Here is a 72,089-nt window from a genome sequence, read left to right on the forward strand (position 1 = left end):
TAAGGATTAGCATGTCAATTGTTATAAAGAGTATACTCTGTAGTGACTTCTGAATCGACCCCCCATCCATCCCTTTTGTCTAACAAGCCGCCATGCCGGTTCAGCCCACTAGGGCATATTGCTCCCATCATTTCATGTAACTATTTTAAGTTTGTTTGTTTGTTTATGCATTTCTGTAAATTAATTAGTTAGTAATAAATAAATGATTTAAGACAATTGATGTATGGATGACTCATAGTGAAGACTGGGTTCGTGCAGATAATCAACGATTTACGACGTTTGGAATGAGACTGACGTGATGTAGAGTAAATAAATCATTAATTAGAAGACTATTGATCAGATATGAAAATATCTGAAAGGTTATATTGGGAAATTATAACTTTGTAATCTAAACTTTCCCTGGTGCCCTCGAATTCATAGTTAATTAGTTACGTTATTACTCAACTGATAGCGTAAGCCCTAATTACAGGAATCTATGATAAAAACTATAAGTCTTCAATTTAACGATAGCAAAGACACGACATATATGACGCCCCCTGGGAGGAATCTAAGATAGAATTAGACTCTGCTGTGTAATTCCAGATATCAATTGTGCAAACAGAAATTGTACAAACAGACTGCTTTCTATAAAAATTGGTTGCGTGTGTGTATTCCTATTTGAAGAGGCTACATTGCGCCTCCGGTAGCGGTCTTTTAGCGTCAGAGCAGTGAGTGGTAAATTCCAGACTTAGTCCGTTAGGCCAAACGGTACTATGTCTGTCGGTCAATATTAACTTCTAGAGCCAATAAGGTTAGAAATTAGAAAATATTCGTTCGGTGACCGAGCCGAAGTAAATTGTCTGCCTACCACACTAAACCAGTGTGGACTGACTACAGGCAAACCCTATTATGTACCGTGTCGCTCCGGTCAACATAACGCTAGCAAGATAGGCCGAAGGGTTTAAGGCACAGGTGTCAAACTCATTCCACGGAGGGCCGAGTGTAGGGCTTTATTGAAAGGAAAAACCAAAAACCTGCAGACACTAGGCCCTCCGTGGAATGAGTTTGACACCCCTGGTTTAAGGTGAGACATCACTAGTAAACCTACCCTCGCCATGGCGAGAGGGACCCTATTTTTGCTTAGAACGTGATATTTCGGAACAATGTAAGTTAGCACGAGATGCATGCTTACATAGAGGGACTTTTTTTCACGTTCTGTGTGCTGTTTAAATTCCTCAGCCTCTCGCGACGGAAGTCCCGCCTTTTGTACTTCCGTTTGATTTCAGCATTTCGCATCCCGGTGGTAAAGAACCACTAGTACATCCCTTAAAAGGGGTGGCGAAACCCAAACGTGGATCACGTTTAAATAATCCAGCAATCAATTGTTTGGGTCTCATTCAATTTATTTATTTAAATTGTCGGACATACCTTTCTAGGTTCTTCCAATTAAATGAGACATCTTAAACTTCTCATATTAACCTAGATTAAGCACTTCTCAGGTTAATTAAAGTTTAATTCACAAATTGCCTATACAGGTTTGATTAATCATTAAATTGATCAATCAGTAAAATTTGGGTTTTTCAAAACCCATTCAGTAATCCAGTATTGACAGAAGCCCCGCCCCAGCGGGAATCCCATGTGGCTTCGACCTTAGGGGGAAGTGTACCACAGTGTTGAATGTTCCAAACATTTGGTCTACTGGTTACACGTATGATATCCAATCAACAGAGATTGTATGGATTATCGTCTCATTCAATTGAATAAGTTAAATTGTTGAACATAATTTAATGTTCTTCCAATCAAATGAGACACTTTTAAACTTCTCATATTAACCTAGATGAAGCCACATCTCATGTTAATTAAAGTTTAATACCCAGATAGCCTACACAGGTAGGATTAATCATTGGCATTGATTAATTAATTCAATTTGCTTTTGCAAATTCATTCACGTCCAACTTCCACAGTACTGTCCAGTACTGATAGCTTATTAACGTCTATAAATAGATTAAAACTTGTCTTTGCAGCTTCCAATATATTCCAAAATCAAATTTAGGAAAATTAGGAAAAACATTTTTCCTTTCAAAATGTTCTAATAATGTGCAAGCAATCAGAGGGGGTAGTCCCCACCCACACGCTAATTAGTGAACCTCCACCCGCAAATGTATTGATCTCTGACCTCAGCAGCGATACCAACACTAATTATGCCCTTAGTGGAAAAGCAGACAACAGCGCTTTCCAAAATCAACCATCAGGCGCAGGCCTCGTAAATGTTCTCTCCAGTCTAGCCCTGATGTCTTGCCACCCGAGATTGGCATCTGTCCAATACCGCAGTGCACAGCTGAAGCACGAGCAGGTGATGGTAGACATGGAGGGACAGGTGGAGAGAACCGGGAAACTAATGACAAATGCAGAAAATGGAAAAATTCTGCTAGCTATGGAACTGCGCTTGAAAACTGAACAATTAAATAAAATTGCAAAAGCGTATGAAGGTGAACAAGCACAAGCTCTTCAACAAAATCGTTTTCTACAGGAACAAAATCAAATGTTACTGGAACAACTCGATTTATACAAAACTAAATACGATGATGTCCACGCCAAACTAGATAAATCTGAAGAGTTATCTACAAACAGGAGCGCTCAACTTGATAACATGCATGCAGTTATGTTGAACGTTACTCAAAATAACACGGTTCTACTCAAAACGCTGCAGACCAAAGACGATCAGTTAATGAACATAATGACAAAGTTGGATGACAAGTCAGCAGAACTCATTGAAGTCGCTGACCAAATGAATGATGAGAGAACTCAGGTGATGAAGATGGAAATATTGATTTCTAAGTAAGCAGCGGAAATCTCATCACTGAATATCTCGCTCCGTACTCGAGACCTCTATCTGGAAACCATGACAGATAAGTTTGAGACCGAAAGGAGCAAGTGTGACACTCACGTGTCCAAAATCAGTACTCTAAGCGCTCAAGTGGACTCTGCAATGCAGCAGTGCTAGCTGCGCCACCAGAGTCTCTGGGTTCGCGCCCAGGCTCTGTCGCAGCCGGCCGCGATCGGGAGGTCCGTGGGGCGACAATTGGGCTAGCGTCGTCTGGGTTAGGGAGGGTTTGGCCGGTAGGGATATCCTTGTTTCATCGCGCTCCAGCAACTCCTGTGGCGGGCCGAGCGCAGTGCGCGCTAACCAAGGGGGCCAGGTGCACGGTGTTTCCTCCGTCACATTGGTGCGGCTGACTTCCGGGTTGGAGGCGCGCTGTGTTAAGAAGCAGTGCGGCTTGGTTGGGTTGTGCTTCGGAGGACACGTGGCTTTCGACCTTCGTCTCTCCCGAGCCCGTACGGGAGTTGTAGCGATGAGACAAGATAGTAATTACTAGCGATTGGATACCACGAAAATTGGGGAGAAAAGGGGGTAAAAAATAAATAAAATAAATAAATAAAAAATAAATCATGTAGATGTATATAATGAACAGACTATGTCTATACTGCTCCTACATGGTGTAACAATACATCATGTAGATGTATACTACCGTTCAAAAGTTTGGGGTCACTTAGAAATGTCCTTGTTTTTGAAAGAAAAGCAATTTTTTTGTAAACAGTGTGTGGGTCTTCTTGTTCTTTAATAAAGTTTTTGTAAACAGTGTTTTTGCATGCAGCAATTCAACCATGAAGGCCTGATTCATGTAGTCTCTGAACAGTTGATGTTGAGATGTGTCTGTTACTTGAACTCTGTGAAGCATTTATTTGGGCTGCATTCTGAGTTGCAGTTAACTCTAATAAACGTATCTTCTGCAGCAGAGGTAACTCTGGGTCTTCCTTTCCTGTGGCAATCCTCATGAGAGCCACCCATACCTTGTCACAACACAACTGATTGGCTCAAACGCATTAAGAAGGAAAGAAATTCCACAAATTAACATTTCACTAGGCACACCTGTTAATTGAAAATAATTCCAGGTGACTACCTCATGAAGCCGGTTGAGAAAATGTCAAGAGTGTGCAAAGCTGTCATCAAGGCAAAGGGTGGCTGCTTTGAAATATCTCAAAGTTACTACATGATTCCATGTGTTATTTCATAGTTTTGATGTCTTCACTATTATTTTACAATGAAGAAAATAGTCAAAATAAAACCCTTGAATGAGTAAGTGTGTCCAAACTTTTGACTGATACTGTATGTAAATGTGATATTTCAGTTGTTATTTTTGTTACATTTGCAAACATTTCTAAAAACCTGTTTTTGCTTTGTCATTTTTGGGTACTGTGTGTAGATTGATGAGGGAAAAAATAAATTTAATCAATTTTAGAATAACGTAACAAAATGTGTAAAAAGTGAAGGGGTCTGAATACTTTCCCAATGCACTGTATATATTGGGGCAGTACTTAGTGACATCACTTCCTGAAACAGGAGGTACAAATATATTACATAGGTTCACAATATCAACATTCAATGTATCAAAATATATGACCAAGCTGGAAGTGGAAACGCCAGCCCAGCCACAATCCCAGAGGTTCACTGATGATCAACCTCCTCCTTCACATCTGACTCCTGATGATCAACCTCCTCCTTCACATCTGACTCCTGATGATCAACCTCCTCCTTCACATCTGACTCCTGATGATCAACCTCCTCCTTCACATCTGACTCCAGTGATCAATCCAGAGCGTCTTCTTTTTTGGGGGATCCCGATGGACGACGTCATCCAATAGGCCGTCATCACCACCACCGCCCACAAGTTAATTGTCATTCAGGTTAATAATGGGAAGAGCATTAGCAATATGTCCTGTCTGGTAACTTGTCTCGTTCAATGGATTTACATTGACAGGTGCACAGGGAGAAACCCCATTAATTAAAACTCAGTTGATCTTAAACTGTGAAACACTTTTGGAAGTCTTTATCAAAGTCCGTTGCCTGTGATGTTTTTTTCTTCTTTTTTTTTTCTTTCTTTTTTTAGGGCCTGTGATGTTGGGACAAATGATAGTCCCTTATTATACAAGAGACAAAATTCACAAATTCTACAGCTCAACGGCAGAGTCATGTCTTAAGTGTAAAACAAAAATGACTCAATAATCCTTCTGGGAATGTTATGATGTCATAAAGTTATGGGCGGAGTTAGAAAGTTGGCTGTCAGAAGTACAGTTATACAATGTAAAATTACTTTTAATCTGTCAGTCTGTATATTTCAAGGCATGGCATATGAGGATGCAATGAGATACCCGATGGTTGGACGATACTTTTCTCATCAATCGTCTCCAATACTATTCTTAAAACCTGGAAATCAACCAATCCTCCGCTGTTAACTCAGTGGAAAGGTCAAATTCTTTATTATCTAAAAATGTAAAGTGCTTGGGCGACGGAGAGAAATAAAATGGCGGAGATTGATGCTGGGGATGGGGGTGTGTCAGTGGCGACCGGTCATTCAGGGCAGAGCCCCAGAATTTGTGCATGTTATTTTGGCATTAATAAGTGTCGCAAATCAGTTTACAAACAATGTAAAAAATAATATATATCATTGAGTTAATAAATTTGCATACACACGTGGAAACTTTCTTGTTTTCTTGAGTATTGCAGCTCCAAATTGCAGGTGTTTCAGCATAGCTCAGTGCTTTCTCTGGTGGTGGGGCGAGCCTGCAAAAAATAGGAGTATTGCGCTGTAATTGGCTCAGTGTTCTGTCACTCATGGGGACAATACGTTGTGGTGAAGTTTATGTCCTTAGTAAAGGTAGACATCCAAAATGTCAGCCCTTTGGGTCCTGCCATAGAGTAATATTACAAGTGGCCTTCCAAGAAGGCTCAAGGTCATTGGCCACAGATAAAATGATGTCAAATCACATTATATGTGTAGTAGCTTTGATTAGATTGATCATGTTAACATCTTACTGCAAGTGTTGTGTTGCGTAGTGTCTTGCTGGCATGCATCTAAAAAAATGTTGAGTAGGCCCCACCAAGATTTACATGCTAAAATCGCCACTGGGGTGTGTTCTAGTGGGTCTGGGCAGGTGTGATGTAGTTAATGGAGATGGAGGTGTGTTCTAGTGGGTCTGGGCAGGTGTGATGTAGTTAATGGAGATGGAGGTGTGTTCTAGAGGGTGTGGGCAGGTGTGATGTAGTTAATGGAGATGGAGGTGTGTTCTAGTAGGTCTGGGCAGGTGTGATGTAGTTAATGGAGATGGAGGTGTGTTCTAGAGGGTCTGGGCAGGTGTGATGTAGTTAATGGAGATGGAGGTGTGTTCTAGTAGGTCTGGGCAGGTGTGATGTAGTTAATGGAGATGGAGGTGTGTTCTAGTGGAGATGGGCAGGTGTGATGTGGTTAATGGAGATGGAGGTGTGTTCTAGTCGGACTGGGCAGGTGTGATGTAGTCAATGGAGATGGAGGTGTGTTCTAGTGGGTCTGGGCAGGTGTGATGTAGTTAATGGAGATGGAGGTGTGTTCTAGTGGGTCTGGGCAGGTGTGATGTAGTTAATGGAGATGGAGGTGTGTTCTAGTGTGTCTGGGCAGGTGTGATGTAGTTGATGTTTGTATGGTGTTGTAATTTGTATGTGTATGTTTATAAAATATCAAATGAAATGTATGTTTTAAGTCCCAATGCAAAGTTACACCTTATTACATAAAACCAATCAGAATTCCAAAGAATGCCAAAGTCAGGTGTGAAGTAATATGGAGGACCAGCCTATTACGTATGATGTAAACTACAACAGAAATAACTTAAAATGTAGAACTTCAAATTAAACTAATCGTTTGCAGTTGTGACTTGAGTGATTGAAGTAAACCAACGTTTTGGAAATACATAACGCCATCTAACCAAATATCAAAGAATGTTAGCTATATGCAGTTATCTTAGCAAGCCAGCTAACGTGAGCTATTTAGTCAACTAGCTATGGTCAGCGAGCTGGAGCCCAACTACCGGAGACCAGTTAGAACCAAACTAACAAAACCCAACTAAAACATAACTGCAGATCAAAAGAGACATACAGAATGATGGCAGGGAAAATCCCCCAAATCCAAAATATAAAGATTACAGGTGTCAGTCAGCTAGCGTGCTAGCAGTAAGCCAAGGTTGTAAAAGTTACAAAACTCCCATAGTCTACTTCACAGAGAACATGCTGAAAAGTAGTGATGGGGAAACAAAGCTTCCTGATGCATTGAAACTTTCCAGACAATTGTGTCAAAAATAGGTTCATTACTCAAGGCTTTGAGCGAAACAGAATTTAGAACAGCCAAATTATTATAGATGACGTCCCACACCGTAGCAGCGTAGCCTTCGTGTCTTCTACTAAACCACTGGCCTTGATCGAGAGCATCAAATCCATGCTGCATTGTGGGTAAATTGACTGGCTGACTGATTTATAAATAATAATGAGTAGTTATTTATGATGTATAGTGATTTGTAGATCAGTCAGTTGGCAGTCGCCTGCAGTGTCGAACAAGCCCAATACCAAACCAATCAAGTGGTTGTTCGACGAAATGAATCTCCAGACGCCATTGATGACGTGCTGCTGATAAAGTGATACAGGCATCAGCACACTGCTTTGAATGATTGTTTAGTGATTTGGACGCATGGCTCGTAGCTCCGGTATCAAACATAACATATCGACAAATTGAAAAGTTGACACAACATAAAGGATCAAGTAGGTTGATTTCCTCTTTTGATTTGAGCCCACGGCAAGAAGTCACCAGGGCCTACCGTGCTTACGGGTTCCCACTAGATAACACACCACACAGTTAATGGAAAGCATGAGGTGAAGCTTGAGCTAGATATCACCCTAGTGTGACCTTCCTAGATATCGAGCTAGTTCCTAGTCCCTTCCCTCAAGTCAGTGAGTCAACACAGGAAGGAGCTATGGATGGATAGTTCATTTATTTCCAAAGCTGCAATGATGGGACACACACAGTATGGATGAATGATCAGTAGTGACGGGATATAAATAGCACTCCCACAGCAATTCTACATTAATCTGCCCTATAATATACTAACAAAAAAACAATTGAAATGTCTATCAAAGTCATTGTGATCGTATAGTGGATTTAACAATTCCTACTAATTCCTAATTTACTATAATAAATTAATCAATTGTTTCCATATGTCTCATATTCACTACATCAGAATAAACTGTCATCCATTTTAGTATCAAAATATATCAAATTAGCCTGGGAAATTACTCAATGTCCCCCTCTGGTGGCGAAGAAGTATAATACACCTAAACTAACATAACAGGGCTAATAAACTGTCTGGTGTTCATGAGGTTATAAAACATATACTTTATACATTTGTCATAAATGACCTGCATTGATGAGACACACATTCTGGATGAACGATCAGTAGTCGACAGGGTAAAAATAGCACTCCTAAAGAAGCTGCATTTTCCAGTTAGATACCAACTTGAAAGAGGGAACTTTAGTATAAAACCCACATGGAAAACTGAGATTCGGCAAGTAACATATAAAGAGGCTTATTTGACACCAAACCAACAACAGTAGTTACTAAAACATAAATTGCTAATGTAAGATTTAAAAGGTGGATTTTATGATGTAATGTCAACTTTATATATTTCTATCCCGGGACTATTCAATTTTCAACACAACCACAGCAATTCTCCATAAATCTGCCGTGGATTACCCAGAATCCCGAAATAAATTAATACATATGTGATAATTCAAAAACACAACTGGCTGTGCTTATATGAAACCAGATCGTGAACACAACTCAGTTACTAAGTATTTAACCACACTGTGTTGTTACACTGGTGAGTAAAAACTCATGCTTCCTACACTAACTTTTTGTCTGAACATTATAATATATATTTTACGTCACACTAGCGTCATTGTCTTAAAGTCGCACATCTCCATCGCAGTCAGAGGTTCAGACTGAGCGTTACCCACTCCAGTCAGCAGATGGCGGAGTGCGATTTTACAGCAATGCTGTTAGTATGACGTATAATCTAGTGGACGGAACCCTTCTTTCAGCAGCAGTAACAGTTAGTCCACCACCTCGGTAGCTTGCTAGCCAAAATAGCTGAACCAATAAAGCTCTTTAGACGCTTTCGTTTTTATTAGCCACTGTGTTTTAAACCCTCTTCTGGCGTCTAGTTAGTTATCCTATTTCATTTCATATTTACGGTGTTGTTGTTATTATTCAGCTGGCGGGCTGGTGAATAAGTTAGCATTAGCCTAGCTAGCTAGCATCTCCGACCATGAGTTCATTAAACTACTCTCCTCCTGCTATAGAAGAGGGGGTCTGCTGGACGGAGAAAGAAGCTCTCGTCAAAGAGGAGGAGGAAGAGAAGGATGTCACAATACAAAAACAAGTAGAGGGTGAGGCTGTTACAGGGAAAGAAGAAGAGAAAGACGTTACTGTGAAAGAAGAGGCGTTCAGAGTGAAAGAGGAGGAGGTTACAGTAAAAGATGAGGATTCAGTTTTTGAAGTGAAGGAGGAGGAGGGGGAGATTACTGTCACATCGGAAGAGGAAGAAGAGGAGGAAACTGGATATCTGGGCCCGATTTCCCAAACGCAATTTAAGGCATCCAGTGGTTCTAACGATGAACTTAGCCATAAGATGGTTTTGAGAAACCGGGCCGTGATTACCACTGGTAAGTACAGTCTTAAATACAGAGGTACAAATTCTGCAGTTGTTGAACTGATGTTTGGTGTTAAAGGGGAAATCTGCAATTGCTACATCCATATTTTGACTTTTAAATTATTTATTTATAGCCAATGATTCTTGAAGAATATAACACATGCCTCATAAGCTTAGATCAACTGTTGTACCCCATCAGAACCCAAAATATTTTTTTTTTACTCCAATATTTAGAAACAATGGAAATCAACAGCCTTAACATGGTTAAAACTATAATGTTGATATCATGGATGGTCAGTCCTTGCATCCATTGATCTGTCTATGAATTTGAGAGTAGTTAAATGTCTCCAGGCCCATCATCATCTTATTACCAAACTAGTTGTAGAATTACAGCTTTGTTATTGTTTCAACTGCAGATTGGTTGATTAATGTGTTGCTTTTTTAAAGGGACAACCTAGTATTTAAACAGCAACAAAATGGCTGCCCAGAAACGTGGTTTGGTCAACAGCTGAGGGATGGGGGCTGGAGAAATGTAACCACTTTCAAATTCATAGAGAAAGTTATTGTAGCAACCGTAACCCAACACCTAGCGACCTCGTCAAGAAGTTCAGACATCTTGGCATAACAGTTATAAGGTGTTGGCTTGACAGTCGCTGGACCCAGGTTTGAGTCCAACTCAGGGCTACCCCCCGAATTCACTACACTATGAATACAAGGACTGGCAATGCATGATGTCATAATAATAGTTTAACCAGGTTTCTAGGCTATATAGTATATTCTAGAATTCATCCATGATGTCATAATGATAGTTTAACCAGGTTTCTAGGCTATATAGTATATTCTAGAATTCATCCATGATGTCATAATGATAGTTTAACAAGGTTTCTAGGATATATAGTATATTCTAGAATTGCCAGTGAAGATATCCTGTGGAGGCAAATTATTTGAGCTGTTGGTAAGTCATTGTATAATATTCAGCCAATTTTTTTTCATGCCCTTACATTAAATGCAATACATACCTAGATTCAATTACATTCATGAATTGGTTTGAAACCTTTGTTTTAAACCCTCCTCAAAGTTGGTGCCTTGACGGATTTGTAAAAAATGGTTTGTCATGAAACACTTATTTATTTATTTAAATGTAACCTTTATTTAACTAGGCAAGTCAGTTAAGAACAAATTCTTATTTACAATGACAGCCTACCCCGGACGACGCTAGGCCAATTGTGCACCGCCCTATGGGTGTCACGCCCTGGCCTTAGTATTATTTGTTTTATTTATTATTTTAGTTAGGTCAGGGTGTGACATGGGGTATGTGTGTGTTTGGGGTATTATATGGTATTGGTTGTAGTGTATGGTTTTGTGTATGGTTTTGTGTTGAATGTATGTATCTAGCTGTATCTATGGGTGTATAGTTTTCTAGGAAAGTCTATGGTGGCCTGAATGGGTTCTCAATTAGAGACAGCTGGTTTCTGTTGTCTCTAATTGGGAGCCATATTTAAGGCTGCCATAGGCTTTAGCTGTTTGTGGGTCATTGTATATGTATATGTCGACGTAAGTAGTTTGTGTGTGCACTTGCGTTTGAAGTTTCACGATCGTTTGTTGTTTTTGTTAGTGTGGTTTAATTTTTTCGTGTTCATCTTCGTCGTTATAAATTAAAGAAGATGTATTCATATCATGTTGCGCCTTGGTCCTCTCATTCATGTCAACACGATCGTGACAATGGGACTGGGTTTGATCCAGGGTGTCTGTAGTGGCGCCTCAAGCACTGAGATGCAGTGTCCTCTGCGCCACCTGGGAGTCCCAAAATTATGTTCTAGTGCTGTCCCCAACTAAAATACATCTTGGTCAACCAAGAGTCATCTGTTCTTTCTACCAATCGCCCCATGTGTTTTTATAAAATCAAATATATACGTACTGAACTTGTCTGATGCTTTAAGCAGTCTGTTTGATTAATTAATTAAGACACACATATGACTCGAAGTCATAACTAGAGGGAGCCGGTCGTCAACATAACCTGACCAGAGGGAGCCGGTCGTCAACATAACCCGACCGGGGGGAGCCCCCCCCCCCCCCCCCCTCTGCTGCTGGACTTCGTAAATTCTGCCCCCCTGCCGTTCTCCTCCTGAGGTTTTCAGTAATAGACTAATAGAATACAGATAGATAGATAGTGTAGTAACCTGGTATGTTTATGTTTACCAATAGATGGCAGTATTGACTCAAGACGGGGGTTAGCTTCCCGCTATCCTTAGCTATTTCCTAAGTCTGCCTATATAACTATGATTAAGAAAGCTTCAGGTAGTTTAAGCCAGGTGCATAAGATAATGTAAATCTAAGTTACAATTAAATACTAAACCGTACGTAAGTCTCATGAGTCGTAATTCTAAGAAGCCTTTAAGGATACTACATATTTGGCGACGAGGATAACTATGGAGAAATGCGTTGGATATTTTTTGCCACGAAGTTAACGGAGTGTTTGGTGTGCGACGCGGGAGGTGAGACTCAAGTGAACGGTGGAAGATTCTGAAGGATTGATTCCCTGGATACGGGTAGGACAAATTATTGACTGTGTGGGGGGAGAAAGAATCGGAAAAGATGGCTTTGGCAACAATAGGCTCGCTACCACCATTTGATCCTAAAAATCAGGAATGGGAGGAGTACTGTGAAATAATGGAACATTTCTTTGCTGCTAATGAAATAACTGATGCCGCTAAACAGAAATCCATACTCATAAGCGTTGTCGGTGCACAGACGTACAGCTTAGTGAGAAACCTGTTGAGCCCAGATAAACCAGGAGAAAAGTCATTCATAGATTTAGTCGAGCTATTAAAAAATCACTTCAACCCCAAACCCAGTGAAATAGTACAAAGATTCAAGTTTGATTCACGCATGAGAAAACCTATCGAATCAGTGGGGGAATATGTGGCTGAGTTGAGAAAACAAGCATTGGTCTGTAACTATGGGAATACATTATCGCAAATGCTACGCGATCGGCTGGGGTGTGGGATTAATGATGACAGGATACAAATACGATTGTTATCAGAGCCTAATCTCACATTTGAGAATGCACTCAAAACTGGCCCAGGCCATGGAGTCCGCAAATAGAAATGCACTGGATTTGCAGACAAGGGGCGCAACTGCGTGCCATACAATAAAAGAGAGCAACGCTGAGCGCGTAGAATTTCAAAGAACAGAAAGCCGCGGTGCAGCAGCCAATAGAGACTGTTATCGTTGCAAAGGCAAACACGCAGAGTTTGACTGTAAATTCAAACACGGAAAGTGTTATGCATGTGGGATAATAGGCCACATTGCGAGGGCGTGCCGCAATATAAAAAAGCCACGGGCTGCAGAAAAGAGGACGGACAGAAAACCGAATACCTCCAGACGCTCTAGCTACCGCTCTAATCAAGTGATAGACAGTGAAAGTGAGTGCGCAGACGCAGAGCAAGCATTCTCAATGTACAGTGTACAGGGGGCGAATATGAAGAAGGCGGAGCCTTTCATTGTGGAAATGGGAATAAATGGATTGACGGTACCGTTTGAACTAGACACGGGATGTAGTGTCACACTGATCAACAGGTGCCAATTCTATAGGAAGTGGAAAACCGTTGAAGTGCCTAAACTGAGAGACACCCCCATTAACTTTTACTTGGTACTCATCCCGGATCCGGGAGCACCCTGATCAGTAAAAAAGCTGACTAGCCTAGCATAGCGCCACAAATAAATACTAGCATCTAAATATCATGAAATCACAAGTCCAAGACACCAGATGAAAGATACACATCTTGTGAATCCAGCCATCATTTCTGATTTTTAAAATGTTTTACAGGGAAGACACAATATGTATTTCTATTAGCTAACCACGATAGCAAAAGACTCAACTTTTTTTTCTCCACCATTTTTTTACTGCATAGGTAGCTATCTCAAATTCGACCAAATAAAGATATAAATAGTCACTAACCAAGAAACAACTTAATCAGATGACAGTCTGATAACATATTTATTGTATAGCATATGTTTTGTTCGAAAAATGTGCATATTTCAGGTATAAATCATAGTTTTACATTGCAGCCACCATCACAAATCTCACCAAAGCAGCTAGAATAACTACAGAGACCAACATGAATTACCTAAATACTCATCATAAAACATTTATGAAAAATACACAGTACAGCAAATTAAAGACAAAGATCTTGTGAATCCAGCCAATATTTCAGATTTTTTAAGTGTTTTACAGCGAAAACACAATACAGCATTATATTAGCTTACTACAATAGCCAACCACACAACAGCATTGATTCAAGCCAACAGTAATGATAACAAATAAACCAGCAAAAGATATAAAATTATTCACTAACCTTCTCAAACGTCATCAGATGACAGTCCTATAACATCAAATTACACAATACATATATGGTTTGTTCGAAAATGTGCATATTTAGCGGCACAAATCGTGATTATACAATATGAATAGTAGCCAAAATGCAAACAAAATGTCGGGAGAAATCTTGGGAGAGGCACCTAATCTAATCAATAACTAATCATAAACTTGACTAAAAAATACAGGTTGGACAGCAAATGAAAGATACATTAGTTCTTAATGCAACCGCTGTGTTAGATTTTTTAAATTAACGTTACTACGACATACAGCGTGCGTTAAAGCGAGACCGCACCGAAGTTAATGGCGGAATAATAGTTTAACCTGTCTAGGATGAGTGTGCCGCTAGCGGCACTCCCCCCCCACCCCCACTGAAAAACCAGTGCCGCGAAATTCAAAAAAAATATATTTTTAAAATATTTAACTTTCACACATTAAAGTCCAATACAGCTAATGAAAGACACAGATCTTGTGAATCCAGTCAACATTTCCGATTTTTAAAATGTTTTACAGGGAAGACACAATATGTAAAGATGTACATCTATTACCTAAAAACACATTAGCATAATCCACCATCTTTTATTTGTCCACCAACACCAGTAGCTATCACCAATTCGGCTAAACTAAGATATTTATAGCCCCTAACCAAGAAAAAAACTCATTAGATGACAGTCTGATAACATATTTATGGTATGGGATAGGTTTTGTTAGAAAAAAGTGCATATTTCAGGTAGATGGCATAGGTTACAATTGCACCCACCGTCACAAATGGAATAGAAAAACTACTTAGAGCAACGTGTTTACCTACTTACTAATCATCAAACATTTCGTAAAAATACACAGCATACACGAATCGAAAGACACAGATCCTGTGAATACAGACAATATTTCAGATTTTCTAAGTGTCTTACAGCGAAAACACAATAAATCGTTATATTAGCATAGCACATAGCACATAGCAGCCCAGCATTGATTCTAGCCAAAGTGAGCGATAAAAGTCAACATCGCCAAAATATATAAATTTTTTCACTAACCTTCTCAGAATTCTTCAGATGACACTCCTGTAACATCATATTACACAATCCATATAGAGTTTGATCGAAAATGTTTATATTTAGCCACCAAAATCATGGTTAGACAATGTGAAATGTAGCTCAGCTGGTCAGAAAATGTCCTTGCGCCACTTAGACAGTGATCTACTCTTATACATAAATACTCATAAACGTGACTAAAAAATATAGGGTGGACAGGGATTGATAGACAATTTAATTCTTAATACAATTGCGGAATTACATTTTTTAATTTATCCTTACTTTTCAATACAGTTTGCGCCAAGCGAAGCTACGTCAAAAAACATGGCGTCCTAAGCCACTAAAATTTTTCGACAGAAACACGATTTATCATAATAAAAATGTCCTACTTTGAGCTGTTCTTCCATCAGTATCTTGGGCAAAGGATCCTTTCTTGGGAGTAATCGTCTTTTGGTGGAAAGCTGTCCTCTTGCCATGTGGAAATGCCAACTGCGTTCGGGATGAACTGAAAGCGTGCCCAGCTATTCACAGCGTTAAAGAAATAAATGTCCCAAAATCGCACTAAACGGATATAAATTGCTATAAAACGCTTTAAATTAACTACCTTATGATGTTTTTAACTCCTATAACGAGTAAAAACATGACCGGAAAAATATAACAGGCTAAACTAACGCTTGGAAAAATAGCAGGTCGATGTCCTCCACGCGCATTACGCAGCTGCAAAGGAGCTCCTACCTACAGGGTTTTTTTATTTATAGGGCCTGTGAACGCGCAATCGACCCCATTGAAATCGTCATCACGTAAAGGCATCCAGGGGAAGACGTAAGCAGTGTCCGTATAGTCATAGCAATAACAGTGCCCTTTTAACTGACTCCAGAACAGTGGCCAAAATTTCTGAAATCTGACTCCATGTCAGGGAAATTGCTGTAGAATGGGCTCTGTTCCACTTAGAGACAAAATTTCAACTCCTATAGAAACTATAGACTGTTTTCTATCCAATAATAATAATAATATGCATATTGTACGATCAAGGATTTTGTGGGAAGCCGTTTCAAAAATTACACGATTAGCATAAATAGTCTCAACAGCGCCCCCATCCTCAACAGGTTAACATTTTTCAACAGAACAACGAATTAACATCATAAATAGTTCTTACTATTTGATGAGCTTCCATCAGAGTCTTGTGCAAATTGTCCTTTGTCCAGAATAATCATTGCTCGGTTGTAGATTGTCGTCTTCAACTTTGGAATTAGCAGCAAACATTAGCCATGTGGCGAAGACGTGTCCAACTCACCATAACGCAGCACAAATAAAATACCGAAAATCGCAATATGCTGATGTAAACTGATATAACTTGGTTTAAAATAACTACATTATGATGTTTTTAACACCTATATCGAATAAAATCAGAGCCGATATATCTAACGCCTATAACGAGAGCTTCTCAGAATGCAATCCTGAGGTCTGTCTTGCGTCATGACGAACGTTGAAAGACTGCACACCGGTTCCAAGAGCTTTTGTACGGCCTCAGATCTACCTAGACACCCCATTCCAATTCTCACTGCTTACTGACATCTAGGGGAAGGCGTATGCAGTGCATGTCGACCCATAGATTACATGCAAATTAATAAACTGACCCTGGAACAGAGTGCCCGATTTCAGATTTCTCACTTCCTGACAGGAAGTTTGCTGCAAAATAAGTTCTGTTTTACTCACAGATATAATTCAAACGGTTTTAGAAACTAGAGAGTGTTTTCTATCCAATAGTAATAATAATGTGCATATTGTACGAGCAAGAATTGAGTACGAGGCAGTTTAATTTGGGAACGTTTTTTTACAAAGTCGAAATGGCGCCCCTCGATTGAGAAAAGGTTAAACTCAAAACGTACAAAGGGGAGAAGATCACTGTGATTGGAGTTGCTGATGTTCAAGTGGAATATCATGGACAAAAGAAAAATCTGCCTCTCTTAGTAGTGGAAGGTACTGGCCCCAGCTTACTAGGAAGAGGGTGGTTGGAGGAAATAAAATTGAACTGGGATGAAATCAAACATGTCACCACAGAGACATTGACACTACAGCAGGTGCTTTCAAAGCATGAGTGTGTTTTCAAAGAAGAGCTCGGGACATTAAAAGGGGTCCAAGCTACCATTCATGTTGCTGCTGATGCTATTCCTAGATTCTATAGGCCAAGATCAGTTCCATATGCCACGAAGCCTAAAGTGTCAATTTCCACATCCAGACTCTTAGTAGAGGATATAATTGTACTTGTCAAGTTTTCTGAGTGGGCAGCACCAGTTGTTCCCATACTAAAACCAGATGGTTCAATCAGATTATGCGGTGACTATAAGCTGACTGTAAATAGAGTTTCTTCTCTGGAGCAGTAACCCATACCCAAAGTGGAGGATTTGCTTTCAACGTTAACCGGAGGGCAACAGTTTACAAAACTGGACATGAGTCACGCATATCAGCAAGTGCTAATGGATAAAGCTTCACAGAAGTACCTGACCATAAACACCCACAGAGGGATGTTTACCTATAAACGCTTACCTTTCGGGGTGTCTTCTGCACCAGCTATCTTCAAAAGAACTATGGAGGGAATTCTGCAGGGGATACCCAAGGTAGCAGTTTACCTCGACGACATTCTTGTCACGGGAGTCACGAAGGAGGAACATCTCAGAAACTTAGGTGAAGTTTTGAGGAGGATGGAGGATGCCGGTCTCCGGCTGAAGAGGAGCAAGTGTACACTGTTAGCTGATGAAGTGCAGTACCTGGGTCACAAGGTGGATGCCAAGGGGTTACACACTGTCAAAGCTAAAGTGAGGGCTGTTGTGGAAGCTCCAGCTCCGACAAACGTTACAGAGCTGAAAGCCTATCTAGGCTTACTGAACTATTATAATCGCTTCCTCCCGAACCTCTCTACCCTCTTAGCTCCTCTACATCAACTGCTAAGGAAGGATGTGGCCTGGAAATGGTCAGAAAGACAGGAAGAAGCTTTTGCAAAGTCAAAGGTGTTACTGCAATCAGCTGAAGTGCTAGTGCACTACTCAGCAGACAGAGATCTCATCTTATCTTGTGATGCCTCATCGTGTGGGGTGGGGGGGGGGGGCTATCCCACCAGATGGAGAATGGTGCAGAGAATCGGGTTCATGTCAAGAACGTTGTTGCCAGCGGAGAAAAAGTACTCTCAGCTGGACAAGGAAGGACTGGCTGTCATATTCGGAATACAGAGATTCCACAAGTACTTGTATGGGAGAACATTCACTATTGTGACCGATCATAAGCCTCTGATCTCTCTGTTCCATGAACAAAAGCCAGTACCACACATGGTCTCTCCAAGAGTTCAACGTTGGAATGTGTGGCTCAGGGCCTACGAGTACAGAATAATTTACAAACCAGGTAGATACCATGGGAATGCTGATGCTCTGAGTAGGCTGCCCGTTCCAGAAATCATCATTCAGGAAAATGAGCAGGTTTTGATGATCGATGTGTTGGATGATGCACCGGTGAACACAGCACAAATTAGGCAATGGACTTCAAAGGATGTGACGTTATCACAAGTGCATGAATTTATCCTGAAAGGATGGCCTACAGTGACAGAGCCTCAGATCATGCCTTACTACACTCGCCGCTTGGCATTGAGTGTTCGAGATGGATGTGTTCTGTGGGGTTCAAGAGTAGTTATCCCACCACAAGGGCGGGGGTTGCTAATGAAGTTGTTGCATCAGTCGCATCCAGGTATGTCGAGAATGAAAGGCCTAGCGAGGTCATATGTCTGGTGGCCAAAGATGGACCATGATGTGGAAAATGAGGTTAGCCTGTGTGAAGATTGTCAGAGTAACAGAAAGTCACCCCCCACCGCGCCATTACATCCATGGGAATGGCCAGAAAAACCATGGACACAACTACATGTGGACTACGCTGGACCTTTCCTAGGGAAAATGTTCCTTGTGCTGATTGATTCTCATTCAAAGTGGATGGATGTTTACCCCCTGAGCACGTCAACATCGTACGCTACGATTGAGAAGTTGAGACAAAGCTTCAGTATTATGGGACTGCCTCAAATGTTGGTTAGTGATAATGCTACTTGTTTTACAAGCACTGAATTCACAAGTTTCACGAAACAAAATGGTATTCAGCATGTAACGTCGGCCCCTTTTCACCCATCTTCAAACAGATTAGCAGAGTGTGCGGTTCAGACCTTGAAGGAGGGGATGAGGAAGATGCAAGGGCCCAGCATTGAAACAAAGGTGTCAAGATTCTTGTTTAGCTACAGGATTACTCCTCAAGCTACGACTGGGTTGTCACCTGCAGAAATGTTGATGTCAAGGAGGTTAAGGTCAACCTTGGATCTCATCAGACCAGACCTGAAAATGAAAATACAACAAGCAATGGAATCAAAAATGGAATCATGACACCCGAGCCAAACTCAGAAGTTTCTCACCTGGAGATGATGTCTATGCAAGAAACTATGGGTTTGGTCCTAAATGAATTCCAGCTACCATTTAAGGATTGCTCAGGACCAGTATCTTATACTGTGATCATCGAAAGTGGACAAAGACTAAGGAGACACGTGGATCAGATCCGAGCTCGAATTCCAGTTCCATCCGGAGATCTGGATCAATTCTTAAACGAGCAGGACAGGACATTGGAACGTTCCCCAGAGTTGCAGTTGGACAAACCACCTGAGACCAACAATGCTCAACTTCCTGAGACCACCAGTCCGGGACGTCTTCCTCCTGTGAAGTCTCCACAAAAATACTTTGTTTCACCATCAAGGGGTGAAGATCTGGTGGCACCAGCTACACCACCTCTGAGACGCTCTATTAGAGAGAGACGTCCGCCAGAATTTTTCAGATCCTAAAGGAGATCATTTTTGAAAAAATGTAAATAAGAATATAGCATAGCTCAGAAAGGAATTAAATTGGGTTATTAGCTTTAAAGGGGGGAATGTAGTAACCTGGTATGTTTATGTTTACCAATAGATGGCAGTATTGACTTTCCTAAGTCTGCCTATATAACTATGATTAAGAAAGCTTCAGGTAGTTTAAGCCAGGTGCATAAGATAATGTAAATCTAAGTTACAATTAAATACTAAACCGTACGTAAGTCTCATGAGTCGTAATTCTAAGAAGCCTTTAAGGATACTACAGATAGTAATTGTCTACACCAGCAGTCGGCAACCTTTTCCATTTGGAGTGCCAATTTATCTGACCATTTCTACCAATCTCTACCAATCAGTTTCATTTAATTTAAAATAGTATCTTAACTTTTATTGCCATTGCCAACTATGTAAAGATAGCCTCCATAAAGCCAACAAATAAAAACATTGCATTCTGCAGGTAGAAAATAGAAGAAATCACATTGGCTGCACATGGCCTGTCTACAACAAACTTGAAACATTGTATCAACTATCAACTGGGTCAGGAAACTCGGATAGCAAGCTTGCAACATTGTATAAAATATTCTGGGCCCTCAGTTTCCTGCTCCAGTGAGTTCTGGACAAACACAGCTGTAGGCTATTTGTGCAAAGGATAAGAAGTAATCAAATATTTTATGACATTTCCACTGGATCAGAGCATTACATTTTTCCCTTTTATGCTGAGTAGTTATCGAAAGGGCGAGAGCTGGAAATATTTTATGAAAATACTTTTTGTCAGCATTCGCAGCACTGTTTGTCATTCGCAATTGATTTTGATTAGACTTTGTTTACTTGCTGTTTGAGGTGAAGAAAAAATTACTTTGAGAAGCTCCACAACTCATTAGTGGAGCATTAAGACAATCAGAAATACTTTCAGACATCCCCCAAATGGGCACATTTATAGGCCTACATTTGTGTGCAGGCCAGGTAGACTAGTCCTACTTCTATATGCGTAATCAGGTGTGCGTCCTTACTCAACATTGACAGGAAGTGTTTCAAACACAAGACAGTGAATAAATTGACAAAACTGACACATCTTGTAGGGTCAGGTCTGGGTGGTCTGCCAGGGGCCGTTTCATTTAGTATTAGTTTGGGTTGGTTGGGGGATGATTGTATTTCCCCTTGTACCGAAGTTGACTGACTGAAAGGGAGTGTAACTTTGATTATAATTACACTTCCCTGAAGGAGGGAAACGAGGTTCAACACCTGTTTGTCCCCGCCCTTTCCTGGGTCGGCGAAGAGCGGTAATACATTTAAGGAATAAATCCAAGCCTCACGCTCATCACCTGTGGAAGGCGGGGCTTCCAGCGAGGCGTGGATTTGATACTATGTTGCACCTAGTTTCCCTCCTTCGGGGAACAGTAGTTATAGTCATAACATGTGGATTTAATAGTATGTTGTACCTAGTTTCCCTACAGGAAACAATAGTTATAGTCATAACGTGTGGATTTAACAGTATGTTGTAAAATGTTTGAAAATCGATTTCTCAATTCCTGTTTGGGTTTCTTCTCAGGTTTTTGTCTGCCATATGAGTTCTGTTATACTCAAAGACATTATTGAACCAGTTTTAGAAACTTCAGAGTGTTTTCTATCCAATACTGCTAATAATATGAATATATTAGCATCTGGGTCAGAGTAGGAGGCAGTTCAGTTTGGGCACGCTATTAATCCAAAAGTGAAAATGCTGCCCCCTATCCCTAAAACGTGAAAGTGGTTCTTCAATAATTACACATAATTCTTAATACTGTAGCAATTTAGTTACAGTCACATGTTCAACTATCTTTAGCTGATCCAGGAAATCATTTTCTGAATGACAGTCACATGACAAACATCATGACATGCAACAACTACCAAAGTGCTTCTTCATTCATTACTCTGGTAAAGACAGTTATGCCGTGCTCCACGTTGGATCCAACATCCCTAACAAATTGATGTTTATAATGTGTTATTGTCTGCTTGATTTACTGTAGGGTCTCGTTAGTCTGTTTGGACACAGAGAAACTGAGCTATTTTCCTATATTCAGGACATTTAGAATGACAACCCATTACAGAGTAGCCTAGTGGGATTATTCACAAAATTATCTGGTTATGAAGTGTCATGAGAAAGACATTTTAGTTTCCATGTTTCACCTGAAATGTTAAATGATTTATAATCCTAGGTCAATGTTGTTGTTAGGTGAAGTTATGGGTCCTACAGTAGGTCTATGTTGTTGTTAGGTGAAGCTATTGGGAAATTTGGCAAACAGTGTAGAAAACCCTCATTGTCCGGGTGATGGAAAAGTTAGCCAAAGAAAATGTTACTGGTTGAAGTACAAAGCGGTTGATTTGCGATGATGACACAAACATTATATTAAGCAGGAAATTCAAACGAGCCTTACAATTATAATCCAAAGTAGTTTGAAATGCACTCATAAGCAACCTTATGAATTGGAGGTTGCTCCCCTGACTTTTCCAACATTCACATTCTGAAAACATTGCAAAAAACTAAAATCTTTGCTCACCATTTTTTCTCCAGGCAGATATACTACATCAATAACTAGTGGTTTTCTCATTACCAGATATACTACATCCATAACTAGTGGTTTCCACATTACCAGATATACTACATCCATAACTAGTGGTTTCCTCATTACCAGATATACTACATCCATAACTAGTGGTTTCCTCATTAGCGGGGAGGACTTTCTACAACCAGATATACTACATCCATAACTAGCGATTTCCTCATTAGCAGGGAGGAGTTTCTGCAACCAAATTGTGTGTGCATCGCCCTCGTGCTGCAATTTTAGCAAACACAGAAAAGTGGCCTATATTGGAGACCAAAAGTAATCTGGCACACTGCTTAGGATTTCAACAACTTTAATAACTTATTTCTGGTTACCACTAATGTGGAAACAAGACAAAATATGACTAGTCGCTAACTTGACTGTCTTAATTGTCAAATAATTTAACAGGCATCAATTGTTGTACAACTTATGCTCTGGGCATCACCTTTTACCTCAAATAAACAGTGGATTTCTGCTGTTGTGGGCTTTTAACCATCTGTCTGACTTTGTCATGTACACAGGTGAAAGACGGGACTATCGTGGATCCTCTGTGGAGCCTCAACAACATCATGATGCTGACGAGGCAGAGAAGAGTCTCTCCAGATCAGAACTCCTCAAGAAACACCAGCGAGTACACACAGGAGAGAAATCTTACTGCTGCTCTGACTGTGGGAAAAGATTAAATTCTTCAGTAGGCCTTAAAATACATCAAATAATTCACACTGGAGAGAAACCTTATGGCTGTGATCAATGTGGGAAGAGTTTTATTTGGCTACAAACCCTGAAATCACACCAGAGAATACACACTGGAGAGAAACCTTTTAGCTGTGATCAATGTGGGAAAAGTTTTACTACATCTAGCTATCTAACTATACACAAGAGAACACACTCAGGAGAGAAACCATACAGCTGTAATCAATGTGGGAAGAGTTTTACTCAGCTAAACAGCCTGACAGTACACCAGCGGACACACACAGGAGAGAAACCTTATAGCTGTGATCAATGTGAGAAGAGTTTTACTACATCTTGCCAGCTGACTTTACACCAGAGAACACACACAGGAGAGAAACCTTATAGCTGTGATCAATGTGAGAAGAATTTTACTACATCTTGCCAGCTGACTGTACACCAGAGAACACACACAGGAGAGAAATCTTATGGCTGTGATCAATGTGGGAAGAGTTTTATTCAGCTACAAACCCTGAAATCACACCAGAGAATACACACTGGAGAGAAACCTTATAGCTGTGATCAATGTAGGAAGAGTTTTCCTCAGCTTAACAGCCTGAGAGTACACCAGAGGACACACACAGGAGAGAAATCTTTTAGCTGTGATCAATGTGGGAAGAGTTTTACAACATCTAGCTATCTAACTATACACAAGAGAACACACTCAGGAGAGAAACCATATGGCTGTAATCAATGTGGGAAGAGTTTTACTCAGCAAAACAACCTGATAGTACACCAGAGGACACACACAGGAGAGAAACCTTATGGCTGTGATCAATGTGGGAAAAGTTGTACTACATCTAGCAATCTAACTATACACCAGAGAACACACACAGGAGAAAAACCTTATGGCTGTAATCAATGTGGGAAGAGTTTTACTACATCTAGCTATCTAACTATACACCAGAGAACACACTCAGGAGAGAAACCTTATAGCTGTGATTAATGTGAGAAGAGTTTTACTACATCTAGCTCTCTGACTATACACCAGAGAGAAACCCTATAGCTGTGGTCAATGTGGGACGAGTTTGGCTGCATCTAGCAATCTGACTCTACACCAGAGAACACACACGGGAGAGAAAACTTATAGCTGTGATGAATGTGGAAAGAGTTTTACCTCATCTAACCATCTTATTGTACACCAGAGAACACACACAGGAGAGAAACGTCATAGCTGTGATCAATGTGACAAGAGATACTCAATACATGAAGGAGTTGTTTCATGATATCAATGAAATATCCCACTTAGCAAAATGTAATTGAAAAGATGTTGAAAATAAGACTAAGTCCGAAGTCCAATATACATTGTTTGAAAGTGAAAGTTAAGAAGATGTTTTTCTGGTCGTTTAACTTAATTTCAAAGTACTTGCAGCCTAAACACGTGGACGCAGTATAATAAATTAGTCTATAATCAGTTTTATTTACAATCTTACATCACTCCAGTATTTCTTGACAACATTCAAATGCTAATTGTCTTTATTTCACTACTGAAGAAGCATGACTCAAATCGCCTCATATTTCATACATCCAGCCTGACAAAAGATACACGTTTTATTATACCTTATTTCACCACTAAGTTAATTATTGCCAATATATATTAACAAAGGGGTGTACATTTAGTTTTGATATTTCATATTTACAATTATGTAACATTTAATTATTGCCAATACATATTAACAAAGGGGTGAACATTTGGTTTTGATCATTCATATTTACAATTCATGTAACATTTAGTAATCATAATTATTTATGCAACCAACTGACAATTTTTGGTTATTGACATTGTCAGTAACATATTGACATTGTTGCCCTTCTTTTAAAATAGTTGATTCTCAGATGTGCCAACCCAAATATACTAGAGCATGACATTGGGGACTGGGCCCTGATCCAACAACATGCCTATTGAGTGAACCCTGAAAAGAGAGAAGCTCCGCAGTGAGGTGGAAAGTTACTACGGATATTAAGGAGCTAGTTCTAGAAGCTAGTGAGTTTTAGGAGGACGAGAGTTCTAGAAGCTAGTGAGTTTTAGGATTCTATAGAAAGAAAAAGGAGAAAAGATACAATTGTAAATTATTATTTAGAAATGTGTTTATTCTTGTTTTTAATTGTTGATAACCAGTAGACAACATGTTTATATTGTGGAAGGTGAAGCATTGTAGTTGATTATAATGTGAAATTGAAGTTTTCTGTTGGTGATGAGCAAACTTGTCCATCAGAAATATATGATATATTTGTTTTCTTAAGGGGGAAGGTGTTACAGGCTTTGGTTTTTCCATTTATGTTTTGAGGTTGGACTTTAGCACGTCTAGCTCGTTAGCACGTCTAGCTCGTTAGCACGTCTAGCTCGTTAGCACGTCTAGCTCGTTAGCACGTCTAGCTCGTTAGCACGTCTAGCTCGTTAGCACGTCTAGCTCGTTAGCATGTAGGGCGCACTGATTGGTGTCACCTCGTTAGTCAGTATGTGTTACACCTGTGCTGGCTTGTCCATCTCGTTAGTGGGAATGTGTTTCACCTGAGCTGGTCCAGGTTCTATTTAAGAGTGTCTGGTCCAGTGCTCCAGTTGTCTTGATAGATGTGGAGAGTCAACACCTTTAGTTGCTCCACCTTTTTGGTTTGCTTCCTGTCTGTAAGTTTGGTGTGGGTTTTTCTTTTGTTTGCTACTTGGGCAGATTTAGTGGGTCTTATGGTGGGTTTCTTTTAGGTCCCAGTTGTTGTTACTAGTCAACTTCTAGTGGACACCCCCATAGTGTCTTTCAGAGCACCTCCTAAAAAACAAGCTTATATTTCGGGTTGGATATTGCATCCAATTACTATTTTAATCAATGGAATTTCCTTAATGTTCATTAGTCTTTCAGTTGTTAGTCTTCTGTTTGTTGTGTACCAAATATTTCTGTTTATTTTCATTTTTTCCCCCTGTGAAGCCATTGTGTTGCATCCATGTCTGAAATGTGCTGTATAAATAAAGCTTGATTTGATTTCAACAAATTAACCCAATGACCAATCAACAGACTCTTGGTCCCTCTTAGTATGAAAAACAGTATCACTTTTCCAGCCTGCTGAAGGCCTGGTAAAATGGTGAACACCACCCCCGGCTCTACCAGGGGCTTGAGGTGGTCTCCCACAGCTCTGCTGGTGGAGTGGTAAACACCACCCCCAGCCCTACCAGGGGCTTGAGGTGGTCTCCCACAGCTCTGCTGGTGGAGTGGTAAACACCACCCCCGACTCTACCAGGGGCTTGAGGTGGTCTCCCACAGCTCTGCTTATGTCATGTTCTGTGGCCTTGCCGTTCCATTTATTGACTGCCCCTGCAACACAGAAATAAACACATTTAGTCATATTATATAAAACACTCAAAGTAATGGATATGGAGCATCTATGGCCTCAGTTACACCTGGCACCTAATTGTGACTTCTGTCATCTGATCACTCCAAGCTGCATTTGGTTCAGATCTACCAGGATGGGCATTGTGTTTGGAATTTGAGTCTGGCCACTGAATATAAATGAGCAATGTAAAGAGATGGGGTGAATGAGTGGGGAAAAGTACATTTGACACAAATTACCTATATAATATCAAATAAATGTGTGTGCCTGAGGGGAAATTAGCTTTCATACAGCCAAAAGGGGTGTGAAATTACACCAATATCAGTGGACAATTTGCACGAATGTAAATAAACATAGATGATGGAACATTTTCCCTTTTGCTGACGTGTTGAACCGCTAAGGGGACATAAATATTTACCATCTAAACCATGTGTGACCTCTCACCTCTCTGGCTGTAAAAGTGTTCTTCCTAACCAGTCCCTCAACAGCTCTCTGACTGAGCTAACATTAGCCAGCTAGCTGACTAGCTAACATTAGTCAGCTAGCAGGCTAGCTAACATTAGCCAGCTAGCTGACTAGCTAACATTAGCCAGATAGCTGACTAGCTTTATGGGTGTTGTGACATGAGTATGAAATTGTCATTTTGGTTATTTTAGGGACTCCTGAAACAACCAGCAAACCAGGCTGTCGTTTTGTGAAACAGTGGATGTATAGAATCTATCTAGCTGAAGAATTTACTGCAAATTGAATGTACAATTTTGTAAGCTTGCCTTGCTGATATTTGCCATGCAGATAGATGAAATCACGTAGATTGCTTTGTTCTTGCTTATTGTGCAGTGGATGATTCAAATCCCTGTATGCCCATGGATGTGTAGCTAGCTATCTAGCCAATCTGTGTATGGACCCAACCGTTTGGTATACATATTAGTTCAGAATCTAGCTATGAACCTCAGCTATCATAGCCAGTTGTATCAACTTCAAAACAGCCTGAATGACATTAATGAAGCCTATGGATTGAGTAGAATATAATATCATGTTGTACCAAGGATGCAAGTGGTATATACATGTAGTTATTACCATGCATGAGATTCCCACATTGTAGTCTGTACATTTAATAGATTCACTGATCATGTACTGTACCTTGGCAAATAAATGTGCAGTTTAGTTATGATTGTCTTTGAGATTATTTTTCAGTCATATCCAATACCTGGAGTGTCAAATTCCAGTCTTTAAATGACGCTGTGTCTGCATGTATGTATTACAATTATACACTTCAACAGTGTTGGAGTGTATACCAATCTTGGTCCTGGGACATCAATGGTTACACATTGTAACTAATAGACTAGAAACAGGATTTAACTAGTTAATTCATATATACAGAAATATAATGTTAAAAACAGAACACTACACTTCCTATGCATCATGTAAATACTCCAACATCGGTTCATCTCAACATCTAATGCCCTTCATCTGCATTGATCTGGTAAAACACAGGATAGGTGGAGTATTTCATCACATTACACTTCATTTCAACCAGTAGAGAATGTGAAACGCTTTATTGAAAAGCTCATTATCCAAGTGTGATAAATACAAGTTCAATCTGTACTTCAATGCACATCTGTTGTGCATTATAAAAACAGAGGAAGAAAGAGGAGGTGGCGGGAGAGGTGTAAAAGACAGAAAGGGAAAGAGGTAAGCACGTAGGAGCAGGGAAGGCAGCACATGATTAATGAATCAGAGTGCTACATAAATATTCTCTCAGTTTATCACAATTACATAACAGTGTCTCTCATCGTCCCAAAGGTTATCTTAAAAGCGGGTGAGGTGGCAATGATGGGACTGGGCGTTGGCATCCTCTATCACATCAAAACATCTCTGCAGACGAGAGACAGATGGAGAGAGAGAGAGCATATTTATGCCTTGTGTTTTTATTTTTTATTCTAACATTGTTAGTCATCAATCAGGAGGTGAAATGCAAAACTGACCTTGGATCATTAACTCTGGGACTACTGCATCTATCTGTATTTCAATGTAAAGGATCTCTTTAATAATACTTCCTGTATAATATAAACTGACCTGGGATCATTAACTCTGGGACTACTGCATCTCTGTCTGTATTTCAATGTAAAGCATCTCTTTAATAATACTTCCTGTTGACCTGACCAAGTGACCTCTCACCTCTGATCATGCTGTGCCGTCTATGGAGCCAGTTCAGATGCAGGAGGGGTTCACCGACACAGCTGATATAACCTAGAGGATTTAGGGAGAAGGGGAGAGGGATGAAGTGAAGGAGAGACTGTTATTGAGAAAATAAGGTAGTTAAAGCGACAGTGTTCAACAGGAATCTGTGTGTGGCCTCACCTGGTGTCCACACCACACTAAGTGGCTGCAGAGTACTTTATGCTGAAAAACATGAACGGACACACAAGGACAAACAATATAGCGTAGTTATAGAAATAATGAAGTGTCTTAATATTCTCCATGGTTGGCCCTCTTGCCTATTCTTTGAAGGTGGAAGGAGCCACAGTTATACACCTGAACCTGCTTACGGCACAACACAATTCATCAATCAGATTGATACATGAGTGTGTAGGTGTGGGTTATAGGGTGTCTAATTGTTATACATTTTTTCAATATGGGTGATTTAAAATAGCCTGTTTTGTTTTTGCACAGACATCACACCCTTACCTAAACAGCACCCTCACCTGAGAAGTAGAAATCAAAGGGAGAGAAACTATGAATTGAATAACTGCAGTTGACATAGCTAAGTAAATTGAAGAATATTCTTATTACAATGTGGATGGCTCTTAAAAGAGCCTTTGGTTGTGCATAGTGTAGTCTATGGTGTTGCCAGGGAACAGCCCCCTCTTTGAAGAAGTAGGAGGTGAAGATCTCCTGCACACGGATTGCCTCTCTTGCTGCGTTGTTGGACCCCATCCTTGAAACATCCTGCAGAGCAGCAGACTCCTCCTCTGGGACACGGCGGCGAGCTGTAGATCCCCTCCGGGTCCACGTGTCCATCCTCATGAAGTTACGCAGGACACAGGTAGCCTTCACACATCTGAGTTCCTCCAGGAGGCAGTCCCAGATGACCCTGGTCACCCAACCTTGCAGTATTTCTGTCCGCCATCTTTGATCCAGTTCAGTTCTGTGTAGGGGTACCCCTCTCTCCTAGTATTTCTGTCCGCCATCTTTGATCCACTTCAGTTCTGTGTAGGGTTACCCCTCTCTCCTAGTATTTCTGTCCGCCATCTTTGCTGAAGAAAGTCTAACAGCACTAGCGCAGCAGCAGCCTCCCCCGGTCCTAGTGCAGGCCCGGTAAGATGTTTAAGATGCGATGGAACGGTTGACGAAAATAAGAAATCACAGAGAAAATATATTGACTGATATTGATTTATTTAGGGGGGGCTAATTAATATTTTAGGACTAGCTACGTCCCTGATTCCTACCCTTTAACTTTTTGTCTGAAAATTACATTTACATTTTACTCAACTGCGTTACCCACTCCAGTCAGCAGATAAGGTCTGCGACTTTAAGGCAATGCTGTTAGTGTGACGTATAATCTAGTGGACGGAACGTTTCTTTCAACAGCAGCAACAGACAGTCAGCCACCTCGGTAGCTTGCTAGCCAAAATAGAGGAACAATAAAGCTCTTTAGACGCTTTAGTGTAAATTTGCCACTGTATTTTAAAACCACTTCTGTCGCCTAGTTAGTTATCCGTTTTCATTTCATATTTACGGTTTTGTTTTTATTATTAATCTAGCGGGCTGGTTAAGTTAGCATTAGCCTAGCTAGCACACATCTTCAACCATGAGTTCACTAAGCTACTCTCTTGTTAATGAAGAGAAGGTCTGCTGGACGGAGAAAGAAGCTCTGGGGTTGAACATTGTCGTCAAAGAGGAGAAGGAAGAGGAGGATATCACAGTAAAACAAGAAGTAGAGGGTGAGGCTGTTCCGGTAAAAAAGAAGAGAAAGACGTTACAGTGAAAGAAGAGGAAGACGCGTTCAGATTGAAAGAGGAAGAGGCTGTTACAGTAAAAGAAGAGGAGGAAGAGAAAGAGGAGGATGCAGTTTTTGGAGTGAAAGAGGAGGAGGGGGAGATGACTGTCACATTGAAAAGGGAGGTGGAAGAAGAGGAGGAAACTGGATTTCTGGGCTCGGTTTCCCAAACGCATCTTAAAATGGCTGCAGCCCGACACCGGTACACTTATGACAACATCCAGCACAGGTGCAGGGTGCGAAATTCAAAATCTATTTTTTTTTTAAATATTTAACTTTCACACATTAACAAGTCCAATACAGCATTTGAAAGATAAACATCTTGTCAATCCAGCCAACATGTCCGATTTTTTAAATGTTTTACAGAGAAAACACCACATATATTTATGTTAGCTCACCACCAAATAAAAAAGAGGACAGACATTTTTCACAGCACAAGTAGGATGCAAGTAGCATGCACAAGCCAACCTAACTAACCTAGAACCATCCTAAATAACCTAGAAAAAACTACCTCAGATGACAGTCCTATAACATGTTACACAATAAATCTATGTTTTGTTCAAAAAATGTGCATATTTTAGTTTTAAATCAGTTTTACATTACTGCTCCCATCATAGCTACAGTCTGAAATCGCACGGGAGTAGCCAGAGAAAATACAGACACCAACGTCAACTACTAAATACACATCATAAAACATTTCAGAAAAATATATGGTGGATAGCTAATGAAAGACAAAGATCGTGTGAATAGAGCCAATACTTCCGATTTTTGAAGTGTTTTACAGCAAAAACACAATATATCGTTATATTAGCTTACTACATTAGCTAGCACACGGCAGCATTGATTCTAGTCAAACGGTAGCATAGCACAGTTCGACAGATATATGAAAAAGCATCCCAAATTGGGTCCTTATCTTTGTTGATATTCCATCAGAATGTTGTAAAGGGGTCCATTGTCCAGTACAGTCTTTGTTTGGGATCCAGAACGAACTATTTCCCTCTTGAATTAGCAAGCACACTGGCCGTGCGGCGCTAACCTCTCTTTCTTCAAACAATTCTTGCGTCGCATCACGTCTAAAGTCCAGAATAAATTTCAATAATATAATTAAACTATATTGAAAAAACATACTTTAGGATGATTTTGTGACATGTATCAAATAATATCGAAGCCAGAGATCATATTCACCTTTAACGAGCGTCGTGCAGGAGCCGAGTCCATGTTCTACTTCGTGACCAGAAAAAAAAATTAAGTGCGCAGGTCTCACTCCAAGATGTTGTGTTCAGTCCCTGGACGAGATATTCAAGTCCTTTCTGCTCTCACTTCCGCATGACACCCAGAGGAAGGCGTATGACGTGTTTCTACAGTCCTAAGTGACATGACATTTTATAGACAAGCTCTTAAATGGAGACCTCGCATTTGGAAATCTCAATTCCGGATAGGAAATGGGCTGTAAAAATAGTTCTGTTCCACTTAGAGAAATAATTCAAACGTTTTTAGAAACTAGAGACTGTTTTCTATCCAATAGTAGTAAATATATGCATATTGTAAGAGCAAAAATTGATTAAGAGGCCGTTTGAAAATGTGCACATATTTTCCAGTTTTTCAATACGCCCCCTGCAGCCATAAGAAGTTTTAAGGCATCCGATGGTTCTAACGATGAACAGGCCCTGATTAACACTAGTAAGTACTGTCTTAAAAACAGAGACACAAACTGCAGTTGTTGAACTGATGTTTTATTTTTTTATTTCACCTTTATTTAACCAGGGGGCTATGATGTCATAATGATAGTTTAACCAGGTGACCATGATGTCATAATGATAGTTTAACCAGGTAGGCCATGATGTCATAATGATAGTTTAACCAGGTGACCATGATGTCATAATGATAGTTTAACCAGGTGACCATGATGTCATAATGATAGTTTAACCAGGTAGGCCAGTTGAGAACAAGTTCTCATTTACAACTGCGACCTGGCCATGATAAAGCAAAGCAGTGTGACACAGACAACAACATAGAGTTACACATGGAATAAACAATAAACAAGCCAATGACACAGTAGAAAAAAAGAAAGTCTATATATAGTGTGTGCAAAAGGCATGAGGAGGTAGGCAATGCATAGTCCATAGTAGCGAAGAATTACAATTTAGCAGATTAACACTGGAGTGATAAATGAGCAGATGATGATGTGCAAGTAGAGATACTGGTGTGCAAAAGAGCAGAAAAGTACATGTACAGCTGCAGCAATCGGTTAGCTGCTCAGATAGCTGATGTTTAAAGTTGGTGAGGGAAATATAAGTCTCCAGCTTCAGCGATTTTTGAAATTCGTTCCAGTCACTGGCAGCAGAGAACTGGAAGGATGTGTGTTGTTATAGGGGAAATCTGCAATTACCACATCCATATTTAGATTTTATTATTATTTATTTATAGCCATTGATTCTTGAAGAATATAACACATGCCTCATGAGCTTAGTTCAACTATTGTACCCCATCAGAACCCAGAATAAGCTTTTTTACTCCAATGTTTAGAAACAATATAAATCAACACTGTATAGCCTCAAAACATAGTTAAAACTATAATGTTGATATCATGGATGGTCAGTCCTTGCATCCATAGGTCTGTCTATGAATTTGAAAGTAGTTACATTTCTCCAGCCCCATCTATCATCTTATTAGCAAATCAGTGGTGGAATTACAGCTTTGTTATTGGTTGTTTGACTGTTGTGTGTTTTTTTTAAAGGGACAACTTAGTATTTAAACAGCAACAAAATGGCTGCCCAGAGACTTGGTTTGGTAAACAGCTGAGGGATGGGGGCTGGAGAAATGTAACCACTCTCAAATTCATAGAGAAAGCTATTGTATCAACCGTAATCCAACACCTAGTGACCTCGTCAAGAAGTTCAGACATCTTGGCGTAACAGTTTTAAGGTGTTGGCTTGACAGTCGCTGGACCCAGGTTTGAGTCCAACTCAGGGCTACCCCCCGAATTCACTACACTATGAATACAAGGACTGGCCATGCATGAGGTCATAATGATAGTTTAATCAGGTTTCTAGGATATATAGTATATTCCAGAATTCATCCATGATGTCATAATGATAGTTTAACCAGGTTTCTAGGCTATATAGTATATTCTAGAATTCATCCATGATGTCATAATGATAGTTTAACCAGGTTTCTAGGATATATAGTATATTCTAGAATTCATCCATGATGTCATAATGATTGTTTAACCAGGTTTCTAGGCTATATAGTACGTTCTAGAATTCATCCATGATGTCATAATGATAGTTTAACCAGGTTTCTAGGCTATATAGTATATTCTACAATTGCCAGTGTAGATTTCCTGTGGGGGTCAAATTATTAGAGCTGTTGATTCGTCATTGTATAATATTCAGCATTTATTTTCATGCCATTACATCAATACAGCCCAACCAGAAGAAGAAACAAACTCTTCCCTATCCACCTCCTCCTGCTGGCCTTCATAAAATCTGACGTTGCTGGTAATAGGCTACACAAGTGTCACGATCGTGTGGAGGATTGACGGACCAAAACGCAGCATTAGGAAAATAAGCCATCTTCCTTTTTATTATGAAGAAGAGAACCGAAAACAAAACACTATTACAAAACTAACAAAACAAACGACCGTGAAGCTATGAACGTAGTGCACATACAGGCTACAAACGTATAACATAGACAAATACAATGACCCACAAACAGCTAAAGCCTATGGCAGCCTTAAATATGACTCCCAATTAGAGACAACAGAAATCAGCTGTCTCTAATTGAGAACCCATTCCGGCCACCATAGACTTTCCTAGAAAACTACACACCCATAGACACAGCTAGATACATACACTCAACACAAAAACCATACACTACAACCAACACCCACTCTACCATATAATACCCCAAAATACACACATACCCCATGTCACACCCTGACCTAACTAAAATAATAAATCAAACAAATAATACTAAGGCCAGGGCGTGACATAACCCCCCCCTTAAGGTGCGAACTCCGGGCGCACCAGCACATAGTCTAGGGGAGGGTCTGGGTGGGCTTCCTTCCACGGCGGCGGCTCCGGCACTGGTCGTGGTCCCCACCCCACCATAGTCATAAGGGGCAGCACCGGGATAAGGGGCAGCACCAGGATAAGGGGCAGCACCAGGATAAGGGACAGCACCAGGATAAGGGGCAGCACCAGGATAAGGGGCAGCACCAGGATAAGGAGCAGCACCAGGATAAGGGGCAGCACCAGGATAAGGGGCAGCACCAGGATAAGGGGCAGCACCAGGATAAGGGGCAGCACCAGGATAATGGGCAGATCCTGGCTGGATGACGGCTCCGGCGGATCCTGGTTGGACGGCTCATGGCTGGCAGACGGATCTGGACGCTCATGGCTGGCTGACGGATCTGGACGCTCATGGCTGGCTGACGGATTTGGACGCTCATGGCTGGCTGACGGCTCTGGCAGATCCTGTCTGGTTGGCGGCTCTGGCAGATCCTGTCTGGTTGGCGGCTCTGGCAGATCCTGTCTGGTTGGCGGCTCTGGCAGATCCTGTCTGGTTGGCGGCTCTGGCAGATCCTGTCTGGTTGGCGGCTCTGGCAGATCCTGTCTGGTTGGCGGCTCTGGCAGATCCTGTCTGGTTGGCGGCTCTGGCAGATCCTGTCTGGTTGGCGGCTCTGGCAGATCCTGTCTGGTTGGCGGCTCTGGCAGATCCTGACTGACGAATGGCTCTAGCGGCTCCTGACTGACTAATGGCTCTGACGGCTCGGGACAGAAGGGCGGCTCTAATGGCTCTGGACAGACGGATGGCTCAGACGGCACTGGGCAGACGGATGGCTCAGATGGCGCTGGGGAGACGGATGGCTCAGACGGCGCTGGGGAGATGGATGGCTCAGACGGCGCTGGGGAGACGGATGGCTCAGACGGCGCTGGGGAGACGGATGGCTCGGACGGCGCTGGGGAGACGGATGGCTCAGACGGCGCTGGGGAGACGGATGGCTCTGGCCGGATGAGGAGCACTGTAGGCCTGGTGCGTGGTGCCGGAACTGGAGGCACCGGGCTAAAGGCACGCACTTTCAGGCTAGTGCGGGGAGAAGGAACAGGGCATACTGGACCCTGGAGACGCACATTAGGCCTAGTGCGTGGGGCCAGAACTGGTGGTACCGGACTGGGGACACGCATCTCAGGGCTAGTGCGGGGAGCAGCAACAGGATGCACAGGACTCTGGAGACGCACAGGAGGCTTAGTGCGTGGTGCCGGAATTGGTGGTACCGGGCTGGAGACACGCACCATAGGACGAGTGCGTGGAGGAGGAACAGGGCTCTGGAGACACACTGGAAGCCTGTTACGTGGTGTAGGCACTGGTGGAACTGAACTGGGGCGGGGAGGTGGCGCCGGAAATACCGGACCGTGCAGGCGTACTGGTTCCCTTGAACACCAAGCCTGCCCAACCTTACCTGGTTGAATGCTCCCCGTCGCCCGACCAGTGCGGGAAGGTGGAATAACCCGCACCGGGCTATGTAGGCGAACCGGGGACACCATGCGTAAGGCTGGTACCATGTATACCGGCCCGAGGAGACGCACTGGAGACCAGACGCGTTGAGCCGGTATCATGGCACCTGGCTCCATGCCCAATCTAGCCCTACCAGTGCGGGGAGGTGGAATAACCCGCACCGGGCTATGAACACGTACAGTAGACACCGTGCGCTCTACTGCGTAACACGGTGTCCGCCCGTACTCCCGCTCTCCACGGTTAGCCTGGAAAGTGGGCGCAGGTCTCCTACCTGCCCTCGGCCCACTACCTCTTAGCCCCCTCCCAAGAAATTTTTGGGTGGTACTCACGGGCTTTTCGGGCTTCCGTGCTAGACGCGTCCCCTCATAACTCCGGTTCCCTTCTCCGGTTGCCTCTGCTCTCCTCAGTGCCTCCAGCTGTTCCCATGGGAGGCGATCCCTACCAGCCAGGATCTCCTCCCATGTGTAGCAACCTCTCCCGTCCAATACATCGTCCCAAGTCCATTCCTCCTTCTTTCTCTGTCCCTTACTCCGTTTACATCGCTGCTTGGTTCTGGAGATTTGGTGGGTGGTTCTGTATTGGTCGTGTGGAGGATTGACGGACAAAAAAGCAGCATTAGGAAAATAAGCCATCTTCCTTTTTATTATGAAGAAGAGAACCGAAAACAAAACACTATTACAAAACGAACAAAACAAACAAACGACCGTGAAGCTTTGAACGTAGTGCACATACAGGCTACAAACGTATAACATAGACATATACAATGACCCACAAACAGCTAAAGCCTATGGCAGCCTTAAATATGACTCCCAATTAGAGACAACAGAAATCAGCTGTCTCTAATTGAGAACCCATTCCGGCCACCATAGACTTTCCTAGAAAACTACACACCCATAGACACAGCTAGATACATACACTCAACACAAAAACCATAAACTACAACCAACACCCCCTCTACCATATAATACCCCAAAATACACACATACCCCATGTCACACCCTGACCTAACTAAAATAATAAATAAAACAAATAATACTAAGGCCAGGGCGTGACAACAAGCAGCCGGCAACCTACATTTGGAGTGCAAATTTATCTTACCATTTCTACTGATCTGGTGCCAGTTATAATTTTCATATTCACATTTTACTGGAACAGTTTCATTTCATTTATAATAGTATCTCAATCAATGTCTGTGATTAATCTACATTCTATCTAAATGAAAATGATACAAATCTAAAAGTAACTTTTATTGCCATTGCCATTTATGTAAAAACTAGTCTATGTAGAGCCAACAAATAAAAACATTGCAAATAGATGTCCTATAAATCACATGGCCTGTCTATAACGAACTTGAAACATTGTAATAAATATTCTGGGCCCTCAGTTTCCCGCGCCAGTGAGTTCTCGACCGACACAGCTGTAGGCTATTTGTGAAAGGGATAAGAAGTAATCAGGTATAGTGACATTTCCACTGGATCAGCGCATTACGTTTTTCCCTTTCGTGCCGAATGGTTATCGAAAGGAATAGAGCTGGAAATATTTTTCAAATACTTTGAGGAACTATTCTCATTTGCAATTGATTTTGATTAGACTTTGTTTATTTGCTGTTTGAGGTGAATAAAGCATTATTTTGAGAAGCTCCATAACTCATTAGTGGTGGTGCGTTAAGACAATGAGAAATACTACACTGCTCAAAAAAATAAAGGGAACACTTAAACAACACAATGTAACTCCAAGTCAATCACACTTCTGTGAAATCAAACTGTCCACTTAGGAAGCAACACTGATTGACAATAAATTTCACATGCTGTTGTGCAAATGGAATAGACAAAAGGTGGAAATTATAGGCAATTAGCAAGACACCCCCAAAAAAAGAGTGATTCTGCAGGTGGTGATCACAGACCACTTCTCAGTTCCTATGCTTCCTGGCTGATGTTTTGGTCACTTTTGAATGCTGGCGGTGCTCTCACTCTAGTGGTAGCATGAGACGGAGTCTACAACCCACACAAGTGGCTCAGGTAGTGCAGTTCATCCAGGATGGCACATCAATGCGAGCTGTGGCAAAAAGATTTGCTGTGTGTCAGCGTAGTGTCCAGAGCATGGAGGCGCTACCAGGAGACAGGCCAGTACATCAGGAGACGTGGAGGAGGCCGTAGGAGGGCAACAACCCAGCAGCAGGACCGCTACCTCCGCCTTTGTGCAAGGAGGTGCACTGCCAGCGCCCTGCAAAATGACCTCCAGCAGGCCAAGCTGAACCTCGGCAAGACGGAGCTGCTCTTCCTCCCGGGGAAGGACTGCCCGTTCCATGATCTCGCCATCACGGTTGACAACTCCATTGTGTCCTCCTCCCAGAGTGCTAAGAACCTTGGCGTGATCCTGGACAACACCCTGTCGTTCTCAACTAACATCAAGGCGGTGACCCGTTCCTGTAGGTTCATGCTCTACAACATTCGCAGAGTACGACCCTCCCTCACGCAGGAAGCGGCGCAGGTCCTAATCCAGGCACTTGTCATCTCCCGTCTGGATTACTGCAACTCGCTGTTGGCTGGGCTCCCTGCCTGTGCCATTAAACCCCTACAACTCATCCAGAACGCCGCAGCCCGTCTGGTGTTCAACTTTCCCAAGTTCTCTCACGTCACCCCGCTCCTCCGCTCTCTCCACTGGCTTCCAGTTGAAGCTCGCATCCGCTACAAGACCATGGTGCTTGCCTACGGAGCTGTGAGGGGAACTGCACCTCCGTACCTTCAGGCTCTGATCAGGCCCTACACCCAAACAAGGGCACTGCGTTCATCCACCTCTGGCCTGCTCGCCTCCCTACCTCTGAGGAAGTACAGTTCCCGCTCAGACCAGTCAAAACTGTTCGCTGCTCTGGCACCCCAATGGTGGAACAAACTCCCTCACGACGCCAGGTCAGCGGAGTCAATCACCACCTTCCGGAGACACCTGAAACCCCACCTCTTTAAGGAATACCTAGGATAGGATAAAGTAATCCTTCTAACCCCCCCCCCCCCCTTAAAAGAGTTAGATGTACTATTGTAAAGTGGTTGTTCCACTGGATATCATAAGGTGAATGCACCAATTTGTAAGTCGCTCTGGATAAGAGCGTCTGCTAAATGACTTAAATGTAAATGTAATGTAAATGTCTGATGAGACAAAAATAGAGCTTTTTGGTCTAAACTCCACTCGCCGTGTTTGGAGGAAGAAGAAGGATGAGTACAACCCCAAGAACACCATCCCAACCGTGAAGCATGGAGGTGGAAACATCAGTCTTTGGGGATGCTTTTCTGCAAAGGGGACAGGACGACTTCACCGTGTTGAGGGGAGGATGGATGGGGCCATGTATCGCGAGATCTTGGTCAACAACCTCCTTCCCTCAGTAAGAGCATTGAAGATGGGTCGTGGCTGGGTCTTCCAGCATGACAACGACCCGAAACACACAGCCAGGGCAACTAAGGATTGGCTCCGTAAGAAGCATCTCAAGGTCCTGGAGTGGCCTAGCCAGTCTCCAGACCTGAACCCAATAGAAAATCTTGGGAGGGAGCTGAAAGTCCGTATTGCCCAGTGACAGCCCTGAAACCTGAAGGATCTGGAGAAGGTCTGTATGGAGGAGTGGGCCAAAATCCCAGCTGCAGTGTGTGCTAACCTGGTCAAGAACTACAGGAAACGTATGATCTCTGTAATTGCAAACAAAGGTTTCTGTACCAAATATTGAGTTCTGCTTTTGTGATGTATCAAATACTTATGTCATGCAATAAAATGCAAATGAGTTACTTAATCACATTGTATGATTTTTTTCTGGATATTTGTTTTAGATTCCGTCTCTCACAGTTGAAGTGTACCTATGATAAAAATTACAGATCTCTACATGCTTTGTAAGTAGGAAAACCTGCAAAATCGGCAGTGTTTCAAATACTTGTTCTCCCCACTGTATATACTTGTGATGGTGAGAAAATGTTTTTGTCTGAATTACAGCTGTAACGACCCTTTGGGAAGAATTAAACTTGGTTAAGCTTCTCTAGTGTCCGTGAGTTATTTACTTTGAAAAATTAGAACCTAACACTATAATTACTGTTCCCTGAAGGAGGGTAACGAGGTACAACACCTGTTTGGTCCCACTCCTTCCTGGGTCGGTGAAGAGCGGTATTAAATTTAAGGAATAAAACCGCGCCTCACGCTCATCACCTGTGGAAGGCGGGGCTTCCAGCGAGGCGTGGATTTAATAGTATGTTGTACCTAGTTTCCCTCCTTCAGGGAACAGTAGTTATAGTCATAACGTCATATGATGAACTTCAACTTAAATAAGGGATCTTGCTGTGGGACAGTTTTTTTGTATTCTGAAATGCACTCGAACTACGTATCATTTAGTAGCTCCTTATGCTACGCTGGGAATACAGATTTCATGTGCATAGAAATGCTAAATAATTTCAGAGTTTGCTATATCCAATGTTTTTTAACTGAGTCACCTTGCAATCCAAGATGGCGTAGCAGTATGACGTGTTTGTTGTTGTAAATGTTATGTTTTTTTGTCACTTTTTGTATAATATTGCAAAATATTTCAATCTCTTTTTCCATGTTTAAATTAAATATACCTTCCGGCAACCCGCCTCACCCAATGTAATACGGATCTGCTATTTTATAGATCTTTTAGCTAGAACCTCCATCAGAAGCTAGCCATCAGAAGCTAACCAGCTAATGAGCTACTAGCTATTTAGTCATTGTTAGCCACTGCTAGTGGCCTTTACCTTTTTAGCTCAGACACCAGCCGCTTTTAGCCAGTCTGCACAGCGCAATATCAACCCTGAGCATATTGGACTGTTTTTCTCCACTACATCACCGTATTCCTGCCGTATGCTCTGGACCATTACACCGGATAATTGCAGCTAGCTAGCTGCACTGAGTGGCCCAGCCCCGAAGCTAGCCTTGAGCCAGGCCCATCTCCCAGCCTGCTCAGTGGACCCTATGATCACTCGGCTACACAGCTGATGCCTCCCAGACTCTTCACTAAGACGACTAGAAGCCACTACATCACCGGATTCCTGCCGTAAGCTCTGGACCTTTGCACCGGAGTGGCTATAGTGACTAACGCCCTTGTCCGGAAGCTAGCACCAGTTAGCCTCGAGCCAGGTGCATCTTCCGTATAGAAAACAAAATTACTCCAGCTACAATACCTCTTTTGCCAATTGGCCTAGACGCTTTGTCAACACAGAGCCCCGCCGATCCATCACGACTGGTCTGCCGACGTAATTCCGTCCGATGTGCCCTCAACTGGCCTTTGCCAGACGTCGGTGACGCCCTTGTCCCGAAGCTAGCGCCAGTTAGCCTCGAGCTAGGCGCATCTCCCGGCTAGCATAGTAACGACTACCTAGCGGCTTCCCTGTTTCATATATTCCTGTTAACTGGACCCTATGATCACTTGGCTTCATAGTTGATGCTGCTGCATTGTTCACTAATCACGTGTCTCCATTTTGTTTAACTGTCGGCCCCAGCCTCGTTCTCAGGCCCTGTGTGTAGTTAACTTCTCTAGGATATGTGGGACGCTAACGTCCCACTTGGCCAAAATCCAGAAAAAATGTAGCACGCCAAATTCAAATATATTACTATAAAAATCAGTCTTTCATGAAATCACACATGAAAGACACCAAATGAAAGCTACACATGTTGTGAATCCAGCCAACATGTCTGATTTCAAAAAGGATTTACGGGGAAAGCACACCAAACAATTATTTTAGCTCAGTACAATTATGTTAGCTCAGTACGTAGCCACAGAAAAACACAGCCATTTTCCCAGCAAAAGATAGTAGTAACAAAATCCAGAAATAGAGATAAAATGAATCACTAACCATTGAACATCTTCATCAGATGACACTCATATGACATCATGTTACACAATACATTTATGTTTTGTTCGATAATGTGCATATTTATATCCACAAATCTCGGTTTACATTGGCGCCATGTTCAGAAATGCCTCTAAAATATCCGGAGTAATTACAGAGAGCCACGTCAAATAACAGAAATACTCATCATAAACTTTGATGAAAGATACATGTTTTATATATAATTAAAGATTCACTGGTTTCCTAATGCAACCGCTGTCAGATTTTTTTTTTTACTTTAGGAAAAAGCATACCATGCAATAATCTGAGACGGCGCTCAGAAATACACAACATTTCTCCACCATGTTGGAGTCAACAGAAATACGAAATTACATCATAAATATTCCCTTACCTTTGATGATCTTTCATCAGAATGCAGTGCCAGGAATCCTAGTTCCACAAATCGTTGTTTTGTTCGATAATGTCCATTACTAGTGTCCAATTAGCTTTTGCTAGCACGTTTAATTAACGTGTCCAAACGCTGGCGCGGGCCAGGCGAACTCGGACGAAAACTTCAAAAAGTTATATTCCAGGTCGAATAAACTGGTCAAACTTAGTAGAGAATCAATCTTCAGGATGTTGTTATCATTTCTATCCAATAAGGTTCCAACCGGAGAATTCTTTTCAGTCTCTATAAGTAATGGAACGCAAGACGATATAATGAGGAAAGCGCGTGACCAGGAACTGGCAATCTGCCAGACCACTGACTCATTCCCCTCCCATCCGGTCCCACACCACAGCATAAGCTTCATTCCACGTTCTACTGACTGTTGACATCTAGTGGAAGGCGTATGAAGTACAAACATATCCATATATTACAGGGAATTGAATAGGCGATGACTTTAACAACGACCACTCTCAGAATTTTCACTTCCTGTTTGGATTTTTTCTCAGGTTTTTGCCTGCCATATGAGTTCTGTTATACTCAATAACATCATTCAAACAGTTTTAGAGACTCAGAGTGTTTTCTATCCAATAGTAATAATATGCATATATTAGCATGTGGGACGGAGTAGGAGGCAGTTCAGTATGGGCACGAAATTCATCCAAAAGTGAAAATGCTGCCCCCTATACCAAAGAAGTTAACTGACCCTCTCTGCCCATTCATTGCCATTTTACCTGTTCTCTTAGCTGATTAACTGTTGTTGTCTTAGCTAGCTCTCCCAATCAACATCTGTGATTACTTTATGCCTCGCTTTGTCTCTCTCTAATGTCAACATGCCTTGTATACTGTTGTTTAGGGTAGTTATCATTGTTTTATTTTACTGCAGAGCCCCTAGTCCCACTCAACATGGCTCAGAGAGCTCTTTTGTCCCACCTCCCACACATGCGGTGACCTAACCTAGCATAACTAGTGCCTCCAGTGATGCAACCCTCTATTATCTCTTACCCACACCCTACCATACCCCTGTCTGTACATTATGCCTTGAATCTATCCTACCACGCCCAGAAATCTGCTCCTTTCATTCTCTGTTCCCAACGCACTAGACGACCAGTTCTGATAGCCTTTAGCCGTACCCTCATCCTACTCCTCTGTTCCTCGGGTGATGTAGAGGTTATCCCAGGCCCTGCGTGTCTCCAGGCGCTCTCATTTGTTGACTTCTGTAATCAAAAAAGCCTTGGTTTCATGCATGATAACATCAGAAGCCTCCTCCCTAAGTTTGTTTTACTCACTGCTTTAGCACACTCCGCCAACCTTGATGTCCTTGCCGTGTCTGAATCCTGGCTTAGGAAGGCAACCAAAAATTCTGAAATTTCTATCCTCAACCACAACATTTTCCGTCAAGATGGAACTGTCAAAAAGAGAGTTGCAATCTACTGCAGAGATGGCCTGCAAAGAGTTCTGTCATACTTTCCAGGTCCATGCCCAAACGGCTTCTAATTTTAAAAATGAATCTCTCCAGAAAATCGTCTCTCACTGTTGCTGCCTGTTACAGACCCCCCTCAGCTCCCAGCTGTGCCCTGGACACCATATGTGAATTGAATGCCCCCTATCTATCTTCAGAGTTCGTTCTATTAGGTGATCTAACCTGGGATATGCTTAACACCCCGAGCGTCCTACAATCCAAGCTAGATGCCCTCAATCTCACACAAATTATCAAGGAACCCACCAAGTACAACCCTAAATCCGTAAACATGGCCACCTCATAGATATTATCCTGACCAACTTGCCCTCCAAATACACCTCTGCTGTTTTCAATCAGGATCTCAGCGATCGTTGCCTGCATCCGTTATGGGTCCGCGGTCAAACGATCACCCCTCATCACTGTCAAACGCTCCCTAAAACACTTCTGCAAGCAGGCCTTTCTAATCGACCTGGCCCGGGTATCCTGGAAGGATTTTGACCTCATCCCGTCAGTAGAGGATGCCTGGTTGTTCTTTAAAAGTAATTTCCTCACCATCTTAAATAAGCATGCCCCTTTCAAAAAATGTAGAACTAAGAACAGATATAGCCCTTGGTTCACTCCAGACCTGACTGGCCTCGACCAGCACAAAAACATCCTGTGGCGTACTGCACTAGCATCGAATAGTCCACGCAATATGCATCTTTTCAGAGACGTCAGGAACCAATACACAGTCAGTTAAGAAAGCAAAGGCTAGCTTTTTCAAACAGAAATTTGCATCCTGTAGCTCTAACTCCAAAAAGTTCTGGGACACTGTAAAGTCCATGGAGAATAAGAGCACCTCATCCCAGCTGCCCACTGCACTGAGGCTAGGAAACACTGTCACCACCGATAACAGCTACTTCCCCAAGCCTCCCCAGCTTCTCCTTCACCCAAATCCAGATAGCTGATGTTCTGAAAGAGCTGCAAAACCTGGACACGTACAAATCAGCTGGGCTAGACAATCTGGACCCTCTCTTTCTAAAATGATCTGCCGCCATTGTGGCAACCCCTATTACTAATCTGTTCAACTTCTCTTTTTCGTATCGTCCGAGATTCCTAAAGATTGGAAAGCTGCCGCGGTCATCCCCCTCTTCAAAAGGTGTGACACTCTAGACCCAAAATGTTAAAGACCTATATCCATCCTGCCCTGCCTTTCTATTGTCTTCGAAAGCCAAATTAACAACCAGATCACGGACCATTTCGAATCCCACTGTACCTTCTCCGCTGTGCAATCCGGTTTCCAAGCTGGTCACGGGTGCACCTCAGCCACTCTCAAGGTACTAAACGATATCATAACCGCCATTGATAAAAGACAGTACTGTGCAGCCGTCTTCATCCACCTGGCCAAGGCTTTCGACACTGTCAATCACATATTCTTATCGGCAGACTCAACAGCCGATAATAACAACCGATCAATCAACAACCGATCGCTGCCCACACCCGCCCGACTAGCATCACTACTCTGGACGTTTCTGACTTAGAATATGTGGACAACTACAATACCTAGGTGTCTGGTTAGACTATAAACTCTCCTTCCAGACTAATATTTAGCTTCTCCAATCCAAAATTAAATCTCGAACTGGCTTCCTATTTCGCAACAAAGCCTCCTTCACTCACGCTGCCAAACATACCCTCGTAAAACTGACTATCCTACCGATCCATAACTTTGGCGATGTCATTTACAAAATAGCCTCCTTCACTCTACTCAGCAAACTGGATGCAGTCTATCACAGTGCCATCCGTTTTGTCACTAAAGCCCCATATACCACCCACCACTGCGACCTGTATGCTCTTGTCGGCTGGCCCTCGCTACATATTCGTCGCCAAACCCACTGTCTCCAGGTCATCTATAAGTCTTTGCTAGGTAAAGCTCCGCCTTCACTCAGCTCACTGGTCACCATAGCAACACCCACCCATAACATGCGCTCCAGGAGGTATATCTCACAGTTCATCCCCAAAGCCAACACCTCCTTTGGCCGCCTTTCCTTACAGTTCTCTGCTGCCAATGACTGGAACGAATTGCAAAAATCGCTGAAGTTGGAGACTTCACTAACTTTAACTCCCTCACTAACTTTAAGAAGCAACTATCTGATCAGCTTACCAATCGCTGCAGCTGTACACAGCCCATCTGTAAATAGCCCATCCAACTACCTACCTCATCTCCATATTGTTTTATGATTTATTTATTTTTTGCTCTTTTGCACACCAGTATCATCATCTGCACATCTATCACTCCAGTGTTAATTTGCTAAATTGTAATTATTTTGCCACTAAGGCCTATTTATTGCCTTACCTCCGTACTCCATTTGCACACACTGTATATAGATGTTTCTATTGTGTTATTGACTGTACGTTTGTTTATCCCACGTGTAACTCTGTTGTTTTTGTCGCACTGCTCTGCTTTATCTTGGCCAGGTCGCAGTTGTAAATGAGAACTTGTTCTCAACTGACCTCCCTGGTTAAATAAAGGTAAAATAAAAAATACTAACTTTATTGACACCCAAATGGATACTGTCATTAACGCCGTTCTTCAATAATTACACATCATTCTTAATACTGTAGCAAACATTATATTAAGCAGGACATTCAAGCGATCCTTACAATTATAATCCAAAGTAGTGTGAAATGCACTCATAAGGAACCTGGACATGGAGGTTACTCCCCTGAGTTTTCCCCCATTCACATTCAGAATACATTGTGAAAAACTAAAATCGTTGCTCACCATTTTTGCTCCTGGCAGATATACTACATCCATAACTATCGGTTTCCTCATTAGCAGGGAGGTGTTTTTGCAATCAAATTGTGTGTGCATCGCCCTCATGCCACAATTTTATTTAACACAGAAAGGGGCCTATATTGGAGACCAAAAGTTGTCTGGCACACTGCTCAGAGTTTCAACAACATGAATAACTTATTTCTAGTCTACAATCTTAGATGTAACTACTAATGTGAAAACAAGACTATTCATGACTATTATTGCTCATTTTAAGACAAATGTCAAATAATCATTACATTCATTACAGGCGTCAATTATTGTACAACATCATGGCTACACTCTTGGCATGACCTTTTACATGGGATTTCTGCTGTTGTGGGCCTTTGAACATCTGTCTGACTTTGTTGTTCACACAGGAGAGAGACGTGACTATCGTGGATCCTCTGGGGAGCCTCAACAACAGCATGATGCTGACAAGGCAGAGAAGAGTCTCTCCACATCAGAACACCTCAAGAAACACCTGCGGAGATCCACAAGGAAGAGATCTCACTGCTGCTCTGATTGTGGGAAGAGATTCACCTCATCAGCAGGCATTAAACTTCATCAGATAATCCACACAGGATCACAGAAATATTATAGCTGTAATCAATGTAGGAAGAGTTGTACTCAGCTAAGCAGCCTGATATTACACCAGAGAACATACACAGGAGTGAAATCGTATAGCTGTGATGAATGTGGGAAGATTTTTACTTGTTCTAGCCGTCTTGTTGTACACCAGAGAATACACACCGGAAAGAATCCTTATAGCTGTAACCAATGTGGGAAGAGTTTTACTACATCTAACTATACACCAGAGAACACACACAGGAGAGAATCCTTTTAGCTGTAGCCAATGTGGGAAGAGTTTTACTATATCTAGTGTGCGGAATAGACACCAAAGAACACACACAGGAGAAAAACCTCATAGCTGTAATCAATGTGGGATGAGATACTCTGATAAAAGATCTCTGATTAATCATCAGAAAATACATGTAGTTGTTTCATGATATCAATAAAAAAATGTCACAATGTAGAATGTTGTAGAAATATTTTAATGTCACAATGTAGAAGCCTAATGTAGAACACTAAATGTTTGTCCCCTGTTCTATCGATTTCGACATGATATGGATATTAGCCTCGGGGGGGAAATCCGGGCTCTGAATTGAATGAGTACTATTTATATGATTTAACAAAAAGTGACGAACAAGAAAAGAGTTGTGTTACACTTACCACGTTGGTGACCCACTTGAATCAAAATGCAACACTTCAAAATGTAGCGATCTATTTTCTACAAATTTTCCTCTAACCAGGGATGTACACATTATTCCCAGATTCCGTGTGGTTTTTGAGCTGTTAGTTTTAACAGGACGTGCTACCTCATCTCCCTCCTCTCGGCACAATTGATTTCAACACGATATCGAAGAGTGATGACAAATAAGTGTTGCGTTCCTTTGTTTAGCGACCCCTAAATTTAAATGCATCACTCCAACATGTAGCTGACTGTCTTCTGCAAGTTGTCCTCTAACCAGTGAGGTGAAAGATATCTCCCATTTCCATGTGTTTTTTTAGTTGTGTTAGTTTCAACATCACAAACAACCTGATTTCCCCCCTAATCGATATCAGTGATTTATTGCTACTTGTTCAAACAACAGCATTTTTGGTGCTTGTGCAGTTTATAAAGAGCTTGTTTAAATAAATACAAGTAATATGATTATTGTGGCAGATGTTTGTTGATTTGTACACATGTTTTGACATTGGGGGTATCCCACCTAGCAAAGTGTCTTTGAAAAGACGTTGAAAATAAGACTATGCAACCATGCTATGCCCGTCGTCCAATATTCATTCGGTTGTAGTTAAATTACTAGAAAACAATTGAATTTCAACGTACTTTCAGTAACCTAGTGGTTAGAGCGTTGGGCCAGTAACCAAAATATTGCTGGATCAAATCCCCGAGCTGACAATATGTCTTTCTGACCCTAAACAAGGTAGTTAACACACTGTTCCTAGGTCGTCATTGAAAATAAGAATTTGTTCTTAACTGACTTGCCTAGTTAAATAAAAAGTGGACCAGAGTTCTTGAAGCTAGTGAGTTTTCCGTAAAGAAAAATTTGAAAGAAATAATACTATTGTATATTATTATTTAGAAATATGTGGTTGTCAACAATTAAAAACAACAAAAAAACACTAGACACCATGTTTATATTGGTGAAGGTGAAGTATTGTAGTTGATTATAATGTGAAAAAACTAAGTTGTTTTCTGTTGGTGATGAGCAAACTTGTCCATTAAAAATATAGGATATATTTGCTGTCTTGAAGGGGGTTTTACAGGGTTTGGTTTTTCCATTTATGTTTTGAGGTTGGACTTTAGCATGTATTGCTCGTTAGCACGTATAGCTCGTTAGCAAGTTGGACGCACTGATTGGTGTCACCTCATTAGTCAGTATGTGTTACACCTGTGCTGGCTTGTCCATCTCCTTAGTGGGAAGGTGTTTCACCTCAGCTGGTCCAGGTTCTATGTAAGAGTGTCTGGCCCAGTGCTACAGTTGTCTTGATAGATGTGGAGAGTCAACACCTTTAGTTGTTCCACCTTTTTGGTTTGCTTCCTATCTGTAAGTTTGGTGTGGGTTTTTCTTTTGTTTGCCTCATCTTGGGCAGATTTAGTGGGTCTCATGGTGGGTGTCTTTTAGGTCCCAGTTGTTGTTACTAGTCAACTTTCAGTGGACACTGAGAGCAAAACTGCAACATTATGTTATAATACTTTTATTACATCAAATGGTTGTTTTATGCAACATAATAGAGGGTTCTTAGATCTATTGTGTCTGTGTTCTACTGAGGATGGGCCTCTGGGAGATAACACTGACAGGAGATTTACAATGTCTTTTGGGTGATAAAACCTAAAGAGACCGCATTCCAGAGCATGAGTTAATGTTCTATATGGTACCAGGGAGAGATGACCGCAGGGCCAGACCCTAGTCTCTACACAAAGACTACTGTTTTTACATGAGATACTGTCTGCTGTGAATTATAAGTATCTTTCATACAAATCTTAACCTTGTGACCCGTTCTATACATCTGTTGTTCGTCATGTAGGTTGAAAGGGGTGTATCTTGGCTGTAAAAGACCTTTGTATGTTTGTCTCGTGGCTCTCAACGAATCATCGGGGGGTGATTCATCGACCAGCCATCATTATCGTAGAGCACTCAATTATTTCACTTTCTAAGTGCGTTGTCTTGACCTGCTCCCTTATTAAGTGAATAAAGATTTAGTTTAAGAATATCTCTGACTTTTGTGTTAAGTTTGTCTCATTTGATATGAAAGAATTTAACCACATTTGGGGATGTTAATCTTCACTTGGTGACGCTCCTGACGACCTTGTAAATGGTGCACCAGGGATCCCTCAAACTTGGGATCTCAGGGAGACCAAACTTTGGGAATGGAGCAGATGGTCCCACCTTTGATCTGAGAGGCAGCGAGCCGAGTGGATATCAAATCTCAAACCTAGTTTTAAAAAAAGAGGTGAGTGAAACACGCAAAGTGTCGTTTTTAGAAAAGCCTCGTAAGCTCTGAGTGTGTATTCCTGTATTTTCCCAGTATGACCACTTTAGGGTAAGTTTCCCTAAGGATGAAACTATAAAACGCTTATTGGATTTTCTCCGTCCAGTTACTACATTTGAAATATGTGGGGGGGGGGGGGGTCTTCTCAGTATGAGAGGAGTTACTAGATTGATTGAATAAACCTTTTTCCATAAAGTTAGTGAACCAAGGTGGCTGACTAGCTGTTGATGTTGAAGAAGCGTCCCGTCCACTAGATTATGTCACAATGGCAGAATCACCTGAAAGACGCACACCGCCATCTGCTGACTGGAGTTGGTATCGCAGTTGAGAAAATACTTCCAGACAAAAAGCTAAAAAGCGACTGCCTCTAAAAACCAACGACTCCCTTTGAAAACGGGTGATGTGGCATCAGAAACATTAATTATAGTGTAAAAATGTACTACAAAGTGCAGCTAAACAGAATAACTTTGGTCATACCCATTCAGCACGTGACGTCCAAGGATGTCGAATTATGGGCGATATCAGGTCTGTCTGTTGTGGTCGCTATTTCGCCCCAAAATAGTTATACACAGCCCAATTTGGGATGTCTCTCGGACAAGGTGAGTTTTATCAATATACACTCTAAAAAGGAAAGGTTCCTGGAGTATCCTTTAGGAGTTCTTCAAATTGAAACTGTGGGGGAATCACTAAAAGTTATTTGAAGAACATTTTGTGGGAACCCCTATATGTCATGATCGTGTGGCGGATTAACGGACCAAAATGCAGCACTTGGAAAATAAGCCATCTTCTTTTATTATAACAACACGAAGATGAACACGACACAAAAACACTTTAACAAAACAACAAAACGACCGTGAAGCTACAAACGTTGTGCACAAACATACAGGCTACTAACGTTCTTACATAGACAATTACCCACAACTAATGAGAGCCTATGGCTACCCTAAATAAGGCTCCCAATCAGAGACAACCGAAATCAGCTGTCTCTAATTGGGAACTCATTCAGGTAACCATAGACTCTTCTAGATCACTCACCAACATAGACAACGCTAGACTTCTACACTCAACACAAAACCATATATTACACCCCATAACCCCTTTACCAAATAAACACCCAAATCCAACAAAACATAAACATTACCCATGTCACACCCTGACCTAACTAAAATAATAAAGAAAACAAAGAATAATAAGGCCAGGGCGTGACACTATAAGTTATTTGAAGAACCCCTTATCATGGTTCCTCAAAGAACCTTTTGGTGTTAACTTTTTTAACTCCCTGTCCACCCTCCCTCCATTATAAAAACATATTTTAATAATAACAATATTGATTGATAATTCATTGTTTATTTGGTGGCACCACAAATGTGAATGAATATATACCAAACAAAACACATTACAAAATTGCAACCTTTTCTGCAGACATGTCAGACCATAATAAATAATACATTTACTTTGTATAGTGCTTTTCATGACATTTAAAAATATATAAATAATGATGTACAATAAAACAACATACATTAAAAATGAATCATAGGTAAACTAACACCATTGTAGACTTGATGCTAAATACAGATTTTTCAGCTTAGTGTGTATATCGTATCCACTTAGTTTAGGAAGAAACAGATGATTGGTGCATAGGCAGACCTTGTCACGGACATAAAGGCCACTCGGGTCCTCATTGAAGATGTAGGGCAAGAGCAGAATCACTGCTGTGGTCTCCAGTCCTAGTAAAGTAAAACAATGATCTTACTACACTTGCTAATTTTATTACAAAATACATTAGAGAAAGGGAAGGAATAAGAGCAAATACCTCTTCTGTATTGTCTTTCAGGGACTGTCAAAATAGCAGGATGATGTCCTCACCCCTGCCTCGCCTCTCTACCTCTGATAGTCCTTCAATTCTCTTTTTGTCTATATCCATTCCATGGACTTGATTCATTTCTGAGAAGATCTGAAAAGATAATTTGCACAAATTTGTACGCTAATAGATGTCAGTTTGTATTGACTGCTATGTAGGTTTAAAACCTCTACCGTTTCTCCCTCCCGGATCCGGGATCCTCCTCATCAAAAAAGCTAACTAGCATAGCCTAGCCTAGCGCCACAGGGATATAATATAATTTCATGAAATCACAAGTCCAATACAGCAAATGAAAGATAAACATCTTGTGAATCCAGCCATCATTTCCGATTTTTAAAATGTTTTACAGCGAAAACACAATATATATTTATATTAGCTCACCACAATAGCCAAACACACAACGCCATTTATTCACCGCCAACATAGCTTTCACAAAACCCACAAATAGAGATAAAATTAATCACTAAACTTTGAACAACTTCATCAGATGACAGTCTTATAACATCATGTTATACAATATATTTATGTTTTGTTCGAAAATGTGCTTATTTAGAGCTACAAATCGTGGTTTTACATTGTGAATACGTAGCCATAATGCACCAAATTGTCCAGAGAAATTTTGGACCGTCACGTAATCTAACCAAAAGACTCATCATAAACTTTACTAAAAAATACATGTTGTACAGCAAATGAAAGATACACTGGTTCTTAATGCAACCGCTGTGTTAGATTAAAAAAAAAAACTTTAGCACAACCTACAGCATGCAATATTGTGAGACAGCGCCCAGCAATTCTCCGCCTTGTTGGAGCCAACATAAACCACAAAAGTACGAAATAACATCATAAATATTCTCTTACCTTTGTTGATCTTCCATCAGAATGTAGTGCAAGGAGTCCTAGTTCCAGAATAAATCGTTGTTTTGTTTTAGAATGTCCATTTCTTCTGTCGAATTAGCAACTTTGGCTAGCCATGTGGAGAGCACATGTCCAAGAACTCTTAGCGCATGGAACAAAAAATTCCAAAAGCCCCAATAAACGTTGAATAAACTGGTCAAACTCGGTTGAAAATCCAACTTTATGATGTTTTTCTCATATGTATCCAATAAAATCCGAGCCGGAGCATTTCGTTGTGTATACCTAACGCATTTCAGAAGACAATGTGGGGTTCCCTGGTGCACAGTTGAATACTGCCAATAGAGCGGACCTGTCACTCCAAAAGCTCTCATTCGGTCTCACATCAAGCTAGACACCCCATTCAACAATCTACTGCCTGTTGACATCTAGTGGAAGGCGTATGAAGTGCATACAGATCCATAAATTAAAGTCAATTGAATAGGCAAGCCCTGACACAGAGCCCCATTTTCAGAATTTTCACTTCCTGTTTGGATGTTTGCTGCCAAATGAGTTCTGTTTTACTCACATATACAATTCAAACAGTTTTAGAAACTTCAGAGTGTTTTCTATCCAATAGTAATAATAATATGCATATTGTATGATCTAGAACAGAGTACGAGGCCGTTTAATTTGGGCACGTTTTTTTCCCAAAGTGAAAACAGCGCCCCCTATTTCTTAATGTACACTTCAAATGCAGCTGTCCTACAACATATCTGTGCCTTATTCTTGATCCCAATTGCATTGTGTCCATGTTCTGTCCTACAACAATTTCAAAGGAAGACAAAATGTGTCAAAGAATAGTCTTACAAGCATTAAAACATATATACAGTGGGGAGAACAAGTATTTGATACACTGCCGATTTTGCAGTTTTTCATACTTACAAAGCATGTAGAGGTCTGTAATTTTTATCATAGGTACACTTCAACTGTGAGACGGAATCTAAATAAAAAATCCAGAAAATCACATTGTATGATATTTAAGTAATTCATTGGCATTTTATTGCATGACATAAGTATTTGATCACCTACCAACCAGTAAGAATTCTGGCTCTCACAGACCTGTTAGTTTTTCTTTAAGAAGCCCTCCCATTCTCTACTCATTACCTGTATTAACTGCACCTGTTTGAACTTGTTACCTGTATAAAAGACACCTGTCCACACACTCAATCAAACAGACTCCAACCTCTCCACAATGGCCAAGACCAGAGAGCTGTGTAAGGACATCAGGGATAAAATTGTAGACCTGCACAAGGCTGGGATGGACTACAGGACAATAGGCAAGCAGCTTGGTGAGAAGGCAACAACTGTTGGCGCAATTATTAGAAAATGGAAGAAGTTCAAGATGACGGTCAATCACCCTCGGTCTGGGGCTCCATGCAAGATCTCACCTCGTGGGGCATCAATGATTATGAGGAAAGTGAGAGATCAGCCCAGAACTACACGGCAGGACCTGGTCAATGACCTGAAGAGAGCTGGGACCACAGTCTCAAAGAAAACCATTAGTAACACACTACGCCTGCAGTGCACGCAAGGTCCCCCCTGCTCAAGCCAGCGCATGTCCAGGCCCGTCTGAAGTTTGCCAATGACCATCTGGATGATCCAGAGGAGGAATGGGAGAGGGTCATGTGGTCTGAGGAGATACAAATGTGTTTGGAGGAAGAAGAAGGATGAGTACAACCCCAAGAACACCATCCCAACTGTGAAGCATGGAGGTGGAAACATCATTCTTTGGGGATGCTTTTCTGCAAAGGGGACAGGACGACTGCACCGTATTGAGGGGAGGATGGATGGGGCCATGTATCGCGAGATCTTGGCCAACAACCTCCTTCCCTCAGTAAGAGCATTGAAGATGTGTCGTGGCTGGGTCTTCCAGCATGACAACGACCTGAAACACACAGCCAGGGCAACTAAGGAGTGGCTCCGTAAGAAGCATCTCAAGGTCCTGGAGTGGCCTAGCCAGTCTCCAGACCTGAACCCAATAGAAAATCTTTGGAGGGAGCTGAAAGTCCGTATTGCCCAGTGACAGCCCTGAAACCTGAAGGATCTGGAGAAGGTCTGTATGGAGGAGTGGGCCAAAATCCCTGCTGCAGTGTGTGCAAACCTGGTCAAGAACTACAGGAAACGTATGATCTCTGTAATTGCAAACAAAGGTTTCTGTACCAAATATTAAGTTCTGCTTTTCTGATGTATCAAAAACTTATGTAATGCAAAAAAATGCAAATGATTTACTTAAAAATCATACAATGTGATTTTCTGGATTTTTGTTTTAGATTCTGTCTCTCACAGTTGAGGTGTACCTATGATAAAAAATGACAGACCTCTACATGCTTTGTAAGTAGGAAAACCTGAAAAACCGGCAGTGTATCAAATACTTGTTCTCCCCACTGTATATATTACATAAATATTGAAAGATAAATGGAATTGACATACAATTTAATGCAAAATAGAAGAACATATTGGAGAAAGCACTAGCCAATACAGTACTGCCATACAGTAACAGTACTGCCATACAGGCCTAATATCACATTTCAAGATATCTTTGTACACAAATTGTTCAATATTTTATCAAGCTGACTTGAAAGATTATACGCAACATTTTGCTGCGTGGCAATACTGTGTTTGGATTCTGAAGGGCATTTATACTAAAGAGGTAGTCTAGACACTGTATTTATACCATTATGCATTTGAATCCCATCTACAGCTACCATCTTAGATATTAATTTCCCTCCACAAGGGGGCGGACATGTAAGAGTTTCCAAAATGGGATAGTATTGTCCATGTAACATTTCCAAAATGGGATAGTATTGTTCATGTAACGTTTCCAAAATGGGATACTATTGTCCATGTAACGTTTCCAAAATGGGATAGTATTGTGCATGTAACGTTTCCAAAATGGGATAGTATTGTGCATGTAACGTTTCCAAAATGGGATAGTATTGTGCATGTAACGTTTCCAAAATGGGATAGTATTGTGCATGTAACGTTTCCAAAATGGGATAGTATTGTACATGTAACGTTTCCAAAATGGGATAGTATTGTACATGTAACGTTTCCAAAATGGGATAGTATTGTCCATGTAACGTTTCCAAAATGGGATAGTATTGTACATGTAACGTTTCCAAAATGGGATAGTATTGTACATGTAACGTTTCCAAAATGGGATAGTATTGTCCATGTAACGTTTCCAAAATGGGATAGTATTGTACATGTAACGTTATGCCCCCTTGTGAGTTAACAGTATTGCATGCTGTAGCAGGCTGTATGAAGAGGAAGACCTCCATTGACGATTCAGTTCGTTGTAACATCTCGTCTGGACAGGTCACCATCCTTAGTTAGTTAGTTAACGTTAGCTAGTTCATTATCACAAAAGTGAGAACTGCTCTAGATTGGAAACTTAATGAGTGTAAAGCCAAGTTGGCTTTATGGAAACGATATATGGGAAAGAATATAGTTGAGGGAAATAATCCAAACCTAGTTCCGCCTAGTTAGGACATAACGTTAGCTAGCTAGATAACGGTACTGTACTGTAGCTCATACAACGCCGATGATCAAACCCGTCTTTCTAATATTTACGGTAATTAACTATAGAAACGTTATGGAAGATATTCACAGAAAACCATCATTGCCTTCGTTATTCATTATTAGTATGTTATATTATTATATACATTATTTCGAGACATATTCAGAGCCAAACATCAACCCAACTTAACCTTTTTAACTGTTGTCGCATCCAAACTTGTCACCATCGTTTTCAGTTATAATTGCGAAGTTCCCGGAAGAAGTCCAGCAACAACGGAGGTTCCTCGATGAACCCACCTTCTAACAAGTTCTTTGAAGAACCTTTTGGGGCTGTTTTTCATTGACCAAGAACCCTACGGTTCTTAGGGGATCTGAGAATAACTCCAGTTGAACCCTTCATTTTTAGAGTTGTAGTCGGCTCTATCTACTCTCATGCTGATTAGCATCAACGATCAAGTCAGCTGCTGCTGCTCCAATACAGTATGAACACACTAAACTATGTGTGGAGACCAAAAGGCACAGCACACCAACATCAAAACCTCGTCCCAACTGTAAAGTCTGGTGGAGGGAGCATCATGGGTTGGGGCTGCTTTGCTGCCTCAGCGTCTGGACAGCTTGCTGTCATCGACGGAAAAATGAATTCCCAAGTATATCAAGACATTTTGCAGGAGAATGTTAGGCCGTCTGTCCGCCAATTGAAGCTGAACAGGACAACGACTCAAAACACAGAAGTAAATCAACAACAGAATAGATCTAGTTTATCATCATTGGTATTGAAAAAACCTATTGCACATTGTGGTGGAAATTCTAACCAATCAGGAGAGACTTTGCCATTTCTTCAAACAATCAACCTTTATTTGATAAGAATTGCAACAATGTGGCTGGTCAGCCCTACACTCTGAGGTGGAAGGCCGAGAGCTCGATGACACAAGGAGTTCAGAAGCCTTATATAGTCAAACTATCTTGTGCATATAGAAAACACGTGATCTTGGTATGTGTCCGTGTGTGGAGAACGAGACACAAACTAACTGAATTGTTCGTCTCGTTCTGTAGCAACAGCTAGTTATTCTAGTTTTCCAGTGAGGTGTCAAAACAGATAATCACTCTAGACACAGTTCCTGGGAAGGAGATCAACGGTTCCCTGAATTGGGCCAAGCGCCTTTGGCCTGTCTGCCCAGGGGGTGTGTGGCTGCACACCTACACAAACTTCTCAACCTTAAAGAGATCCTTCAACACATTAGAAGTCATATCAACTTAGAGGTTAACAGATTTTTCCCTCACAACATTGCACAGAGATAAATCAGACCCAGACTGAACTATGTGATGTAGTAGGGAGCTGTAGTTTCCAACAGGCCAATATTCAACACAGTTAAGCGCATAAAACCTAATGAACTACAATGACCATAATCCATTGCGTGCCTACTTGTCTTGTCCGTATTTCTTTTACACCTGCTATGTAAAAAGAACAGAAGAATGCGCAGTGGTCAATGCTATCCGGGATCCTTGGGACATCTCTACCCTAAACCCTAACCTTAACCCCTACCTTAAGTAGGTGGGACGGCCAACATCTGGTGAAATTGCAGAGGACAATGAAAATAATAATAAATAAAAAACAGAATAACAACTGAAAGACTAATGAACATTCTAAGGAAATGCAATTGATTAAAATATTAACAATATGATGCAACATCCCAAATATAAGCTTGTTTTACTCCATTGTTTGTTGTTACTTTCCCCAGAAATGTCCCTTAAATAGAAGAGGTAACTAACAAAGAGTCACTGACAACAACCACAACTAAAGAAGTGGTGTTTTAGGAGGGGATCTGAATGACAATATGGGGGTGTCCATTGAAAGTTGACTAGTAACAACAACTGGGACGTAAGACACCCACCATGAGACCCACTATGTAACGACCTGGGTGTCGGGGGGTGTGAAATCAGACGCAGGAACAGCAGAGCTTCAATACGTTGTTTCTTTAATGCCCAACTGGCAAACAAAATGTCCAACACGGACTTACTGGGTGTCATAAACAACTGTCCAAAAAGACAGGAGACAAACCCAGTCCACAATACATAAACCACTCCCGAAATCCAAAGCTACAAACGAACAACCCCGCACAAAGAAGCGTAAGGGCTGGCTGACTAATAAAGCCACACTAATTACCAATTACCTAAACACAGGTGATACAAATAAACACATAAGGAGGGGGGGGAGGAAAAAGAGTCAGTGGCAGCTAGTAGGCCGGTGACGACGACCGCCGAGCGCCACCCGAACGGGAAGGAGAGCCTGCCTCGGTTGAAGTCGTGACACACTAAATCTGCCCAAGAAGAAGCAAACAAAAGAAAAACCCACAACAAACTTAAAGACAGGAAGCAAACCAAAAAGGTGGAGCAACTAAAGGTGTTGACTCTCCACATCTATCAAGACAACTGGAGCACTGGGCCAGACACTCTTAAATAGAACCTGGACCAGCTCAGGTGAAACACCTTCCCACTAACGAGATGGACAAGCCAGCACAGGTGTAGCACATACTGACTAATGAGGTGACACCAATCAGTGCTCCCTAAGTGCTAACGAGCTATACGTGCTAACGAGCTATACGTGCTAACGAGCTATACGTGCTAACGAGCTATACGTGCTAACGAGCTATACGCGCTAACGAGCTATACGTGCTAACGAGCTATACGTGCTAACGAGCTATACGTGCTAACGAGCTATACGTGCTAACGAGCTATACGTGCTAAAGTCCAACCTCAAAACATAAATGGAAAAACCAAAGACTGTAACACCTTCCCACTTAAGAGAATGCTTACCACCAACAGAAAACAACTTCCATTTCACATTATAATCAACAACAATGCTTCACCTTCACCAATATAAACATGGTGTCTACTGGCTGTAAACAATTAAAAACAAGAAAAAAAAAAAAATTCCCACTAGCTTCTAGAACTCTCGTCTTCCTAAAACACACTAGCTTCTAGAACTCTCATCCCCTTGGAACGAGCCCAAACAAAACATCTCCAATACGGAAAAACGTGCAGTCAAAATAAATTGTGATCCATGGCAACTCACTGCCTAAACGCGAAACGCTAAACTATTTGACTGCCAACCCTTGAGATGATCAGCAACCAAGTTGTCCTTGCCGCAGGCATGTCTGATTTCAAGTGTTAACTCCTGCAATATCCGTAGTAACTTTTCACCTCACTGCGGAGCTTCTCTCTCTTGTCAGGGTTCACTAGATAGGCATGTTGTTGGATCGGGCCCAGTCCTCAATGTCATGCATTTGGGTAAGCACATCTGAGAATGAATCCTGATATTCTAAAAGCAGGATAACAATGTCAATATAATTGTACCCAAAAATTGTCAGTTGGTTGAATAAGTAATGATTACTAAATGTTACATGAATTGTAAATATAAAATATCAAAACCAAATGTACACCCCTTTGTTAATATGTATTGGCAATAATTAACTTAAAGGTGAGGCATGGAATAATAAAACATGCATCTTTTGTCAGGCTGAATGTTTGAAATATGAGGTGATTTGAGTCATGCTTCTTCAGTTGTGGAATAAAGACAATTTGCATTTGAATGTTGTCAAGAAATACTGGAGTGATGTCAGATTGTTAATAAAAAATGATTATAGACCAATTTATTATACTGCGTCCATGTGTATATAGACAAACATCTGAAACAATTATCATATTACATGTATTTTTTTTAAACTTGTAGAAAACAGCTAGCTACATTTTGAAGTGCTGCATTTTGATTCAAGTGGGTCACCAACACAGTAAGTGTAACACAGCTCTTTTTTTTGTTAGTCACTTTTTGTTAAATAATACTCTTTCAATTCAGAGCCTGGATTTCCCCCTGAGGCTAATATCCATATCATGCTGCAATCAATTGAACAGGGCAAATGATAAGGTAGAACATCATTAAAATACTCCTACTACAATGTTAGAACATTCTACATGGTGACATCATTAAAATACTCCTACTACAATGTTAAAACATTCTACATGGTGACATCATTAAAATACTCCTACTACAATGTTAAAACATTCTACATGGTGACATCATTAAAATACTCCTACTACAATGTTAAAACATTCTACATTGTGAAATTATTAAAATACTCCTACTACAATGTTAAAACATTCTACATTGTGACATTATTTCATTGATATCATTAAATAACTTCTTCATGTATGTATTTTCTGATGTTTGATCAGAGATCTTTTATCAGAGTATCTCTTGTCACATTGATCACAGGTATGAGGTTTCTCTCCTGTGTGTGTTCTCTGGTGTGAAGTCAGATTGCTTGATGTAGTAAAACTCATCCCACATTGATCACAGCTATAAGGTTTCTCTCCAGTGTGTGTTCTCTGGTGTGAAGTCAGATTGCTTGATTTGGTAAAACTCATCCCACATTGATCACAGCTATAAGGTTTCTCTCCTGTGTGAATTCTCATGTGTATTCTTAGTGAATCTGATCTTAAGAAACTCTTCCCGCAGTCAGAGCAGCAGTAGTGTTTCTCTCCTGTGTGTGTTCTCTGGTGTAGTTTAAGGTCTGATGAAGATTTGCAACCTTTCCCACAGTCAGAGCAGCAATGAGATTTCTTCCCTGTGGATCTCTGCAGGTGTTTCTTGAGGTGTTCTGATCTGGAGAGACTCTGCTCTGCCTCTTCAGCATCATGAGGTTGTTGAGGCCCCCCAGAGGATCCACGATAGTCACGTCTCTCTCCTGTGTGAACAAAAAGTCGGACAGATGGTTTAAGGCCCACAACAGCAAAAATCTACAGTAAAAAGGTGATGCCAACAGCGTAGCCATGATGTTCTACAAACAATGACGTCTGTAATGAATGTTCATTATTTGACATTTGTATTAAGACAGTCAAGTGAACAACAGTAGTCATTTTGTCTTGTTTTTCCATTAGTAGTAACATCGACGATTGTATGCTAGAATTACATTTTTAAAGTTGTTGAAATCCTAAGCAGTGTGCCAGACAACTTTTGGTCTCCAATATAGGCACCTTTCTGTAGGTCTATGTTGTTGTTAGGTGAAGTTATGGGTCCTACAGTAGGTCTATGTTGTTGTTAGGTGAAGTTATGGGTCCTACAGTAGGTCTATGTTGTTGTTAGGTGAAGTTATGGGTCCTACAGTAGGTCTATGGTATAACTAGCGGTTTCCGCATTAGTTTGGAGGAGTTTCTGCAACCAAATTGCGTTTTAGCAAACAGAAAGGGCAGAGAGCGATGCAGAGAGCGATGCACCTATTTGGGGATGTCTGATAGTACACTGCTCAAAAAAATAAAGGGAACACTAAAATAACACATCCTAGATCTGAATGAATGAAATATTCTTATTAAATACTTGTTTCTTTACATAGTTGAATGTGCTGACAACAAAATCACACAAAAATGATCAATGGAAATCCAATTTATCAACCCATGGAGGTCTGGATTTGGAGTCACACTCAAAATTAAAGTGGAAAACCACACTACAGGCTGATCCAGCTTTGATGTAATGTCCTTAAAACAAGTCAAAATGAGGCTCAGTAGTGTGTGTGGCCTCCACGTGCCTGTATGACCTCCCTACAATGCCTGGGCATGGTCCTGATGAGGTGGCGGATGGTCTCCTGAGGCATCTCCTCCCAGATCTGGACTAAAGCATCCGCCAACTCCTGAACAGTCTGTGGTGCAACGTGGCGTTGGTGGATGGAGCGAGACATGATGTCTCAGATGTGCTCAATTGGATTCAGGTCTGGGAACGGGCGGGCCAGTCCATAGCATCAATGCCTTCCTCTTGCAGGAACTGCTGACACACTCCAGCCACATGAGGTCTAGCATTGTCTTGCATTAGGAGGAACCCAGGGCCAACCGCACCAGCATATGGTCTCACAAGGGGTCTGAGGATCTCATCTCGGTACTTAATGGCAGTCAGGCTACCTCTGGCGAGCCCATGGAGGGCTGTGCGGCCCCCCAAAGAAATGCCACCCCACACCATGACTGACCCACCGCCAAACCGGTCATGCTGGAGGAAGTTGCAGGCAGCAGAACATTCTCCACGGCGTCTCCAGACTGTCACCTGTGCTCAGTGTGAACCTGCTTTCATCTGTGAAGAGCACAGGGCGCCAGTGGCGAATTTGCCAATCTTGGTGTTCTCTGGCAAATGCCAAACGTCCTGCACGGTGTTGAGCTGTAAGTACAACCCCCACCTGTGGACATCGTGCCCTCATACCACCCTCATGGAGTCTGTTTCTGACCGTTTGAGCAGACACATGCACATTTGTGGCCTGCTGGAGGTCATTTTGCAGGGCTCTGGCAGTGCTCCTCCTGCTCCTTCTTGCACAAAAGCGGAGGTAGCGGTCCTGCTGCTGGGTTGTTGCCCTCCTATGGCCTCCTCCACGTCTCCTGATGTACTGGCCTGTCTCCTGGTAGCGCCTCCATGCTCTGGACACTACGCTGACAGACACAGCAAACCTTCTTGCCACCGCTTGCATTGATGTGCCATCCTGGATGAGCTGCACTACCTGAGCCACTTGTGTGGGTTGTAGACTCCGTCTCATGCTACCACTAGAGTGAAATCACCGCCAGCATTCAAAAGTGACCAAAACATCAGCCAGGAAGCATAGGAACTGAGAAGTGGTCTGTGGTCACCACCTGCAGAACCACTCCTTTATTGGGGGTGTCTTGCTAATTGCCTATAATTTCCACCTTTTGTCTATTCCATTTGCACAACAGCATGTGAAATGTATTGTCAATCAGTGTTGCTTCCTAAGTGGACAGTTTGATTTCACAGAAGTGTGATTGACTTGGAGTTACATTGTGTTGTTTAAGTGTACCCTTTATTTTTTTGAGCAGTGTATATATTTGAGAAGGGTCTATCTGCTGACCGCAGACTGGGGGGCACGGCATGTAGTGATTTTCATGTAGTGATGATTTACTACACACTGTGCCCCCCAATAGTGCCATGCGAGAGTTGGGTTGGCTACACCAAAGATTATGGATATACTGACAAGATGTCTCTCAGCCCTAACAAGGGGAGTCGTTGTCCACAAAGCGGCACTGCGGGTTGTCTATCTCCCGCCTATCCTTTCTTTGTATTGGTGGATACATCTTATTATTGTAATCTATTGTTTATATTCTATCAGGGCTGTTGACGTCAACCGCCTGAATTCAATGGAGAGAGATGCTAAGCTACTAGCATGAATATGCATAGCGATCTGGAGACAACTCCTATATTGTTTTTATTTAAAGTTGTCGATATGTCACGTGTCCACATAATAACTTAATCATTACGAAACTTCTGTTAGATCAAGTAAACTTCACATAGCAAATAAGCCATTAATTTGGTTGTTGACCAAATTCAACATTTTCCACATTGGGTTGATAATTGTTTTACTTGGATACAACCTACTGTAGTCTACTGGCTTGACCTAGAGAGATACAACCTAATGTAGCCTACTGGCATGACCTAGAGAGATAAAAGCACGTAAATACAACCTACTGTAGCCTACTGGCATGACCTAGAGAGAGAGAACCACTTGGATACAACCTACTGTAGCTTACTGGCATGAACTAGAGAGTTACAACCTACTGTAGCCTACTGGCATGACCTAGAGAGTTACAACCTACTGTAACCTACTGGCATGACCTAGAGAGATACAACCTACTGTATCCTACTGGCATGACCTAGAGAGTTACAACCTACTGTAGCCTACTGGCATGACGTAGAGATATACAACCTACTGTAACCTACTGGCATGACGTAGAGATATACAACCTACTGTAGCTTACTGGCATGAACTAGAGAGTTACAACCTACTGTAGCCTACTGGCATGACCTAGAGAGTTACAACCTACTGTAGCCTACTGGCATGAACTAGAGAGTTACAACCTACTGTAGTCTACTGGCATGACCTAGAGAGATACAACCTACTGTAGCCTACTGGCATGTCCTACAGGGATACAACCACTGGTATGCATGCATTTTTAAACTTTTTTCTCTCTCTTTTATGGGGTATTGTGATGTCATTATGGGGTATTCTGAAGTCATTATGTCTGAAGATTGATCATTAAAAAAAATGTAATCCATAAGGCTGTACTGTAACAAAATGTGGAAAAAGGGAAGGGGTCTGAATGCATGTATGTTGTATTGTTCTAGGGGTGTCACAGATTTTTTTTAAATTGTATTTTCTTTCTACCAATTGATTGGTTGAAATGTTATGACGTGTATTTTTCCATATAGACACATATAACTATATAGAACTTGAACTGAACTGATGCTTCAAGCGTTTGATTAAATAATTAACACAAATGACTTGAGGAAGCCAGAGATCAATATAACCAGAAGGAAATAACCAACCGACCTGCTGCTGGCCTTCCTAAATTCTGCCGTTATGCTCATGAAGTTTCCAGTAAAATCTGCAAACTTTTTCCATTTCCATTTAGAGTGCCAATTTATCTGACTATTTCTATCGATCTTCGTGCCAGTTATGAACGAGTTACAACACCTGTTTGGCCCCGCCACTTCCTGGGTCGGTGAAGTGCGGTATTAAATTTAAGGAATAAATCCGAGTCTCACACTCATCACCTGTGGAAGGCGGGGCTTCCAGGGAGGCGTGGATTTAATAGTATGTTGTACCTAGTTTCCCTCCTTCAGGGAACAGTAGTTATAGTCATAACGTGTGGATTTATTAGTATGTTGTACCTAGTTTCCCTCCTTCAGGGAACAGTAGTTATAGTCATAACGTGTGGATTTAATAGTATGTTGTACCTCGTTTCCCTCCTTCAGGGAACAGTAGTTATAGTCATAACGTTACGCTTGTCATATGATGAACTTCAACTTAAATACTGGATCTTGCTGTCAGAGTTTTTTGTATTCAGATCTCTGAAATGCTCTCTAACTACGTAACATTTTGTGTCTTCTTATGTTATGCTGGGAAAACAGTTTTCATGGGCACAGAAATCCTAAATTATTTCAGAGTTTGCTAAATCCAATGGTTCTAACCGAGAGTCACCTTAAGTTGATTCACAACACCCAAATGGTTCTTCAATAATTACACATAATACTTAATACTGTAGCTGTTTAGTTAGTCACATGTTCAACTATCATCAGCTGATCCATGAAATCATTTTCTGCATGCCAGTCAAATGTGCTTCTTCATTCATTACACCGGTAAAGACAGTTGTGCCGTGCTCCATGTTGGATCCAACATCCCTAACAAATTGGTGTTTATAATGTTATTGTCTGCTTGATTTATAGTAGGGTCTCGTTAGTCTGTTTGGACACAGAGATACTTACCTCATAATGTGTAGAGAACTGTTCCGTGATGGATAGGCTATTGTACAACACACAGAGCTATTTTCCTTTTGTCACGACTTCCGCCGAAGTCGGCCCTTCTCCTTGTTCGGGTGGTGTTCGGCGGTCGACGTCTGCGGCTTTCTAGTCGCCATCGATCCACTTTTCAGTTTCGTTTTGTTTTGTCTGTATTATCCACACCTGTTTTCAATTTCCCCATCATGTTCCCTATTTAACCCTCTTGCTTTCATTTCTGTTTGTCCGTGATTGTTTGTGCGTTAGGTGTTGTATGTTGATACGTGTTCGTATCTGTTTATGTTCCATTTGTGGAATTGTGCATTTATCGTGAGTAAATCTCTGTGGTTTCGCTCAACACCTGTGTCCTGCGTTTGACTCCAAGTATTCTCCGCACACAACCCCTGACACCTTTATTCAGGACATTTAGAATGACAACACATTACAGAGTAGCCTAGTGGGATTATTCACTAAATTATCTGGTGATCAGGTTATGAAATCTCACGACAAAGACATCTTAGTTTCCATGTTTCACCTGAAATATTAAATTATTTATAATCCTTGGTCTATGTTATTGTTAGGTGAAGTTATGGGTCCTACAGTAGGTCTATGTTATTGTTAGGTGAAGATATGGGTTCTACAGTAGGTCTATGTTGTTAGGTGAAGTTATGGGTCCTACAGTAGGTCTGTGTTGTTGTTAGGTGAAGTTATGGGTCCTACAGTAGGTCTATGTTATTGTGAGGTGAAGTTATGGGCCAATTTGTAAACACTTAGTGTTCAAACACTCATTGCCAGGCTGATGGCAAAGCTAGCCAAAGAGCATTTGACTGGTTTATGTGTTTTTTAAGTATAAAGCAGTTGATTTGCAACAATAACACACAGGACATTCAAACGAGCCTTACAATTATAATCAGAAGTAATGTGAAATGCAACCTGGAAATGGAGGTTGTTTTTGCTGTCAGCCTATGAGAACACCCCTGAGTTTTCCCCCGTGGAGGTGAATTAGTGAATAGACACAGAACTTAATGTGAGTTTCCTTGAGTAGCACTCCTGATCTTGCGTTGATAGTGCGCTGTAATATTCAGAATACATTGTGGAAAACTAAAATCTTTACTCAACCTTTTTTGCTCAAGACAGATATACTACATCCATAACTAGTGGTTTCCTCATTAGCAGGGAGAAGTTTCTGCAACCAAATTGTGTGTGCATTGCCCTCGTGCTGCAATTTTAGCAAACACAGAAACAAGCCTATATTGGAGACCAAAAGTTGTCTGGCACAATGCTTAGGATTTCAACAGCTTTAATAACTTACTTCTAGTCTACAATCATCAATGTTACTACTAATGTGAAAAGAAGACAAAATATGACTATTGTTGCTAACTTGACTGTCTTAATTGGCAAATTTAACAGATGACAATTGTTGTACAACTTCATGGGTATGCTCTGGGCATCACCTTTTACCTCAAATAAACAGTGGATTTCCGCTGTTGTGGGCCTTTAACCATCTGTCTGACTGTGTTGTTCACACAGGAGAGAGACGGGACTATCGTACATCATGATGCTGAAGAGGCAGAGAAAAGTCTCTCCACATCAGAACACCTCAAGAAACACCAGCAGAGACCCAGAGGGAAGAAATCTCACTGCTGCTCTGACTGTGGGAAAAGATTCAACACTTCATCAGACCTTAAAATACATCAAAGAATTCACACTGGAGAGAAATCTTACAGCTGTGATCAATGTGGGAAGGGTTTTACTCTGCTACAAACCCTGAAATCACACCAGAGAACACACACAGGAGAGAAACCTTATGACTGTTATCAATGTGGGAAGAGTTTTACTCAGCTAAGCAGCCTGATAGTACACCAGCGGGGACATACAGGAGAGAAACCTTATAGCTGTACTCAATGTGGGAAGAGTTTTACTACATCTAGCTATCTAACTACACACCAGATAACACACACTGGAGAGAAACCTTATGGCTGTGATCAATATGGGAAGAGTTTTACTCATCTTAACAACCTGATATCACACCAGAGAACACACACTGGAGAGAAACCTTATGGCTGTAATCATTGTGGGAAGAGTTTTATTCGGCTACAAACCCTGAAATCACACCAGAGAATACACACTGGTGAGAAACCTTGTGGCTGTGATCAATGTGGGAAGAGATACTCTGATAAAAGATCTCTGATTAAAACCTGTTTGGGCTGCAAGCCCGACGTCGGAACGAAAATGACAACAGCTGCAGGGCGCGAAATTCAAAATCTATTTTTTTTTAATATTTAACTTTCACACATTAACAAGTCCAATACAGCATTTGAAAGATAAACATCTTGTTAATCCAGCCAACATGTCCGATTTTTTAAATGTTTTACAGAGAAAACACCACATATATTAATGTTAGCTCACCACCAAATACAAAAGTGGACAGACACGTATGAATATGATTATGATGTATGAATTATGATTCAAGTAGCATGCACAAGCCAACCGAAATAAACTAAAACCAACCTAAAGAACCCAGAAAAAACTACCTCAGATGACAGTCATATAACATGTTACACAATAAATCTATGTTTTGTTCATAAAAAGTGCATATTTTAGCTATAAATCAGTTTTACATTGATGCTACCATAAATGCTACCACATAGCTACAGTCTGAATCCAGACGGGAGTAGCCAGAGAAAATACAGACACAAACGTCGACTACTAATTACACCTCATAAAACATTTCAGAAAAACATATGGTGGATAGCTAATGAAAGACAGATATCGTGTGAATAAAGCCAATATTTCCGATTTTTGAAGTGTTTTACAGCGAAAACACAATATATCGTTATATTAGCTAACAACATAAGCTAGCATAAGGCAGCACTGATTCTAGTCAAGCGCTAGCCTAGCATAGCCTAGCAGTTAGCACAGTTAGCATTGAACAGTTCGACAGATATATGGAAAAGCATCCCAAATTGGGCCCTTATCTTTGTTGATCTTCCATCAGAATGTTGTAACGGGGTCCAATGTCCAGTACAGTCTTTAGTTGGGTTCCAGAACGAACTATTTCCCTCTTTGGTTAGCAAGCACAATGGCGCTAATCGGCTAACGTGCGGCGCTAATCTGTCTTTCTTCAAAAAATTCTTCCGTCGCATCACATCTAAAGTCCAGAATAAATTGCAATAATATAATTAAAGTATATTGAAAAAACATACTTTAGGATGATTTTGTGACATGTATCAAATAATATCGAAGTCAGAGATCATATTCACCTTAATCGACCTTCTTCCAGTAGCCGAGACCAAATTCTGCTTCGCGCCCGGATTTTTTTTTTAACTGCGCAGGTCTCACAAGAAGGTGTGGTATTCAGTCCATGGACGAGATATTCGACTCCTTTCAATTCTCACTTCCGCATTACACCCTGATGAAGGCATATGACGTGTTTCTACGGTCCTAAGTGTAATGACCATTTATAGACAATGTCTTAAAGAGACACATCGCATTTTGGAAATCTCAATTCGGCTGGGAAAATGGCTGTAAAAATATTTCTGTTCGACTTAGAGAAATAATTCAAACCTTTTTAGAAACTATAGACTGTTATCTATCCAACAGTAGTAAATATATGCATATTGTAAAATAAAACATTTCTTAAGAGGCCGTTTGAAAATGTGCACATATTTTCCAGTTTTTTCAATATTCACCCTGCAGCCTGAAGAAGTTTTAAACATCAGAAAATACATGAAGGAGTTGTTTCATGACATCAATGAAATAATGTCACAATGTAGAATGTTTTAACATTGTAGTAGGAGTATTTTAATGATGTCACAATGTAGAATGTTTTAGCATTGTAGAAGGAGTATTTTAATGATGTCACAATGTAGAATGTTTTAACATTGTAGTAGGAGTATTTTAATGATGTCACAATGTAGAATGTTTAAACATTGTAGTAGGAGTATTTTAAGGAATCTCATAATGTAGAACCCTAAATGTTTGTCTCCTGTTCTATTGATTTCAACATGATATGGATTTTAGCCTCAGGGGGAAAATCCAGGCTCTGAAATGGAAGAGTACTATTTATATGATTTAACAAAAATTGACTCTCAAAAAAATAGTTGTGTTACACTTACCACGTTGGTGACCCACTTGAATCAAAATGTTTAGGTTTTCAATATTTCCCAAACTGTTTCTACATTTTGGTTATTGATTTGGGCACGTTATGCGTTGTGTTTTGACATTGCACTATTCCCATTTAGCAAAATGTAATTGAAAAGACGTTGAAAATAAGACTATGCCCGAAGTCCAATATGTTATATAACATGTTTTGTTATTCCATGCCTCACCATTAGGTTAATTATTGCCAATACATATTAACAAAGGGGTGTACATTTGGTTTTGATATTTCATATTTACAATTTATGTAACATTTAGTAATCATAATTATTTATGCAACCAACTGACAACTTTTGGGTACAATTATATTGACATTGTGAAATATTGACATTATATTGACATTGTGCTTTTAGAATATCAGGGTTCATTCTCAGATGTGCCAACCCAAATGTACTAGAGTACTAGTACACATGTATTAATGTACTAGATGACATTGGGGAGTGGGCCCCGATACAACAACATTCCTATCAATTGAACCCTGACAAGAGAGAGAAGCTCCGCAGTGAGGTGAAAAGTTACTATGGATATTGCAGGAGTTTCCTCTTGATATCAGACATGTCTGTGGTAAGGACAACTTGGTTGCTGATTATCTCATGGGTGGGCAGTCAAATAGATTGTGTTTTGCATTTAGCCAGTGAGTTACCATGATCTCAATCTATTTTGACACATTTTTCCCCTGTTGGAGATTAGTTTTATCTCCTATTCTTTTCTGTATTTTTTTAAACTGCACTGTTAGAGGCTCGTAAGTAAGAGTTCCAGTGTTGTATCCGGTGCATGTGACTAATACAATTTGATTTGAGTTTTGTTTGGGCTCGTTCCAAGGGGACGAGAGTTCTAGAAGCTAGTGAGTTTTAGGAAGATGAGAGTTCTAGAAGCTAGTGAGTTTTAGGAAGACGACAGTTCTAGAAGCTAGTGAGTTTTAGGAAGACGAGAGTTCTAGAAGCTAGTGAGTTTTAGGAAGACGACAGTTCTAGAAGCTAGTGAGTTTTAGGAAGATGAGAGTTCTAGAAGCTAGTGAGTTTTAGGAAGACGACAGTTCTAGAAGCTAGTGAGTTTTAGGAAGACGAGAGTTCTAGAAGCTAGTGAGTTTTAGGAAGACGACAGTTCTAGAATTTACAGAGTTTTAGGATTCTATGGAAAGAAAAGCATAAAAAAATTATACGATTGTATATTATTATTCAGAAATACATGTTTTTAATTGTTGACAGCCAGTAGACACCATGTTTATATTGTAGAAGGTGAAGCATTGTAGATGATTATGTGAAATGGAAGTTGTAGAGATACTCTGAATGATTGGCAATGAAAAGCTAACTGACATTTACTCCTGAGGTGCTGACCTGTTACAACCACTGTGATTATTAATATTTGACCCTGCTGGTCATCTATGAACATTTGAACATCTTGACCATGTTCTGTTATAATCTCTACCTGGCACAGCCAGAAGAGGACTGGCCACCCCTCAGAGCCTGGTTCCTCTCTAGGTTTCTTCCTAGGTTCTGGTCTTTCTTGGGAGTTTTTCCTAGACACCGTGCTTCTACACCTGCATTGCTTGCTGTTTGGGGTTTTAGGCTGGGCTTCTGTACAGCACTCTGTGACATCAGCTGATGTAAGAAGGGCTTTATAAATACATTTGATGGATTGATTGTACAACTGAATGCATTCAACTGAAATGTGTCTTGGGTGCACTGATTGGTGTCACCTCGTTAGTCAGTATGTGTTACACCTGTGCTGGCTTGTCCATCTCGTTAGTGCGAAGGTGTTTCACCTGAGCTGGTCCAGGTTCTATTTAAGAGTGTCTGGCCCAGTGCTCCAGTTGTCTTGATAGATGTGGAGCGTCAACACCTTTAGTTGCGCCACCTTTTTGGTTTGCTTCCTGTCTGGAAGTTTGGTGTGGGTTTTTCTTTTGTTTCCCTCTTCTTGGGCAGATTTCGTGGTTCTCATGGTGGGTGTCTTTTAGGTCCCAGTTGTTGTTACTAGTCAATTTTCAGTGGACAACCCCATAGTGTCTTTCAGGACCCCTCCTAAAAAAACAAGCTTATATTTTGGGTTGGGTATAGCATCATATTGGTAATATTTTAATCAATGGCATTTCCTTGCAATGCTCATTAGTCTTTCAGTTGTTATTCTTCTGTTTGTTGTGTAGTAAATATCTGTTTAATTTTCATAATTTTTTTCCTGTGTTGCATCCATGTCTGACATGTGCTGTATAAATAAAGCTTGATTTGAAAATATTGCAAAACAAATTAACCCAATGACTGACCAATCAACAGACT

The 72,089-nt window shown here is 41.2% G+C and overlaps 1 protein-coding gene across 1 annotated transcript; it reads left to right on the forward strand.

The window, feature by feature from the left end:
* Window positions 1-8,933: 8,933 nt before the first annotated feature.
* LOC129842390 (zinc finger protein ZFP2-like) lies at window positions 8,934-27,641 on the forward strand. Its single transcript, XM_055910933.1, has 2 exons — window positions 8,934-9,563; window positions 22,945-27,641. Exons 1-2 carry the CDS (start codon window positions 9,167-9,169, stop codon window positions 24,096-24,098), a joined length of 1,551 nt encoding a protein of 516 aa, XP_055766908.1. The 5' UTR covers window positions 8,934-9,166; the 3' UTR covers window positions 24,099-27,641.
* Window positions 27,642-72,089: the final 44,448 nt, after the last annotated feature.

Source organism: Salvelinus fontinalis, unplaced genomic scaffold, assembly GCF_029448725.1.
Source record: "Salvelinus fontinalis isolate EN_2023a unplaced genomic scaffold, ASM2944872v1 scaffold_0036, whole genome shotgun sequence".
In the NCBI taxonomy this organism is placed as follows: Eukaryota; Metazoa; Chordata; class Actinopteri; order Salmoniformes; family Salmonidae; genus Salvelinus; species Salvelinus fontinalis.

Excerpts from the sequence above, each read along its gene's own strand:
- LOC129842390 (XM_055910933.1), top strand. The coding sequence starts at position 9,167 with ATGAGTTCATTAAACTACTCTCCTCCTGCTATAGAAGAGGGGGTCTGC. Across the intron at positions 9,564-22,944 it reads CCGGGCCGTGATTACCACTG|GTGAAAGACGGGACTATCGT; the intron begins GTAAGTACAGTC and ends TCATGTACACAG.